The 72,089-nt window shown below is 46.3% G+C and overlaps 1 protein-coding gene across 3 annotated transcripts; it reads left to right on the top strand.

Moving 5' to 3' along the window:
• The first annotated feature begins 27,868 nt into the window (after positions 1-27,868).
• Positions 27,869-67,945, top strand: MRPL48 (mitochondrial ribosomal protein L48). Of its 3 annotated transcripts, none has more exons than XM_089663379.1 (8): positions 27,871-28,099; positions 28,179-28,231; positions 32,988-33,028; positions 36,492-36,580; positions 40,577-40,740; positions 45,678-45,780; positions 54,954-55,043; positions 67,644-67,945. In XM_089663379.1, exons 2-8 carry the CDS (start codon positions 28,179-28,181, stop codon positions 67,725-67,727), a joined length of 624 nt encoding a protein of 207 aa, XP_089519505.1. In that variant the 5' UTR covers positions 27,871-28,099; the 3' UTR covers positions 67,728-67,945. The 3 variants fall into 3 exon arrangements, with proteins under 3 accessions (XP_089519506.1, XP_089519505.1, XP_089519503.1); XM_089663377.1 differs by having other exon boundaries at positions 27,882-28,099; positions 40,574-40,740; XM_089663380.1 differs by lacking the exon at positions 54,954-55,043 and having other exon boundaries at positions 27,869-28,099; positions 40,574-40,740.
• Positions 67,946-72,089: the final 4,144 nt, after the last annotated feature.

The following is a 72,089-nucleotide window of genomic DNA, read 5'->3' as shown; positions in this document are numbered from 1 at the left end:
AGGCGACTGGAGTGGAAGTGGGAGCGGGTACCTGTCAAATTCGGGTACCCGCCCCCCAAAGGTGCCAATCCTTAATGGGGAGCAGTCCTTAAAGCGGAACTTCCCCTTTTGGGTGGAGCTCCGCTTTAAGATGAACACTGAACTAGGGATGCACCGAAACGTTTTGTCCGAAAACACCCCTTCGGTCGATATGAAATTAAGCACCGATACAGGTGACGAAAACAACCCCGCCCCTCGATGGTTCTCAGCCTTACCTGAGAAACCATCGAACGATCTCGGTGTTGGGCATAGAGATGAGTGAAGGAAAGATGGCCTCCACTTACCTGGGAAACCATCGAACGATCCCGGCGCGGGGCATAGAGATGAGTGAAGGAAAGATGGCCTCCACTTACCTGGGAAACCATCGAACGATCTCGGTGTTGGGCATAGAGATGAGTGAAGGAAAGATGGCCTCCACTTACCTGGGAAACCATCGAACGATCCCGGCGCTGGGCATAGAGATGAGTGAAGGAAAGATGGCCTCCACTTACCTGGGAAACCATCGAACGATCCCGGCGCTGGGCATAGAGATGAGTGAAGGAAAGATGGCCTCCACTTACCTGGGAAACCATCGAACAATCCCGGCGTTGGGCATAGAGATGAGTGAAGTAAAGATGGCCTCCGCTCATCTCTATGCCCTTGGAGGACCGGAGAGGCGTCACTACGTCACTTCCGGTTCCACCACCTTGTAAACAAGGCCATTTTTTTTTAATCTAATGCTTTACATTGTAGAGCAGAGATGTGGAGTCTTATTGACCCCATATCTCTCCATAAAGAGGACCTGTCACTAATTATTTCTACCACAAGGGATGCAGTGAATTACTTGTGATAGCAATAAAAGTGATTGAAAAAAAAAAAAATGTATTTAATTAAGGACAGTGTAAAATTTTTTTAAAAAAAAGTTTAGCCCTGGTTCACACTGATACGGTGCAGGATTCGCAGCATTTTCTGTGCGAATTCTGCACTGCATCAGAATCGCACCACCCAGTTAATGCAAACCGCTGCGGGTGTGTACGTTAAGTAATCTACACCCCGAAAGCAGTCAGCAAAACATGGTGCGATGTGCAGAATTGGATCGCATAGATGTGAATACCCATGCGATCTGATTCTAGTGTGGACCCAAGAAAGGGTCCTGCATGTTTTTGGTGCGCTTAGAGCCATACATAGTGTATTGCTCCAATTGCACCACACACAAATCGCATGTGATTTGCACAGGAATGCGGTATGGTTCCTGTGAGAATCATATGTGCCCTCGATCCCCTCATGTATCGCATTGTATTGGTATTGTTCTGTCACATGTTCTGTCCCCCTTTGTAATGTACAGCGCTGAGCGAACTATTGGCGCTTTATAAATACTGTATAATAATAATACTGTATAATAATATGCGATATACCGCACCGCATATATCTGAACCCAGACTGAAAGTGCCCCCCGTCCTCGCACATAGTGGTGAGCGCATACGTAGGCCACGCCCACATATGTAAACTGTGTTCAAACCACACATGTGAGGTATCGCCACGAACGTTAGAGCGAGAGCAATAATTATCGCACTAGACCTCCTCTGTGACTTTAAACTGGCAACCTGTAGAAATTTTTAAAGCGACACTCATGGAGATTTTTAAGTCCTGCAGTTTGACACCATTCCACGAGCGTGCGCAATTACAAAGCATGACATGTTGGGTATCTATTTACTCAGGCGTAACATCATCTTTCATATTTTACAAAACAATTGGGGGATATATTGTGGGTTTTTTTTTAATAATTAAAGTGTTTTTTGTTCCCAAAAAATTGTGTTTGAAAAATGTATTACTTTTTCGGCCAAGTGCATCCTGAATTTTCAGTTTCGGCACCAGAATTTTCATTTCACTGCACCACTACACCGAACCAATAAAGTATGTGCTGAAAATACACGATAAAAGATGCCTTTACAACACAGTAAAAAGTACTGATGGGTATACCAGGGAGAGCTGAACCTGGGATCAAAGGAAGGTCTGCTTATATAAACACAGCTGTGTTAATTAAGGCAGAGGCACTAATGCCGGCCATAGACGGGTCGCTTATCGGACAATTTTTCGTCCGCACGAAAATTCGGCCGATATTCACACCGTTAGTAGTGCCCTCACGTCGGTCGTTTTTCGTGGATCGTCTCGTTTACTTTTATCAGTCATGCTGGAAAATCCACGAAAAACAGTCATTTTTCGCGGCAATGGTGGCAGCAACAGCAATGGCGACGATTGATTTTTTGTTTATCGGCTGACAATTTCGGCCGATAAACGGCCCCTCTATGGTCTGCATAAGGCCTGCCATACATGGGTCGAAAATCGACCGATTTTTCTAATCAGCTGATTTTCGCTCTGTTAGTGGGTCAATGGCACCAGCCGATTTTCGTGGTTCCTCCCCTCTTTGGTGATCGGGCATGTTGGAAAATTCGTGAAAAATGACCAATTTTAAACTCAATGACAGTCAAATCATACGATCGTTTTTCCGAAAAGAGTATGCCCTTGAGCCATGACCTGGAAGGAGCAGAAGTTTTGCATGTTATATGGGGTGAACTTTAGGACTTGGTCGGCCGATTTTCGAAATCAATGATGGCACCATCGGATTACCGAGCGAACGATGTTTCCGATTTTCGGACAAAAAATCTTTCGGAATTCGAATCATGTATGCCCTGCATAGGCTTTGGTTCACATATATGTGGCCGTGCGGGCCGCGTTTTGCACGGGCATGAGAGCCCATTCATTTGAATGGACTCCTATGCGTGTCACGGGGCACGGGAGTCCCCGCACTTCTGAAAACGCAGCCTGCACTAGAACCTCAGTTCTCAGTACGGTTGCATTTTCCAGTGCGGGCGGCATGCCATTAGAACTAATGGCACCCGCCCGCGGGTCCGCATTCCTCTGTGCGGATTTTCGAGCGGATCCGCAGCGGCACCGCCCGCACAGAATTATATTTATTGGTAATCCAGACATACACAAGTCAGCCTCTGTCTAGACAGCATACAGAGCGCCAGCATGTGGTGGACTACAAGTGTCAGCAAGCCACCACTGGGTCAAAAATGAGCAATCTGTACCATCCAGGATCAAGTTTTAGCTAGCAGGGCATACTGTGACTTGTAGTTCCCTTGCTGTGAGGCCATGTCGAGTTTCATAGACGTTCAGCATACAACCAACTTAAAGCCCCTCCCAATTTTGATCACAATAGTACAAATGGTCAGTCCGCCCCTGGTAGCATTGTCTGTCTGGGGGGGAGGGGAGTGTAAGATGTCCAGTATAATAATAATCAGGGGCGGACTGACCATTTGGAAACTCGGGCACTGCCCGAGGCCCGGGGTCAGTAGGGGACCCCATGAGATGCCCCTGGTACCTTTTTCATAGGCTTTTTTGAGTTTGGGCAAGGACACAGGGGCCCCACAATCCCCTATTGCCCGGGGCCCCATGAGTTGTCAGCCCGCCCCTGATAATAATGCGCTAGCAGATTTAACTACACTAATAAATTGCAGTCAATCTCCAACTTTAGAAGCAGTTACAGCAAACATCTTTTCCCCTTTGGGATAAAGGTATTTACATAACTAAATAAAAGCTGATTGTTGTAAGCACCCCTGTCAGTGGAAAACAGTTTGCCTCAACCACGTAAATAGATACATCTGGAAGAGTGCTTTTTCTTTTGAATGACAACAGACTTACTGGCCAGTTCACCAGATGAAAATAGAAGACAGAAAGACTAAAAAAGAAAATGAATGGGCAGCACAGTGGCTAAATGGTTAGCACTTCCGCCTGGCAGTACTCGGGTCATTGGTTCGAATCCCAACTACAGCACCACCTGCCTGGAGTTTGCATGTTCTCCTTGTGCCTGCATGGATTTCCTCCGGGTACTCCGGTTTCCTCCCACACTCCAAAGACATGCTGGTAGGTGAATTGGCTCCTGTCTAAATTGTCCCTAGTATGTGTATGTATGAATGTAAGTTAGGGACCTTAGATTGTACACCCCTTGAGGGTTAGGGACTGATGTGAATGTACAATATATATGTAAAGTGCTGCGTAAATTGACGGCGCTATATAAGTACCTGAAATAAAATAAATGAATGCAGACAATCACTTCTAAGAATTGGTAAACGGCAATATAATACACTCACCAGCCACTTTATTAGGTACACCTTGCTAGTACCGGGCTGGACCCACATTTGCCTTCAGAACTGCCTTCATTCTTGGTGGCATAAATTTAACAAGGTGTTGGAAACATTCCTCAGAGATATTGGTCCATATTGACATGAGTTACTGTTGCCTTTCTATCATCTCCAACCAGTCTGCCCATTCTCCTCTGACATCAACAAGGCATTTCCCTCCACACAACTGCCACTCACTGGATATTTTCTCTTTTACAGACCATTCTCTGTAAACCCTAGAGATGATTGTGCATGAAAATCCCAGTAGACCAGCAGTTTGTGAAATACTCAGACCAGCCCGTCTGGCACCAACAACCACGGTCAAAGTCACTTAAATCCCCTTTCTTCCCCATTCTGATGCTCAGTTTGAACTTCAGCAAGTTGTCTTCACCACATCTAGATGCCTAAATACACGGAGTTTCTGCCATGCGATTGGCTGATTAGCAATTTGTGTTACCAAGCATTTGAACAGATGGACCTAATACACTGGCCGGAGAGTTGTACATGTTTGCTTTTGCGTTTAATATTGCTTTAACAAATAAATGTAACAAGTAGCTACATTTGACATTTCCCTCTAGTGTTCTCTAGAATTGTTACATTGTATCTCTTGTTATAAAGACATATGTATTTCCTATGATCCTAGGCTCCATCTATAGGCAATAATGCAGTATTTTACTATTGTCTATCATAAAAACGTGTTCAGAAGAGAAAATAGCATAAAGGACATTTGTTTTGCCCAATTCACACAGAATTATTGTCTTGGGTGGGGGAGGTATTACTGGGATGAGATAATGGAGGAGAGGAAGTCTGGACCTATGAATGGATGGTGGGAAGATGACCAAAAAAAAAAAAAGATACAGGGGGTGGTACTACTGAGATGGAATGATGGAGGTGAGGAAGTCGGGGCGGGGTGGGGGGTTGTTTTACTGGGATGAGGAGAGGAAGCCTGGACCTATGATTGAAAGGTGGGAAGATGACAAAAAAGATGGAGGTGAGGAAGGCGGGGCGGGGTGGGGGGTTGTTTTACTGGGATGAGGAGAGGAAGCCTGGACCTATGATTGAAAGGTGGGAAGATGACAAAAAAGATGGGGGTGAATGACTACTGGGATAGTGATGACGAGTGAGAGGAGGTCTGGAGGTAAGGGGGGGGGGGGGAGCATATAATGAATGTGAGGAAGTCTGGTCCAGTTATTGGATGGTGTGTAAGTGGCAAAAAAGATTGGGAGGGTTCTATTGGGATGGGGTGATCGAGAGGAAGTCTGGACCTATGATTGGATGGTTGGAAGATGACAAAAAAAAAAAAAAAGTGTGAGGGAAAGGGGGGGGGGGGGTTACTACTGGGAAGAGATAATGGAGAAGAAGTTTAGGTCTATGACTGGATGGCAAAGGAAAACAAATTGGGGGGTACTGGGTGGGGGGGAGTATACAGGTCAGGTGATCAGGGGGTGTTATGGGGGGGTACAGGTCAGGTGTTCAGGGTATGGTAGGTACAGGTCAAGTGATCAGGGTATTGAATGGGGGGGTACAGGTCAGGTAATCAGGGGTCAGGTATGGGGAGGGGGAACAGGTCAGGTGATCAGGGTATGCTATAATGGGGTACAGGACAAGTGTCCAGGGGGGTGGTATGTGGGGGTACAGGTCAGGTCATCAGGGGGTGGTATGGGCCGTGGGGGGGGGGAGAGTGTACAGGTCAAGTGATCAGGGGGTGACAGGTAAGGTGATCAGGGGTGGTATGGGGGGTACAGGTCAGGTGATCAGGGTATGGGGCGTACAGGTGTCAGGTGATCAGGGGTCGGGTATGGTATTGGGGGGGTTCAGGTCAGGTGTTCAGGGAGTAGTATGATGGGGAGGGAATACAAGTCAGGTGTTCAGGGGGTGATATGAGGGGCACAGGTCAGGTGTGCAGGGTATGGTACGTGGAGGTACAGGTCAGGGGGTGGGGGGGTGAGAGGTAAGGTCATCAGGGGGTGGTATGGGAGTGTATAGGTCTCGTGATCAGGGGGTGGTATGGAGGGGGTGAGAGATAAAGTGATCAGGGGGTGGGGGAGAGAGAGTGTACAGGTCAGGTGATCAGGGAGTGGTATAGGGGGGTTCAGGTCAGGTAATCAGGGAGTGGTATAGGGGGGTTCAGGTCAGGTGATCAGGGTATGGTAAGGGGGGGTACAGGTCAGGTGATCAGGGTATGGAATGGTGGGTAGAGGCCAGGTGACCAGGGGCCAGGTATGGGGAGGGGGCACAGGTCAGGTGATCAGGATATGGCATAACAGGGTACAGGTCAAGTGTTCAGGGGGGTGGTATGGGTGTGTGTGGGGAGAGTGTACAGATCAGGTGATCAAGGGGTGGTATGGGGCGTACTGGTCAGGTGATCAGGTGGTGATATGGGGAGAGGGTACAGGCGAGGTGATCAGAGGGTGGTATGGAGGGGGTGAGAGATAAAGTGATCAGGGGGTGGGGGGGTACAGGTCAGGTGATCAGGGGTGGTATGGGGGAGTACAGGTCAGGTGATCAGGGTATGGTATGGAAGGGGGGGTACAGGTCAGGTGATCAGGGTATGGAATTGGGGGTACAGGTCAGGTGATCAGAGGTCGGGTATGGGGAGGGGGTACAGGTCAGCTGATCAGGGTATGGTATAACGGTGTACAGGTCAGGTGATCAGGGGGTGGTATGGGGAGGTGAGAGCTCGGGTGATCAGGGTATGATACGAGGGGTACAGATCAGGTGTTCAGAGTATGATATGGAGGGATCAGGTCATGAGGGGGTGGTATGGGGGGGGGGTACAGATCAGGTGATCAGGAGTTGGTATGGGGTGGGGTGAGAGGTCAGGTGATCAAGAATTGGTATTGGAGGGGTGAGAGGTCAGGTGATTAGGGGTTGGTATGGGGAGGTGAGAGGACAGGTGATCAGGGGGTGGCATGGGGGGTACAAAGCAGGTGATCAGAGTATGATATGGAGGGTACAGATCAGGTGATCAGGGAATGATATGCGGGGTACAGGTCAGGTGATCAAGGTAGGATATGGGGGGTACAGGTCAGGTGATCAAGGTAGGATATGGGGGGTACATGTCAGGTGATCAAGGTAGGATATGGGGGGTACAGGTCAGGTGATCAGGGGATGATATGGGGGGGTACAGATCAGGTGATCAGGGGATGATATGGGGGGGGTACAGATCAGGTGATCAGGGGATGATATGAGGGGGGGTACAGATCAGGTGATCAGGGGATGATATGAGGGGGGGTACAGATCAGGTGATCAGGGGATGATATGAGGGGGGGTACAGATCAGGTGATCAGGGGATGATATGGGGGGGGTACAGATCAGGTGATCAGGGGATGATATGGGGGGGGGTACAGATCAGGTGATCAGGGGATGATATGGGGGGGGGTACAGATCAGGTGATCAGGGGATGATATGGGGGGGGGGTACAGATCAGGTGATCAGGGGATGATATGGGGGGGGTACAGATCAGGTGATCAGGGGATGATATGGGGGGGGTACAGATCAGGTGATCAGGGGATGATATGGGGGGGGTACAGATCAGGTGATCAGGGGATGATATGGGGGGGGTACAGATCAGGTGATCAGGGGATGATATGGGGGGGGGGTACAGATCAGGTGATCAGGGGATGATATGGGGGGGGGGGTACAGATCAGGTGATCAGGGGATGATATGGGGGGGGGGTACAGATCAGGTGATCAGGGGATGATATGGGGGGGTACAGATCAGGTGATCAGGGGATGATATGGGGGGGTACAGATCAGGTGATCAGGGGATGATATGGGGGGGTACAGATCAGGTGATCAGGGGATGATATGGGGGGGTACAGATCAGGTGATCAGGGGATGATATGGGGGGGTACAGATCAGGTGATCAGGGGATGATATGGGGGGGTACAGATCAGGTGATCAGGGGATGATATGGGGGGGTACAGATCAGGTGATCAGGGGATGATATGGGGGGGTACAGATCAGGTGATCAGGGGATGATATGGGGGGGGTACAGATCAGGTGATCAGGGGATGATATGGGGGGGTACAGATCAGGTGATCAGGGGATGATATGGGGGGTACAGATCAGGGGATGATATGGGGGGTACAGATCAGGGGATCGGGGTATGGTATGGGGAGTACAGATCAGGTGATCAGGGGATGATATGGGGAGTACAGATCAGGTGATCAGGGGATGATATGGGGGGTACAGGTCAGGTGATCAGGGCATGATATGGGGGGTACAGGTCAGGTGATCAGGGCATGATATGGGGGGTACAGGTCAGGTGATCAGGGCATGATATGGGGGGTACAGGTCAGGTGATCAGGGCATGATATGGGGGGGGGGTACAGGTCAGGTGATCAGGGGATGATATGGGGGGGGTACAGGTCAGGTGATCAGGGGATGATATGGGGGGTACAGATCAGGGGATGATATGGGGGGTACAGATCAGGGGATGATATGGGGGGTACAGATCAGGGTATGGTATGGGGAGTACAGATCAGGTGATCAGGGGATGATATGGGGGGTACAGGTCAGGTGATCAGGGCATGATATGGGGGGTACAGGTCAGGTGATCATGGGATGATATGGGGGGGGGGGGTACAGGTCAGGTGATCAGGGGATGATATGGGGGGGTACAGGTCAGGTGATCAGGGGATGATATGGGGGGGTACAGGTCAGGTGATCAGGGGATGATATGGGGGGGGTACAGGTCAGGTGATCAGGGGATGATATGGGGGGGGGGTACAGGTCAGGTGATCAGAGGATGATATGGGGAGTACAGGTCAGGTGATCAGGGGATGATATGGGGAGTACAGGTCAGGTAACCAGGGGATGATATGGGGGGGTACAGGTCAGGTGACGGGGGGGGGGAAGTTGTAGTGTGGGGGAGGGGGGAAGGGTACACAGCCGATGTGAGGCGCTCTTACCGCTCTGCTCTCCCAGGAAGACCAGCTTGAATTTCCTGAGCGGGTTACCGAAGTCTCCTCCGGAGGACATGGCGGTGACGGAGGTTCTGGCTGCGGAGGGGTCCCGGGGGAGGAGAGGTGGGAGAGGGCGGCCTGGGAACCGGGGACGTCACTGGCTGCTGAGAGAGCCGCTTCCTTCCCGTGACCTCTCACACACACCTAATAGACTAACCCCACCCTCTGCAGCCGACAACCAGCCCGACCCACAGCGCCGAAACTGCCAGTACCTGTCCCCCTGGCAACCGACCAGGGCGACCAATCAGCGACCGGAGCAGACTGCCAATGAGCGTCGAGAAGGCGGGACCATGCGTCCAGTACAGGAAGACATGGAGAGTGTGGCAAGTCAGGGCTGAGAGTTCAGACAACCAATCACAGTGCGCTGAGCGCTCAGACCACCAATCACAGTGTGCTGAGAGCTTAGACAACCAATCACAGTGTGCTGGGAGCTCAGACAACCAATCATAGTGTGCTGAGACCTCAGAGAACCAATCACAGTGTGCGGAGAACTGCCATAACCCAAAAGGAGCACTGAAATCAATAAAGCTGCTTGTTATTATCAGCAGCCTCGAGTCTGTTCAGTTAATGTCAAGAAAAAGTTCATGTGAAGGCAAAACCAATCATTACAGCTGTGTGTGGGGTCTAGGCTGGTAAATACAGCTCACCAACACCCATTGTGTACTATGGTGTGCCATGACATCCAATACAATGCATTGTAAGGCACGCTGAAACCACGCATGTCACGGTGCATGATGATGCAGCAACGTGCCTCTTGAGTGCATTACGGTTGATATTACATGAGGACTCAAGAATGTCCATCTAGCTGTGTAGCCCAACCCCCGCTGATACTTCCATAGAAAATCCAACATTTCTTTAGTTTTTTATTTCCATCTGGGAATGAGAAAACTTCCCCTCACTTCCTGTCCCGGTGACACCAAGGCAAGAAATAAGAGGCTGGGGGTCACCCAGACAGGAAAACTGAGACAGTAATAAATATATCACAAATGATCTGTACTTAAAGTAGAACTAATGGAAAAACTTTATTTTTTTTATTTAGATTTTTTTTCTCTTTTTTCCTACCTGTGTCCCATTGGGCAGCCCTCCCAACTGTCCCTGATTTGAAGGGACTGTCCCTATACCAAAACCAAATCCCTCTGTCCTTCATTACTTTTCATAGGTCACTCCTCCTGGTCTGAGGTATAGACCTCTGCAAAAAAAACTTGAACATCGCTAAGCTATTTTCTCTGCGGGTTGAATGTCATTTATTTACAAAGAATAGAGTGAATACAAGAAAGTACCACACTATGGCCACTAGATAGAGCTGGTGGTTACAGGAAATAAATCATTTACTGTGATCGTTAGCTCCATCTAGCAGCCATGAGGTGGTATTTTCCTGATTGACACTATCCTTGTGAATGAATAACGTTGGACCTGTAGAAGAAATGACCTGAGAACATTTGATTTTGCCATCATGCTCACAGAACAAGTGTACATGCAATTCTACAGGACAAATATCATTATTTTTCATAAATACACCCCAACTTGCATGAACACTAACTATACATATTTTTTTTGTCCACCCAAAACACACTGAACCTAAAACTGACACTATGGCCTCATTCACACATGTGGCTGGGGGTGGGGGTGGGTTGGGGGGTATTTTATATAGATATATGGACAGACAGACAGACAGACAGACAGACAGACAGACAGACAGACAGACAGACAGACAGACAGACAGACAGACAGACAGACAGACACAGACAGACAATCGGTTTACGAATTTAATTAGTTCTGCAGGACTTTTTGTATTGTGAAAAATTTGTAAGCCGAAATGCGGAATGCATTGAAAACCAATTAATCCATTCCGGAGGTCAGAAAAAAGTAAAAAAAAAAGTATTTTATCTGTTTAAAACTCTTTATAAAGTGCACTTTAAAGGCATAAATACTGTACAGGGATATGATTAAAAATGTATTCATAAATGCATTGAAAACCAATTAATCCATTCCAGAGGTCAGAAAAAAGTTTTTAAAAAAGTATTTTATCTGTTCAAAACTCTTTATAAAGTGCACTTTAAAGGCATAAATACTGTACAGGGAAATGATTAAAAATTAATTCATAAATGCATTGAAAACCAATTAATCAATTTTGGAGGTCAGAAAAAAGTAAAAAAAAAGTTTTATCTGTTCAAAACTTTTTATAAAGTGCAATTTAAAGGCATAAAGGGACATGATTAAAAAAAATTGTAAATGTATTAAAAACCAATTAATTTGTGGTGGAGGTCAGAAAAAAGTAAAAAAAAAGACTTATCTGTTCAAAACTCTTTATAAAGTGCACTTTAAAGTCATAAATACTGTACAGGACATGATTAAAAAAAAATTTGTAGATGCACTGAAAACAAATTAATCCGTTCATATTGTGAAAAAAATTCATAAACCGAGCCAGTATTTTCAATGGATTTTCATTCGTAAACTGAAAATTACGTTAACCGTGGCGTTCGTAAACCGAGGTACACCTGTATATATATATATATATATATATATATACCGTATTTTCCGGCGTATAAGACGACTTTTTACCCCTTGAAAATCTTCTCAAAAGTCTGGGGTCGTCTTATACGCTGGTAACGGCATGCTGACACTCTTTAGGGGGGCGGCGCAGTGCCGCCGCCGCCCCCCCCCCCCCTTCCAACAGAAGGGAAACTAAGTACAGGGGTGGGCAGGGGCTGCTGTCTCTTACCTGGCTCCGGTTCCACGACGATCCGGTCCAGGAAGCGCGGCTGCTCCTTCCTTCGGTTCGTCCACTGGATGTTCGCGCGGTTGCTCGGCTCCGCCTCCTCACCGGTGATTGGCCGCCAGAACTGTAGCTCAGGAAAGGCACACAGGCGGCCAATCACCGGCAAGGAGGCGGAGCTGAGCCGCCCCGCGAAAATGTGGAGATGCAGGTAAGTGTGCTGTGCTTAGGTGCTGCTGCAACCACATATGCTGGCTGCAGCAGCACCATACTGGAACAGGGGTCAGCAAGTGTCAGTGGGAGGAATAGTGCCCCATCGTTGGTGTCACTGATACCAATGATGGGGCATTATTCCTCCCACTGACACCAACGATGGGGCACTTTTCCTCCCCCCCACTGACACCAACGATGGGGCACTATTCCTCCCCCCCCACTGACACCAACGATTGGGCACTATTCCCCCCCCCCATTGACACCAACGATTGGGCACTATTCCCCCCCCCCCACTGACACCAATGATGGGGCACTATTCCACCCCCCACTGACACCAATGATGGGATACTATTCCTCTCCCCCCCACTGACACCAACGATGGGGCACTATTCCTCCCCCCCCCCACTGACACCAATGATGGGATACTATTCCTCCCACTGACACCAAAGATGGGGCACTATTCCACTGACACCAATGATGGGGTGCTATTCCCCCCAATGATACTAATGATGGGGCACTATTCCTGCCACTGATACCAATGATGGGGCACTATTCCTCCCACTGACACCAATGATGGGACACTATTCCTCCCACTGATACCAATGATGGGGCACTATTCCTCCCACTGATACAATGATGAGACACTATTCCTTCCACTGACACCAATGATGGGGCACTATTCCTGCCACTGATACTAATGATGGGGTGCTATTCCTCCCACTGACACCAATGATGGGGCACTATTCCTGCCACTGATACTAATGATGGGGCACTATTCCTGCCACTGATACCAATGATGGGGCACTATTCCTCCCACTGACACCAATGATGGGGCACTATTCCTCCCACTGATACCAATGATGGGGCACTATTCCTCCCACTGACACCAATGATGGGGAACTATTCCTCCCACTGATACCAATGATGGGGCACTATTCCTCCCACTGATACCAATGATGGGGCACCATTCCTCCCACTGATACCAATGATGGGGCACTATTCCTCCCACTGATACCAATGATGGGGCACTATTCCTCCCACTGACACCAATGATGGGACACTATTCCTCCCACTGATACCAATGATGGGGCACTATTCCTCCCACTGACACCAATGATGGGACACTATTCCTCCCACTGATACCAATGATGGGGCACTATTCCCCCCACTGATACCAATGATGGGGCACTATTCCTCCCACTGATACCAATGATGGGGCACTATTCCTCCCACTAATACCAATGATGGGGCACTATTCCTCCCACTAATACCAATGATGGGGCACTATTCCTCCCACTAATACCAATGATGGGGCACTATTCCTCCCACTAATACCAATGATGGGGCACTATTCCTCCCACTGATACCAATGATGGGGCACTATTCCTCCCACTAATACCAATGATGGGGCACTATTCCTCCCACTAATACCAATGATGGGGCACTATTCCTCCCACTGACACCAATGATGGGGCATGATTTTTCCCACTGGTGTGCACTGGAAGAGGGGTAGTCTTATACGGCGAGTATAGCCCAAACACTACATTTTAAACAGGAAAAGTAAGGGGTCGTCTTATACGCCCAGTCGTCTTATACGCCGGAAAATATGATATATATATATATATATATATATATATATATACACACACATATATTTAAAATTTATATATTATATTTTATATATATATATATATATATATATATATATATAACTGTGTACCTAACAAGTGTAATGTCAAAGCAGGGAGAAGAAACACAGAGATTGTTCCCTCTGTACAGAGCCCTGTGTTGTTTTTCAGCACAGGGCTTTGGGCTGTAATTGGACACAGCCGATTAGCAGGTCTCAGCCATGAATCATTGGCAGAAACCTGCTGAGTAAATAGCGGACAGGCAGTGGACGAATGGTTAATTAGACCAGAGTCTGGCTCTAGAGTGGTCCTTGACCAGCGCCCTCCCGCCACTGTGCTTGTGCTTTGGAGCCTGAATACTGTCCCATTGTGGAGAGAGGAATTGGCCATTAACCCTGTGTATACTGCAAAACTGACATGGATCCTACACAGGGATTAAACCCGCTGCGCCAACACATGAACCTCGGGGGAGGGTATCATTACATGGGGGTGGGGCCTATCAAGAGAACCTGTCACTGTGCCCTACACAGGGATTAAACCCGCTGCGCCAACACATGAACCTCGGGGGAGGGTATCATTACAAGGGGGTGGGGCCTATCAAGAGAACCTGTCACTGTGCCCTACACAGGGATTAAACCCGCTGCGCCAACACATGAACCTCGGGGGAGGGTATCATTACAAGGGGGTGGGGCCTATCAAGACAACCTGTCACTGTGCTCCCTACAAGCAGTTCCCTACAAGCCATTTACTTTTCACCATTCTTCCAATTTTTCCATCAAGAACATCAACCACTATATAGAGGGAGACACGTGTTGTAATAAATGCCCCAAAACTACAGACCTTTATATAAGAAATACTTGGAGACAGGGTCTCTTTACACCTATCTATTGAGATGGCTTCAGAGAAATGACAGCGCTTGGAATGTTTTACAATGATGTGAAATCTGAAGTAATCCTCAAACCCTCCTAATTGTCATTGTACTGCAAGGATAGATTGCCCACAAATTGCCACAACCAGCATGGCGCCTCGAGGCCACCAGAAAGAAGGGGGTGACGTCACGCGTTGATCTCCATCTGACGCCGCGATAGGCGAGAACGGCGGGACGCTGGTGTGCGGCCGGATCGGCCACGCCCTTTTTCAGTAGCAGCCTAAGGCGTGGCCCTCTTGTTCTGGAGGGGCGGTGCCTGGAAAAGAAAAAAAAAGGTAGCTTGGTTGCGACCAGAGAGTGCGGACGCCACGTTACTTGCTGGCACTTCCGGGTGACGTCAGGGCGATCTTTTGCTCCTAGAAGTGCCTTCATCAGCAGTGGGCGGGGACTGAGGGGGAGGCGGGATGGACAAGTCATGTGATATTTGGGTTGTGGAATGCCAGGTTGTGTCTGGAGGAGTTGATCAGAGGAACTACAAGTGTCAGCAGAGCTACAATCCTGGGGGAGGGGCTGGGACACATTAATAGCTGATTACTCAGCATATACACTATATTGCCAAAAGTATTGGTCGGCCGGCCTTTCCACACACATGAACTTTAATGGCCCCCCAGTCTTAGTCCGTAGGGTTCAATATTGGGTTGGCCCCGCCCTTTGCAGCTATAACAGCTTCAACTCTTCTGGGAAGGCCGTCCACAAGGTTTAGGAGGGTGTCTATGGGAAGGTTGGACCATTCTTCCAGAAGCACATTTGTCAGGTCCGGCAATGATGTCGGGGGAGGAGGCCTGGCTCACAGTCTCCGCTCTAATTCATCCCAAAAGTGTCCTATGGGGTTGAGGTCAGGACTCTGTGCAGGCCAGTCACGTTCCTCCACCCCAAACTGGCTCCTCCATGTCTTCATGGACCTTGCTTTGTGCACTGGTGTGCAGTCATGTTGAAACAGGAAGGGGCCATCCCCAAACTCTTCCCACAAAGGAGCATGAAATTGTCCAAAATGTCTTGGTATGCTGACACCTTAAGAGTTCCCTTCACTGGAACTAGGGGGCCAAGCCCAACCCCTGAAAAACAACCCCACACCATAATCCCCCCTCCACCAAACTTTACACTTGGCACAATGCAGTCAGGTAAGTACCGTTCTGGCAACTGCCAAACCCAGACACGTCCATCGGATTGCCAGACAGAGAAGCATGATTGGTCACTCCAGAGAACAAGTCTCCACTGCTCTAGAGTCCAGTGGCGGTGTGCTTTACACCACTGCATCCAACACTTTGCATTGCACTTGGTGATGTAAGGCTTGGATGCAGCTGCTCGGCCATGGAAACCCATTCCATGAAGCTCTCTACACACTGTTGTTGTGCTAATCTGAAGGCCACATGAAGTTTGGAGATCTTTAGCTATTGACTCTGCAGACAGTTGGCGACTTCTGCGCACTGTGTGCTTCAGCATGCGCTGACCCCGCTCTGTCATGTGACGTGGCCTACCACTTGGTGGCTGAGTTGCTGTTGTTCCCAGTAGCTTCCACTTTGTTATAATCCCACTAACAGTTGAGCGTGGAATATTTAGTAACCAGGAAATGTCACAGATGGACTTATTGCACAGGTGACAACCTATCACGGGACCACGCTTGGAGTCACTGAGCTCCTGAGAGCGACCCATTCTTTCACCAATGTTTGTAGAAGCAGTCTGCATGCCTAGGGGATGGATTGTATACACCTGTGTCCATGGAGGGGATTGGAACACCTGAATCACATGATTTGGGGGGGCTGGACTAATACTTTTAGCAATATAGTGTATACTAGTATTGTTACTGTTATTTGTTTATTAATAATAATACATGTCCTGTAATTTAATTGCAGAGAAACATTCGAGCAGGGCCATTTGGGTGATTTCTGTTATCATAATTTAAAAACAAATTTAACAACTATGTGATAATAAATGGCTATATCTATCTATATCTATATATATATATATATATATATATATATATATATATATATATATATATATATATATACACACACACACTGTATATATCCTGTGAAATAGTATTAGTAGAAATTAATAAGAAATACATATATCCTGTATAATAATAATAGATGCATATATGTCATATATATATATATATATATATATATATATATGCTGTATCTATCTTGTGAAATACTGTTAGTAATAATAAGTCTTGTATTATAATAATCATTAAAAAAAAACTCTATGATATCTACTGTACATATATATCCTGTATACAAATTAGATATATATATATACAGTATATCATGTATCATAATAATAAACAAATATTTGCAGGATATGTTGCTATATTATGTTATTATACAGAATACTTATGTATTTTTATTATTATTATTATAAAGGATATATAGTATATATTATTTTATTTTACAGGATATACAGTATATGAATATATTATTATACAGGATATATATGAATACATTATTATACAGGATATATATGAATACATTATTGTACAGGATATGTATCAATATGGTATACAGGATATACAGTATATGAATATTATACAGGATATATATGAATGTGTTATTATACAGGATATATATATGAATATGTTATTATACAGGATATACAGTATATGAATATATTATTATACAGGATATATATGAATATATTATTATACAGGATATATATATGAATATATTATTATACAGGATATATATATGAATATGTTATTATACAGGATATACAGTATAGGAATATATTATTATACAGGATATATATGAATATATTATTATACAGGATATACAGTATATGAATATATTATTATACAGGATATATATGAATATGTTATTATACAGGATATACAGTATAGGAATATATTATTATACAGGATATATATATATGAATAGATTATTGTACAGGATATGTATCAATATGGTATGCAGGATATACAGTATATGAATATATTATTATACAGGATATATATGAATGTTATTATACAGGATATATATATGAATATGTTATTATACAGGATATACAGTATAGGAATATATTATTATACAGGATATATAGGAAAATATTATTATACAGGATATATATATGAATAGATTATTTTACAGGATATACAGTATATGAATATATTATTATACAGGATATATATGAATATGTTATTATACAGGATATATATGAATATATTATACAGGATATACAGTATAGGAATATATTATTATACAGGATATATATGAATATGTTATTATACAGGATATATATGAATATATTATACAGGATATACAGTATAGGAATATATTATTATACAGGATATATATGAATAGATTATTATACAGGATATATATGAATAGATTATTATACAGGATATACAGTATATGTATGTACAGTATTATATTATCCAAAAAAAATATTTTTTTTAAATTAAAAAGGTTATTAAAATGTTAAATGTTTGCCAAAATGCATTGGAGTCAACAAGGAAAAAGTATCAAACCACATATTTAGTTAGCCTCTGTCCCAATTGCAAAAAAAAAATTGGGGAGGGGGGGGGAATGAACTACCATCTCTCCACTCCTACAATGCCTAGGTGATGTCAGCATCCTTCAGGCGATATCCCGGGGGAATAGTGAGTAGACCAAATCCTCCAAGATGAGAATACTGCACTGTGCTGTAGCATCGTCTCGTAAGAATTGGGGTGCTAAGGTTCAATGTAATATCACCTGAGGGATTCCTATGCCGCCCCCTGCAGCAGAGATGTTGGGAAAAGGTCATTTAGCTAAATTTTATGTATATATTTTTATACAGTGGTAAATATGGGGGAGGGGCTAACTAATTAAGGTGGAACTTTATGTAAAAAAAAAAATAAAAGTTTGGAAATGAACCGGCTTGTTAATGAAGAAAAGACATACTAGGGAGTCTGATTATAAAGCAATCATTGTAGGAATGTCTGAAGCATTCATGAAAGGAGAAGGAAATGTCATTGTCATTTTTGTAAGCGATCAATTCCTGTATCATCAGCTCCATCTAGTGGCAAAAATGTGGTATTTTTTTTTAAATACCTTCATAAGAAGAAATACCACATTTTTGTCACTAGATGGAGCTAAAGCGGCAGAAATGAATCTCTTACAAAAAAGACAGTGACATTTCTTCATCTTGCAGGAATGCTTCTGACATATGTGCAATGGATTTTTCATAAGAAGACCCCTTAGTGTCCCACCCCGTTTGCCACTACAAGACTCAGCAGGTGTGTTGGGGGGTTGGAGGAAGGAACCAGCACTCAGCTAGGGGCTCCGGTATCTGATGTTCCCAGAAATGTTGAATGCCAAAGGGAGGACATAGAGCAGAGAGAGGAGATCTGACAGGTTCTCTTTGAGGTGATTTTTCTTCACAGTACAATAGACTTTAAGATTGCGTTCACACTATTTCCTTGCAGTAATACACAGTAAGATAACACAGAGTGTATTGCATAGTGTGCCATCTCCCATATCATGTCTGCAGTCTCTGACCATCTCCTGTAGTATGTCTGCAGTCTCTGACCATCTCCTGTAGTATGTCTGCAGTCTCTGACCATCTCCTGTAGTATGTCTGCAGTCTCTGACCATCTCCTGTAGTATGTCTGCAGTCTCCAACCATCTCCTGCTGTATGCCTGCTGTCTCCAACCATCTCCTGCTGTATGCCTGCTGTCTCTGACCATCTCCTGTAGTATGTTTGCAGTCTCTGACCATCTCCTGTAGTATGTTTGCAGTCTCTGACCATCTCCTGTAGTATGTTTGCAGTCTCTGACCATCTCCTGTAGTATGTCTGCAGTCTCTGACCATCTCCTGTAGTATGTCTGCAGTCTCCGACCATCTCCTGCTGTATGCCTGCTGTCTCTGACCATCTCCTGCTGTATGCCTGCTGTCTCTGACCATCTCCTGTAGTATGTTTGCAGACTAATCATCTTCTGTATCATGTCTGCAGTCTTTGACCATCTCCTGTAGTATGTCTGTAGTCTCTGACCATCTCCTGTAGTATGTCTGCTGTCTCTGACCATCTCCTGTATCATGTCTGCAGTCTCTGGACCTCTCTTGTAGTATGTCTGCAGTCTCTGACCATCTCCTGTATCATGTCTGCAGTCTCTGACCATCTTCTGTATCATGTCCCCTCTATGCATAGAGATGTTTAATTGGCCCTATGGAGCGTCTGCCGCTGTGCAGAGTGTGTTTTATGTACACATCGCAGACACCTTCCTGTAAACCCAGCTGAGGAGTATCACATGACCTTTCCAGCCTGGGCTGGTGTCTGACAACCTCCCTCTTCCTGGGAATGTACACACAGGTCTGTATAAAGCCCGTACTGTATATGCAGGGACATGACAGCTCCTTCCAATGTGTGCTGACTTTTCATTGTATTCCCTGGAGCTGTCAGTCTGCAGGAATAATCCCTGACATGTCACTATACACAGGACAAGTATCCCTGACATGTCACTATACACAGGACAAGTATCCCTGACATGTCACTATACACAGGACAAGTATCCCTGATTGGGAACGCTCCCCCAGTCATCAATAAAATACCATCCCTGAGCTCCAGTCCAGTGACTTTGCATAGGCTGACATGATGTCATCAGTCAGCTTCAAGCAGGATGAAGCATTTCCTCCGTCTCCTCTCCCCCCCCCCCCCCCCCAGTGATCAGACTGTATGTTGTAACTTTGTATCCAGTCTCAAGATGAGATTCTGCAGCAGGGGCTGATCTGTGTCAGACGTTTGTGAACACAGCCAAGACCTTTACTGGCACCAGGATTTACTTGCTTGTGTCCTCTTTGGGCTAGTATCTCACTGCAGGAATAGATGGTGACCCTGGATGTTGCCCAAACAAATATGGCGCCGTTCTTCTGTAGGAGGTCATAAACACCTGGAAGTGTTACAATGACGTTCATATATGAGAAGCAAGGTGCCCCTAAAGATCACGGAGGCAAAATAAATGCCGTCGGTGTGAAAACCTAGGAATCTGCTGAGAGCGCTCCAAAGAAAGAGCGCGTTCACATGTCACATGACACCCACAGGTAGCCGCAGCCATACAGACTCAATAGTAGGACTGACATAACCACGGACTGCATGTCAGAGGGGGAGAGGTCACAATGTGCCAATATACTACTATATATGATGCTAATATACAGGAAGCGGAATATGCAGAGCTATGGAAACTGTTAGAGAATAAACAGCACCTACACACCCATATACACTCATATAAACCCGTATAAACCCGTATACACCCATATAAACCCATATACACCCGTATACACTCATATATACCCATATACACCCGTATACACTCATATATACCCATATACACCCAAAAATACCCATATACACTCATATATACCCATATACACCCGTATACACTCATATACACCCATATAAACCTGTATACACACACATACAGTGGGGATCGAAAGTTTGGGCACCCCAGCTAAAAATTTGTATTAATGTGCATAAAGAAGCCAAGGAAAGATGGAAAAATCTCCAAAAGGCATCAAATTACAGATTAGACATTCTTATAATATGTCAACAAAAGTTCGATTTTATTTCCATCATTTACACTTTCAAAATAACAGAAAACAAAAAAATGGCGTCTGCAAAAGTTTGGGCACCCTGGAGAATTTATAGCATGCGCTGCCCCCTTTGCCAAGCTGAGACCTGCCAGTGTCATGGATTGTTCTCAATCATCGTCTGGGAAGACCAGGTGATGTCAATCTCAAAGGATTTAAATGCCCAGACTCATCTGACCTTGCCCCAACAATCAGCACCATGGGTTCTTCTAAGCAGTTGTCTAGAAAACTGAAACTGAAAATAGTTGACGCTCACAAAGCTGGAGAAGGCTATAAGAAGATAGCAAAGCGTTTTCAGATGTCAATATCCTCTGTTCGGAATGTAATTAAGAAATGGCAGTCATCAGGAACAGTGGAAGTTAAAGCAAGATCTGGAAGACCAAGAAAAATATCAGACAGAACAGCTCGCAGGATGGTGAGAAAAACAATTCAAAACCCACGTTTGACTGCACGATCCCTCCAGAAAGATCTGGCAGACACTGGAGTTGTGGTACACTATTCCACTATAAAGAGATACTTGTACAAATATGGTCTTCATGGAAGAGTCATCAGAAGAAAACCTCTTCTACGTCGTCACCACAAAAAACATCGTTTGAACTTTGCAAATGAACATCTAGACAAGCCTGATGCATTTTGGAAACAAGTTCTGTGGACCGATGAGGTTAAAATTGAACTTTTTGGCCGGAATGAGCAAAGGTACGTTTGGAGAAGAAGGGGCACAGAATTGAATGAAAAGAACCTCTGTCCAACTGTTAAGCATGGGGTTGGATCAATCATGCTTTGGGGTTGTGTTGCAGCCAGTGGCACAGGGAACATCTCACGAGTAGAAGGAAAAATGGATTCAATAAAATTTCAGCAAATTTTGGATGGTAACTTGATGCCATCTGTGAAAAAGCTGAAGTTAAAGAGAGGATGGCTTCTACAAATGGATAATGATCCTAAACACACCTCGAAATCCACGGGGGATTACATCAAGAGGCGTAAACTGAAGGTTTTGCCATGGCCTTCACAATCTCCTGACCTCAACATAATTGAAAATCTATGGATAGGGCTTAGAAGAGCAGTGCGTGATAGACAGCCCAGAAATCTCAAAGAACTGGAAGACTTTTGTAAGGAAGAATGGGCAAAGATACCTCAAACAAGAATTGAAAGACTCTTGGCTGGCTACAAAAAGCGTTTACAAGCTGTGATACTTGCCAAAGGGGGCAGTACAAGATATTAACTCTGCAGGGTGCCCAAGCTTTTGCAGATGCCATTTTTTTGTTTTCTGTTATTTTGAAAGTGTAAATGATGGAAATAAAATCTAACTTTTGTTGACATATTATAAGAATGTCTAATCTGTAATTTGATGCCTTTTGGAGATTTTTCCAACTTTCCTTGGCTTCTTTATGCACATTAATACAAATTTTTAGCTGGGGTGCCCAAATTTTCGATCCCCACTGTATATACTCATACACACCCAGGGGCGGACTGACCATTTGGAAACTCTAGCACTGCCCGAGGGCCCGGGGTCAGTAGGGGGCCCCATGAGATGCCCCTGGTACCTTTTTCATAGGCTTTTTTGAGTTTGGGCAAGGACACAGGGGCCCCATGATCCCCAATTGCCGGGGGGCCCCATGAGTTGTCAGTCCACCCATATACACACACATATACACCCGTATACACACACATATATACTCATACACACCCAGGGGTGGACTGACCATTTGGAAACTCGGGCACTGCCAGAGGGCCTGGGGTCAGTAGGGAGCCCCATGAGATGCCCCTGGTACCTTTTTCATAGGCTTTTTTGAGTTTGGGCAAGGACACAGGGGCCCCTTGATCCCCTATTGCCCGGGGGCCCCATGAGTTGTCAGTCCGCCCATATACACACACATATATACTCATACACACCCATATACACCCGTATACATACTCATATTCACCCATATGTAATGATTATGTGCAATAGAGACATGGAAGCTGGACACGACAGCCATCTTGTTAAGGTCTCAGCATTTTGGTTTCATGAGCAGTGTTCCTATTCTTCCCCCTACCCCTTTGCAAACTATGGAATTTGTAGCTGTAACTTTTAACGAACTTCAAAAGAGAGTAAATACAAATAAATTAATGATAATTAATGTCTGTATAAAAACCAGATAAATAAATATGTTGGAGAAATATATATAGTTCATAAAGTGACAATCCGTGCATAAAGTGTCAACTGCGGTGATGCTTCAGTGCTTGTGCTTGAAGAAATGGGGTAAGAATACGCACTCACCAGATGCGTAATGGAAATACGCATATAAATCAATATTCAGATGTCCCCTTTAAGGAAGCGGATTAGGCCAGGCAAAGGATTATCCTCCCTCTGGGTGGTGTATGGTACGTCTGGGTAGTATGGGGATGCAATCAGCCAGAGGTCATCTTTAAGGGATGGATGGGTGTAGCAGCCTGTGTAACAGGAACTCCCTCCTCTGTATTCTGTATTGGATCATGGTTCTGGGGCGGGCTCTAAAAAATCAATGGCTCCACAGGGGAGACATACAAAAGGTGCCCATAATGTAGTAGGTAAAATAAAGCTTTTATTCCAGAAGATATTTCACTAAAATCAATAAAATTGGTGAGGTACGATTGTTGCAATAAAGGACTAACCGTCCATAAGAAAGAAGGCTGCAGGACCTTCACGAGGCTTCGGTGGTGTGACGTCATGGCATATTGGCTCCATCTTACGCGTTTCGTGCTACGCACATCTTCAGAATAAAAGCTTTATTTTATTTAGAATTCAACAGGAACAGGACACATTAATATTAGGATGAATGGGGAATATCATACCGAACAAATCAAGCTCGTACATGACTATGTCAGCACATAGGAAAGGGGAGAAAGCAGTCTCCAGCCTCCTGGATGACAAAGGTACGTTGTGTTTGGTATCCCTGGGTTCGAAATACAATTCTGAATAATAATCTACCAGCTAGAATACCCCTTGCACGTATTGGAAATGATTAATATTAGTATAAAACTGCAGTTGGGACTTGGTCATAAATTTGGTGACGTCCTAGCACCCATCCCCTAAACCGGATAATTGGTCAGTTGTTCTCAGGCGACACCCCTTTGATATCATAGAAAAGAGACTGACCGGATCTAGTAAGGAAGCTCTCATTTAACTTCAACCAAGGAACATCTTAATGTAATAACTTCAGAGTCACAGAAACATTTTTGCTCAGACAATTGGACTCTGCTAAAACCAGGACTTTGCAAGTATTCTGCCTTCTTAACTCCTTTTATTTCTCTGTTTTTTATTGTTCTCTTTATATCTTTGTAACATCCCTTTCTGTAAATATGTTAATTGTACCATTTTGACCTCTTTAGTAATAAATCCTATTTTGAAAAGTGTTGAACTGTCTCTAAAGCCTTTAATGCAAACTAAAGAATCCCTGTCTCTGGAAGAGTGCTACTGTATGTAATAATCCTCTGAATATCCCTGTCTCTGGAAGAGTGCTACTGTATGTAATAATCCTCTGAATATCCCTGTCTGTGGAAGAGTGCTCCTGTATGTAATAATCCTCTGAATATCCCTGTCTGTGGAAGAGTGCTCCTGTGTGTAATAATCCTCTGAATATCCCTGTCCCTGGAAGAGTGCTCCTGTGTGTAACAATCCTCTGAGTATCCCTGTCTGTGGAAGAGTGCTCCTGTGTGTAATAATCCTCTGAATATCCCTGTCTCTGGAAGAGTGCTCCTGTGTGTAATAATCCTCTGAATATCCCTGTCCCTGGAAGAGTGCTCCTGTGTGTAACAATCCTCTGAATATCCCTGTCTGTGGAAGAGTGCTCCTGTGTGTAATAATCCTCTGAGTATCCCTGTCCCTGGAAGAGTGCTCCTGTGTGTAACAATCCTCTGAGTATCCCTGTCTGTGGAAGAGTGCTCCTGTGTGTAATAATCCTCTGAATATCCCTGTCCCTGGAAGAGTGCTCCTGTGTGTAACAATCCTCTGAATATCCCTGTCTCTGGAAGAGTGCTCCTGTGTGTAATAATCCTCTGAATATCCCTGTCCCTGGAAGAGTGCTCCTGTGTGTAACAATCCTCTGAATATCCCTGTCTGTGGAAGAGTGCTCCTGTGTGTAATAATCCTCTGAGTATCCCTGTCCCTGGAAGAGTGCTCCTGTGTGTAACAATCCTCTGAATATCCCTGTCTGTGGAAGAGTGCTCCTGTGTGTAATAATCCTCTGAATATCCCTGTCTCTGGAAGAGTGCTCCTGTGTGTAATAATCCTCTGAATATCCCTGTCTCTGGAAGAGTGCTGCTGTGTGTAACAATCCTCTGAGTATCCCTGTCCCTGGAAGAGTGCTCCTGTGTGTAATAATCCTCTGAATATCCCTGTCTCTGGAAGAGTGCTCCTGTGTGTAACAATCCTCTGAATATCCCTGTCTCTGGAAGAGTGCTGCTGTGTGTAACAATCCTCTGAATATCCCTGTCTCTGGAAGAGTGCTGCTGTGTGTAACAATCCTCTGAGTATCCCTGTCCCTGGAAGAGTGCTCCTGTGTGTAATAATCCTCTGAATATCCCTGTCTCTGGAAGAGTGCTCCTGTGTGTAACAATCCTCTGAATATCCCTGTCTCTGGAAGAGTGCTCCTGTGTGTAAGAATCCTCTGAATATCCCTGTCCCTGGAAGAGTGCTCCTGTGTGTAACAATCCTCTGAATATCCCTGTCTGTGGTGACAGTGTGTGTTACAGATGTTTATTCTTCACATTTGTTCTTGCTAACATTGTGAGGGGTTGATAGTCCCAAAGTTATCTGGTGGCAGTTTGGAGTTTGAAGGGTTAATTGCGTAATTAATGAACCCAGTGACAATCACTCTCAGGCTACTGGCACATACATTGTGGTCCCGCGAGCTGGAAAATCTTTGTGCAGGGTGCAACTGAGAGTGGCATTGTTACGCACGTGACAGCACGGTGCGAGATTGGCTGGTCCTTTGTCACGAGTTGGTGAGAAGGGCAGGGGTTGGGCACCGCATTGCGTCACCCATATGCACACCTATGCACCCATATACACACCTATACACCCATGTACACACCTATACATACCTATACATCCATGTACACACCTGTACACCCATATACACACCAGAGCGCCACCTGTCGGCCACATCCACAACTGCATTCTCCTTCCAGTACTGTGACAGATGCACCCATATACACTCATTTATACACACACCTATACACTCATGTACACACCTATACACTCATGTACACACCTATATACACTCATGTACACACCTATATACACACCTATATACACTCATGTACACACCTATATACACACCTATACGCTCATGTACACACCTATATACACTCATGTACACACCTATATACACACCTATATACACTCATGTACACACCTATACACTCATGTACACACCTATATACACACCTATACACTCATGTACACACCTATACACACCACTCGGCCACATCCACAATTGCACTCTCCTTCCAGTACAGTGACAGACAGATGCACCCATATACACACCTATACACTCATGTATACACCTATACACCCATATACACACCTATATGCTGGCCATAGATGGGTCGAAAATCGGCCGATTTTTTTCGTCCGGAAAAAAAATTGGCCGATTTTCGCACCGTTAGTGGGTTAATTGGTTGGCCGTTTTTCGGACTTTTTGCATATTTTTTTTTTATCAGGCACGTTGGAAAATTCGCGGGCGATTTTGACGATCGGCCGAGTTTCCCGGCAATGATGGGCAAATCGGCTGATCATTTTACCGATAAAAAAAATGCACATGATCTGTGACCTACAAGAAGAAGAAAAACTCCAGTCCGCTATTATATTTTATATGAAAAGTCTTGCGGTTGCAACAATGTATCCATTTGTATCCGAATAAAACCATCTGTATCCGAAATAGATACAAATGGATACATTGTTGCAACCGCAAGACTTTTCATATAAAATATAATAGCGGACTGGAGTTCTCCTTCTTCTCCTTCTCCCCTGTCTCTGCAGGGACAGAAGTAATTATGGGGTTAAATGCCAGCTGTAGACGGGCCAAAAATCGGGCGATATTTTTTACCGTTGGTGGTAACATCGGCCGATCGAACGACCGATTTTTTGTTTTTTAAAAACAGACAATTTTTGACCTGTCTATAGCCTGCAATACACCCATGTACACACCTATACAAACCTATACACCCGTACACACCCATATACACACATGTACACACCAGGGGCGAACTGACAACTCATGGGGCCCCCAGGCAATAGGGGATCATGGGGCCCCTGTGTCCTCGCCCACACTCAAACCACACCCAAAAAAGCCTATGAAAGGTACCAGGGACATCTCATGGGTCCCCTTACTGACCCCGGGCCCTCGGGTGGTGCCCGAGTTTCCGAATGGTCAGTCTGCCCCTGGTACACACCCATATACACACCTATACACCCATGTACACAATCATACACACACACACATGTACACACATATACACACCAGAGCGCCACCTGTCGGCCACATCCACAATTGCACTTCTTCCAGTACTGTGACAGACACTATACATCCGTGTCACAGAGCGCCACCTGCCGACCACATCTGGTACTGCACCCGGTGTGGTAATAGTGATGACAATGAGGAGTTCCCCGACACTTACATTTCCAGCAGAATCATGAGACCCTCTGCTCAGGTCTTCTCCTCTCACTGACAGGCCACGCCCCCCGGTACACACACTGAGGAGGATTCAGTATTCCATCCGCCGTGTGTCCCGGGGTGAGGCGGAACGTCGTGTGCGGGTCGGGGGGAGGGATTTCTCGGCGCACACCGAGTGCTCCAAACATTTCCGTCCCCCATGCGGCGAGAAGGTGAAGAGCACAGAGAGGGGACGAGGTAATGGATGGCTGGAGGGGGTAGAGGGAGGGGGATGGGAATACTGGGGGTCCGGGATCTGATCTCTCTGTCCCCCCAGATGTTGGCTGTACGAGGGGAGACTCTGATCAGATACATGGCGGCCCTGAGCTGGTAAGAGAACCTGTCATCACTGACACCGGACTACAACTCCCAGCATGTCCTCCATCCATCCTCCTACAGGACACTGCAACTCCCAGCATGTCCTCCTACATGACACTACAACTCCCAGCATGTCCTCCATCCGTTCTTCTACAGGACACTAAAACCCCCAGCATGTCCTCCATCCACCCTCCTACAGGACACTACAACTCCCAGCATGTCCTCCATCCATCCTCCTACAGGACACTACAACTCCCAGCATGTCCTCCATCCATCCTCCTACAGGACACTACAACTCCCAGCATGTCCTCCATCCACCCTCCCACAGGACACTACAACTCCCAGCATGTCCTCCATCCACCCTCCTACAGGACACTACAACTCCCAGCATGTCCTCCATCCATCCTCCTACAGGACACTAAAACCCCCAGCATGTCCTCCATCCACCCTCCTACAGGACACTACAACTCCCAGCATGTCCTCCATCCATCCTCCTACAGGACACTACAACTCCCAGCATGTCCTCCATCCATCCTCCTACAGGACACTAAAACCCCCAGCATGTCCTCCATCCACCCTCCTACAGGACACTACAACTCCCAGCATGTCCTCCATCCATCCTCCTACAGGACACTACAACTCCCAGCATGTCCTCCATCCATCCTCCTACAGGACACTACAACTCCCAGCATGTCCTCCATCCATCCTCCTACAGGACACTACAACTCCCAGCATGTCCTCCATCCATCCTCCTACAGGACACTAAAACCCCCAGCATGTCCTCCATCCACCCTCCTACAGGACACTACAACTCCCAGCATGTCCTCCATCCATCCTCCTACAGGACACTACAACTCCCAGCATGTCCTCCATCCACCCTCCCACAGGACACTACAACTCCCAGCATGTCCTCCATCCATCCTCCTACAGGACACTACAACCCCCAGCATGTCCTCCATCCATCCTCCTACAGGACACTACAACCCCCAGCATCTCCATCCGTTCTACAGAATACTACAACTCCCAGCATCTCCTCCATCCATCCTACAGGACCCTACAACTCCCAGCATGTCCTCCATCCATCCTCCTACAGGACACTACAACTCCCAGCATCTCATCCTTCCATCCTACAGGACACTACAACTCCCAGCATCTCATCCTTCCATCCTACAGGACACTACAACTCCCAGCGTATTATCCTTCCATCCTACAGGACACTAAAACTCCCAGCATGTCCTCCATCCTCCTACAGGACACTACAACTCCCAGCATTTCCTCCATCCATCCTTCTACAGGACACTACAACTCCCAGCGTGTCCTCCATCGATCCTCCTACAGGACACTACAACTCCCAGCATGTCCTCCTACAGGACACTACATCGCCCAGCATCTCCTCCATCCATCCTACAGGACACAACTCCCAGCGTGTCATCCATCCATCCTCCTACAGGACACTACAACTCCCAGCATGTCATCATCCGTTCTCCTACAGGACACTACAACTCCCAGCATGTCCTCCATCCATCGTCCTACAGGACACTACAACTCCCAGCATGTCCTCCATCCTCCTACAGGACACTACAACTCCCAGCATCTCATCCTTCCATCCTACAGGACACTACAACTCCCAGCATGTCCTCCACCCATCCTTCTACAGGACACTACAACTCCCAGCATCTCATCATCCTCCTACAGGACACTACAACTCCCAGCATGTCTTATATTTATTTTTATATTGAGGAGAACAGCACCCAGCAATTCTATTATTAATGCTAGATTCTGCGACTCTTACATGGAGGATTGCAACTCCCAGCATGCCCTCCATTTATCCTCCTACAGATCACTACAACTCCCAGCATGTCATCATCATGGTGGTTTATGGTATATGTAAACGCTCACCTTGGAAAACAACCCATTCTGTTTCAAATAGAAATGAAAGGCAAAAGCATTTTGTGTATAGATATAGAAAACATAAATACCCTTTTCCCCTTTGTTATAGGTGCTCACATTCCCTCTGTTCTCGGCTGTGTAAGAGCTAGGGCAGGAGAAACGGCAGGACACTGATCATCCCAGTCAATGGCTATGGAGGGGGGTGTCAGGACAAGCCTGATGATTGGAGGAGAGCAGGCTGAGTTCTCAGCATAGCTAGAGAACTGACCACACTGTGCTTTCCTGTCTAGCGTGGTCAGTTTTTTTTATAGGAACGCAGAGGGGCCTGGCGGGGACACCAGGGATTTCACACACAGGATGCAATACAGAGAGAAGAGGAGATGTCTTCATACAAGTACATGGTACAGCAGGCACAGATCAGGAATATGAAACGTTGGGTTTACATAAACTTTGTCTCCTGTCCAAACTGGCTGTAATTTATGTATTTAGGTTTCATGCTGCCCAAGGCAACACAAAACTTGGCTCCCCCCCCCAATGGAGAGACCCTGACACCAGCCAACACCCACCTTCCCCACGAAGAGAGCCTGACATTGACCAATAACACCCCACCCCCACCCAAGAGAGCCTTCCACTACCACTGCCCCCCATACACTGGCACCCCACCCCGGCAAGAGATAAGACACTCGCCTTCACAGCTCCCCGGGAACAAGAGTCAGGCTCTGCATACACCATCAAGCAGCCCCTCTCCTTTCCTTCTTTCAGAGGATGGCACTTCCCCCCTGCAAAATGCCCCTGCCCCCCTGAAAAATGCCACCCTAGGCAACTGCCTTGTGGCAAATACACCCCTGCATTCATGTAGGGATTGTAGAATCATTGAGGGCCGGAACAATTCCCCATCTAGCCTCCCCCCTTCCATCACCCTCTCATCTCTCCCCTCCTCTGTCCTTGCAACGGCACTGCCCCCCACCACACCCAAGGCCCTGCCTACCGTAACCCCCCCATCACTGCACTCCTTCAGCCCTACTACCACTGAGGAAGTCACCAGAGTCTTCTCAGAAGCCCGCCTCACTACCTGCCCCCTGGACCCTATCCCCTCTCAACTCCTCCGGTCACCCCCCTCTTCCCTCATCCGCTCCCTTACCCACATCTTCAATCTCTCCCTCGCTACTGGCGTCTTCCCCTCCCCCCTAAAACATGCGCACATCACCCCCATACTCAAAAAGCCCTCCCTGGACCCCACTGACCTCAACAACCTCAGACCAATTTCCCTGCTGCCACTCATGTCCAAGCTCCTTGAGCGCTTGGTCTACGATCGCCTAAGCGCCCACCTAACTGACAACAACCTCCTTGACCCACTACAGTCTGGCTTCCGTCCCCTACACTCCACCGAAACCGCCCTCCTCAAAATCACCAACGATCTACTAACCGCCAAAGCCAAAGGCGACTACTCTGTCCTCCTCCTCCTAGACCTCTCTGCGGCTTTTGACACAGTCGACCACCCCCTCCTCCTTAATAAACTACTCTCCCTTGGCATCAGAGACTCCGCTCTCTCTTGGTTCTCGTCCTATCTATCCCAACGCTCCTTCAGCGTTTCCTACAACGGCGCCACCTCCTCTTCCCTCCCCCTCTCTGTTGGGGTCCCCCAGGGCTCTGTCCTTGGACCCCTTCTCTTCTCCATCTACACCTCCTCCCTTGGCAAACTCATACACTCCCACGGCTTCAACTACCACCTCTATGCTGATGATACTCAAATCTACCTCTCCACCCCTCACCTCACCTCCACTTTCTCCACCCGCATCACTCACCTCCTAAACGACATCTCTGACTGGATGTCGCTCCATTTCCTCAAACTCAACCTCTCCAAAACCGAGCTTCTCGTCTTTCCCCCTTCCCGTGCCCCCCCCCCATCCTTTCCATCACTACCAACAACACCACCATCAATCCCGCCCAGCAAGCCAAGGTCCTTGGCGTCATTCTGGACTCAAACCTTTCCTTCCAACCTCATGTCAAATCACTCACAAATACATGCAGGCTCCACCTTCGCAACATCGCCAAAATACGCTCCTTCCTTACCCCAGACACCACTAAACTACTCGTTCACTCCCTGATTATCTCACGCCTGGACTACTGCAACTCCCTCCTCATCGGCCTACCCCAGTGCAAACTCTCCCCGCTTCAGACCATCCTGAACTCAGCTGCCAGACTCATCCACCTCACCAGCCGCTCCACCTCTGCCACCCCCCTCTGCCTCTCCCTCCACTGGCTCCCCATTGCCCAACGCATTAAATTCAAACTGCTCACTCTGACCTACAAAGCCATTCACAACACTGCCCCTAACTACCTCACCGACCTGATTCCCAAGTACCACCCTACCCGTACCCTTCGCTCTTCACAGGACCTCCTTCTATCTTGCTCCCTGGTCTCCTCCTCCCACGCACGACTGCAAGACTTCTCCAGGTCCTCCCCCATCCTCTGGAACTCACTACCCCAATCCATCAGACTGTCACCTTCCCTCCTCACCTTCAGGCGCTCCCTGAAAACCCACCTCTTCAGGGAAGCCTACCCCACCCTCACCTAACAGCCGCTGCCCTTCCCTCCTCCTACCACTCCATCCCCCACAGCCATTTCCTCCTGTACCTCTACCCCCTCCCTCCTAGATTGTAAGCTCAAAAGAGTAGGGCCCTCTTACCCCTTGTGTGCTGTTTGATGTTACTGTACTGTTTCATGTATTGTCCCCCCCTATTGTACAGCGCTGAGCAAACCCTTTGGCGCTATATAAACTCGATAAATAAATAAATAAATAAATAACAGATGTGAAAGTTATAAAATATAAATACTTGTAGTAGTAATGATAACATGTATATGATTTGTTTTGCAGTCGGACTGCAGGCAGCAGCGGTCTCCTGTGCCGTGATCTGGGTGAGTTCTATGATGCGATCTGTGTATTGCGGGGAAGAATATTATTGTCAGACCTTCTCCTGATCTCCATTGTGCTGTTGTGTTATCTCGTGGGCCTGTGTCATACTTGCAGCCATTGAGAAATACTGTGAGAGCTGTGATTGGTCACAGCTTGTCACATGGTACAAGGCTGTTGTGACTAGCCTTGTACCATGTGATCTCTGTGATCTTGTCACTGGTAACAACTTGCCAATGATTGGACCACCAACAAAACAAAGAGAGCGCTCGCCCGCTCCAATGCCGTCCTTCCACCACTGAGCCAGTCACACCGTTATTGCTTGCCTCTGAAAATGTTTGTTCCCAGGATATCGATCATTTCAGTACTTTTTGATTTGCTGATTGGGAACAAGCGTTCATCCAGTAAAGTCAGTGATAACAGAAACCCTTCCTGGAGGGACCTTCCTGATGGGAAACTAAATGGAGCGTGAACCATATAAGGTGTGGGCCCTGGTGTGGAAGGTTCCGAGGGGCTCGGTGCCTCCTGATCTGAACACTGCTACCTGGCCTGGCTGGGTGCCCCCGGAAGTGGCGTACTGTAGATGCTCTTAGTATTACTATGGGTTTAGGACCCCATTGTGAGAACAAGAGCTAGGCCACAACACCCTTGCTTTTTTTTCCCTACATCTCATGGGATGGGCCTTTTGGCAGAGAACAGGGCAATGGTATTTATTCACCACTGGGATTTTTATTTTTTTGCTATATAAATGAAATAGTCCAAACATTTGGAAAAAAAAGTGTTTTTCCTCTAAAATTTTGTAAATAATCTTTCTTTATAAATCTTGGCCAAAATGTATTCCTTTTTAGTAAAAAAAAAAAAAAAATAAGCCAAATTAGTTTATAACCAAAAATTGTAATTAAAAAAAATATATTTTTTACATTTTAATTTTACTTCTTTATATTATTATTTGTGTTTTTTTTTTTTACATACAAAAAAAAAATCAAATTAGTTTATAACCAAAAATTATAATTTTTTTTAAAAAAATTTACATTTTTTTATTTTTTTATATTATTGTTTGTGTTTTTACCTACTGTCACCCTAGCAGTACACTGTCACCATTGTGACACTGTACTACTTGTGGGGGGTAATGAAGATTTTTTTTTTTTTTACACTGATTGCTTTTACACCCATAAAGGCTGTAAAAGCAATAATGTCTCCTTCTATCTGGCTGCATTCTTGCAGCCATTAAGAAATACTGTGAGAGCTGTGATTGGTCACAGGTTGTCACATGGTACAAGGCTGTTGTGAATAGCCTTGTACCATGTGATCTCTGTGATCATTCACAGATTTCACAAGTAGTAAGCAATGATGTCAGAAGTGACATCTTGCTTACTACTATTCATGTGATCACTGATTGGCCAATCAGTGATCACATGATCGGGGCCTCACACAGAGGTCCTGTACAGCGATCGGTGTTCCTCTGGACACAGCGGGCACCAGATCGCGGTACCGCGCGCTCCCAGGGAGCACGAACAGGCAAAGGATGCGGTAGGATGTTTATAAACGGCCACCCGCTCCTGCACTGCTCCTGTCCGGCCATTTATGTACATGGGCTGGACAGGAAGTGGTTAAATTTAATTTATTTCATTTTAATTTCAATTAAAATTTTATTTAAAATTTCTTTAGCCTAAAATTGCAGCTAAAGACAACCTTAAATGTTTGATTTTTCTTATATTGTGTTATGGGGATTTTTATTTCTGATGTTATTTGCAGCTTGTCATTCAATTTCAGGTAAATCTGTAATAACATATAACGCCATTTATAACTCCGCCCCAAATTGCATCACCAATTTTGTCTCCAAATCTCACCCAAACCGTTCTCTCCGCTCCTCGCACGACCCCCTGCTCTCTAGCTCCCTTGTCTCCTTCTCCCGTGCTCGTCTCCAGGACTTCTCCAGAGCTTCCCCCATCCTCTGGAACTCTCTACCCCAATTTGTCAGACTATATCGCCTACTCTGCTCACTTTTAGGTGATCTTTGAAAACCTCTCTCTTCAGGGAAGCCTATCCTGCCCTCAGCTATTAATGGAATATTCTATTCCTCCTACCAGTCCATCCCCCACAGCTATTACCGTTTGTACCACCAGCCCCTCCCTCTTAGTTTGTAAGGTCCAAGGAGCAGGGCCTCATAACCCTCTTGTATTGAACTGTATTGTTGTATTGTCTCCCTTATATTGTAAAGCGCTGAGTAAACTGTTGGTGCTCTATAAATCCTGTGTAATAATAATAATAAATGACAGTAAACTTTCCTACTACTACTCAATCTTTCCAAAACTGAGCTCTTAGTATTCCCCCCAGCTCGTGCCCCCTCCAATGACTTCTCCATAAATATCGATAACACAATCATCAGTCCCTCCCCTCATGCCAGGGTACTAGGTGTAATCCTAGACTCCCATCTGTCCTTCCAGCCCCAGGTCCAATCACTGACAAAATCATGTAGACTTCACCTCCGCAACATCTCCAAGATACGCCCGTTCCTAACCTCGGAAACCACTAAGCAACTTATTCCCTCCCCTGTTATATCTCGCCTTGACTATTGTAACTCCCTCCTCATTGGCCGACCTCATCACAGGCTATCCCCTCTTCAGTCTATCATGAATACTGCTGCCAGACTTATCCACCTTACTAATCGTTCTGTATCTGCCACCCCTCTCTGCCAATCCCTCCACTGTCCCCCACCCCTCTCTGCCAATCCCTCCACTGTCCCCCACCCCTCTCTGCCAATCCCACTGTCCCCCACCCCTCTCTGCCAATCCCTCCACTGTCCCCCACCCCTCTCTGCCAGTCCCTCCACTGTCCCCCACCCCTCTCTGCCAGTCCCTCCACTGTCCCCCACCCCTCTCTGCCAATCCCTCCACTGGCCTCCACTCAGTGTCTCCACCCCTCTCTGCCAATCCCTCCACTGGCTTCCAGTTGCCCAACGGATAAAATTCAAAACACTAACACTGACGTATAAAGCTATCCACAACACTGCCCCAACTTACATCACCAATCTTGTCTCTAAATATCACCAAACTGTACTCTCCGCTCCTCACAAGACCTCCTACTTTCTATCTCCCTTATCCCCTTCTCCCATGCTCGTCTCCAGGACTTCTCCAGGACATCACCCATCCTCTGGAACTCCCTACCCCTATCAGACTATCGCCTACTCTGCTCACTTTTAGGCGATCACTGAAAACCTATCTCTTCAGGGAAGCCTATCCCTCCCTCTTCTAAGAGTGGAATCCTCTACTCTTCAAACCACTCCATCCCCCACAGTTATTACCTATTGTACCATTCACCCCTCCCTCCTAGATTGTAAGCTCCAAGGATCAGGGCCCTCAAATCCCTCTTGTATTGAACTGTATTGTCTCCCACTATAATGTAAAGCGCTGAGCAAACCGCTGGCGCTATATAAATCCTGTATAATAATAACTTTTTTTTTTTCAGGATTTCTGAATCAGGAAAGTAAAAGATGTTACCGGTCACATCCGGCGCATGGCATCGGCAGATACAAACACTTGGTGCCACCTGAAGTTGTAAGGAGCTTTAATGGTTTTCTTACAGGAGAGAACAGCATTATATTTACCAAACATTAAATGCCAAAACAGATTGCGGCTACATTTACATGTCAGTTTAGCAGCGGTTGGGGCAGCTTCCAGCAAGAGTGCTGATTGCAAACTTTACCCACACATGCTATGTGCAAACAACTGTAGCTCTCAGCAGTGGCTGTTAGATTTGTATTCTGTACAAATAAACGGCCAACAACACTCACATATACAGTGAACATGCAAATCAGTACATCATTTGTTAGACATGCATTCTTTTGAATCTTTTGTTGCTATTCTGTCTCTCAGTGTTACAATACACCGAACATTCGATTTTTAGACCGATCATTTCTTTGTGAGTGGGCAAACATTCAACATCAGCAGGGGATCAAATACTTATTTCCTTCACTGTAAATACTCTTCTGATTGTGATTAGAGCCTCTGGCCAACCCACCCGGAGTCCACGGTTGGCATTTGTGTTGACTAGTAAAGGCAAATTTGTCTTTATTACGTTTTCAACAGTTTAACAGTACATGGCATGTAGGAAAAATGAAAACAGGTCCAAATGTACATGCAGCGCTGAGTGAACTGTTGGCGCTTTATAAATACTGTATTATAATAATACATAAGAAAAGCCATCGCACATATGTAACAATGATGCATATGAAAAGGTGAAAATAGTTCCATAAAAAAAAGAGAAATGTAAGGATCAATAACATAATGGCAGGTATTACGGAGATATGAATAAATATTGTGTTGAGGAGGGCATCCACGACGAGATGTAGGAGACAAAACGAGCTAGTTCCGTATAAACTAGAATATAAATCAAAATCCAAATGAAAAAAAAAAAACAAAAACAAAAAAAAAAAAGGGGGGGGTGGAAGAAAATAGAAGAGAAAAAAGAAGTCAGTTGGAGAGATAAAGAAAGATAAGAAGAGAGGTGGTTGTGTTGACTTTTAACCAGGGGCGGACTGACAACTCATGAGGCCCCCGGGCAATAGGGGATCATGGGGCCCCTGTGTCCTTGCCCAAACTCAAAAAAGCCTATGAAAAAGGTATCAGGGGCATCTCATCGGGCCCCCTACTGACCCCGGGCCCTCTGGCAGTGCCCGAGTTTCCAAATGGTCAGTCCGCCCCTGCTTTTAACTGTGCACAAACTGGCCGCAGCTGATTGTCCAGCATGTATGGGCCCACAGCACAGAGTGTTGCTGCATCCAAGGACAGCATTTAGCCACCTCTGAAAGCGGCAAACTATCCGCTGCTGCACTGCTGTATGGATGTAGCCTAAAGCAGGTGATATTCCAGTCCATTTCATACACATTTTAAGGGCTAATTCCATCTCTTTGACCATGTTTCATGTTTTACCCATATATAGGGTGTGACATAGAGCATGCTTAGAGTCCAGAGGGCTTTCAGGATCCCCACGTGGTTCTCCACGTCCTTCCATATAGATAAAGTCGGCAACCAGGTGAGGATGAATAAAATTTCTCTTTAATTTTGTCCAAGAAGTACACATGTTCCAAAGAGAGCCAAAACAGAGTGCGTTGCCTCTGTTTGGAACATGTGTACTCCTTGGACTAAATAAAAAGAATTTTTGTTCATCCTCACCAGGTTGCCGACTTTACATGGAAATACTCTTGTGGTGAGGGGTTGAGATCACAAGTCGGTCTTGGTGAATAGAAACAGGAAGGTCAGCCGCACACCGTAGGATAAATGAATATAGTGTGTATTTATTGATCCATAGGACACACAAAACACCAGGACATGAATACAGGACCTGTTAACGCGTTTCACACGACCTCGTGCATAACCCCATGGCACCAGAGCCTCCCGGCCCTTTAAGGGTTTCAGAAGCCGGGGTTTAGGGTCATGTGACCTCCGTGACACGCCGTCACGGCGGTCACATGATCGGGAAAGGTCCTGATCGATTAGAGAAGATCGGGACCTTTTCCGTGAGTACTGGATATGTGTGCTGGGAGTATGCAGGGCGCGCGCTCTCAGCACATATGCTTTTTTTAATAGACCACAAATGTGCGGCTGCTCGGCGTCTAGGCCCAGACGCCGGGAGGCCGCACATTTGCGTTCGGCCAGGGCCAAGAGGTTAATCGTAACAAAGAAAACGACGAGTGCTGTCTTATATAGGAGTTAGTTAATCCCTTGACGCCGAGCGCACGCAAATATGCGGCCTCTCGGCGTCTGGGCCTTGACTCCGAGCGGCTGCATGTTTGCGTGCAATTAGAAAATACATATGTGCTGAGAGCGCATGCCCTGCGTGCTCCCAGCACATATGTCCATGACTCACGGAAAGGTCCCGATCTCCCCTTGCGATCGGGACCTTTTCCGATCATGTAACCACCGTGATGGTAAATCAAAGCGGTCACATGACCCTAAAACCCCGGCCGCCTCCCGGCTTCTGAAACTCTTAAAGGGCCGGTAGACGCCGGCGCTAAGAGGTTAATAAAGAACACCTGTCCTAATCAGCACTCCTGTAGGGATTTTAACGCTCCCCAAACGCCTTATGCGCATTTTTTTGGCGTTTGATAGGCAGAGCGTTAAAATCGCACCACAAACACCTATAATGAAGTTTAATGGTGTTAACACTCCGCAAAATCCTTGCAAACGCCTGCTAGGCGCTTGAGAAGCTTCACCATACCCTTGAATGGGAGGCTTCAACTCCTCCTGACTGGACATGAGGCGTCGGTTTTGGCGCGACGCTAACACTTCAGTGTGAACAGCATTGTGTGCTGCCATGTGCAGAATTTTCATAGGCATTTGAGAAGCGTTAAAAACACTTCCCAAACACCTGTCTGATGCCTGCTGACAAAGGTAGTGTCTGATGTGATATGGCTGGAGTGTATTAACCTCCTCGGCGGTATGATTCTTTCCGATTTTTTTTTTGTGCTGAAAGCGGTACCATTTTTTTGCATGGAAATATGTAGTTTTTTTTATTGTAGGCTGTAATTTTTAGGAATAACTCACTGAAATCTGTCCGAACAAGAGTCTAGTAAACATCCCGGGTATGATAAAACGTGAAACATGAAATCATAAATTATAATTTAATAAATAATCATAAAAAATAATAATATAATAATAAATTTAATTCAATAATGTAATCAAACCAAAAACACAAATTTGAAACACAAAATCATAAATTATAATTTAATAAATCATAAAAATTAATAATATAATAAATTTAATTCAATAATATAATCAAACCAAAAACACTGAAATTTGAAATACAGAGGCAAATTCGCACATCGCTGAGCAAAGTCGCAGAATCGTTTTCAGTGTCTGATGACGAATTTCCCCCACGAATCATTATCACTCAATTCTGCAAGTGGTTGTGATTTACTATCGCTGTTCTAAAACCGTTTTTGACGTAAAGGGACGCTTTTTGGATGCCATGGACTTCTAAGTTTCCAGGCAGAAAGAACAGTCAAAATGCAGGCAGGGCGCCGGACAAAGCACTCGGGACAAAATGTATGTGAAATACATTGAAACAGCAATGACAGCAAAAATGACATTTTTAAAAAATTTCAAATTTCCCGCTGGTTCCGGCGCCCGTACGTCCCGACGTCACAGGAACCGGAACACGGAAGCCGGATGCCGGCATCGGCCGGCGGAGAGGGCCGGGGACGCTGCAGGGGACACATCGTGGGAGAGAAGGACAAGGTAAGTGCTGCAGGGACCCCCTGAGCAACGCCGCATGGTCAAATTTCAGTGTAGCTCGGGGTTACCGCTCTTGGTATTGAAATTTTACCCCGAGCTACACTCGGGAAAACCGCTAAGGAGGTTAATTTAGTCAGGGTGGCCTTTCAGACTACTTAGGAGCTCACAGGGTTTCTGCCACATCACCAGTTATTTTTCTGCACTTGCGGCATTTTTTAAAGTGATAAAATATGGGGAAAGGCGCATGCATTGCAGAGACGTACTGAATTTTTTTGTTTTGTCCAAACATACATTTTAATGTTAATTAATTCTCAGCAGGTAAAAAAAAAAAGTAAACCGCAGAAGGAGATTAAAGAAGGCACAGACTACGAATACGGCACTCTGAACTTCCAGGTGACCGGCTACAACATGTACTACGTAGAAAAATTTGTCCGGTATATTCATAAATTCTTTAACCAGATGTCCATCGCTGTGGAGGAGAGGTAAGTCCTCCGTTGTCATTCTGTCATGGCTGGCAGCTCGCATAGAGAAAATTTAAATCCATATTCACCATCTCTGTACAGATGTAGGGATCCAAATTGTAGCTATAGATATCCATGATCACCGTCTCTGTACAGATGTAGGGATCCAAATTGTAGCTATAGATATCCATGATCACCGTCTCTGTACAGATGTAGGGATCAGACTTGTAGCTATAGATATCCATGATCACCATCTCTGTACAGATGTAGGGATCCAAATTGTAGCTATAGATATCCATGATCACCATCTCTGTACAGATGTAGGGATCAGACTTGTAGCTATAGATATCCATGATCACCGTCTCTGTACAGATGTAGGGATCAGACTTGTAGCTATAGATATCCATGATCACCGTCTCTGTACAGATGTAGGGATCAGACTTGTAGCTATAGATATCCATGATCACCGTCTCTGTACAGATGTAGGGATCAGACTTGTAGCTATAGATATCCACGATCACCATCTCTGTATAGATATCCACGATCACCATCTCTGTACAGATGTAGGGATCAGACTTGTAGCTATAGATATCCACGATCACCATCTCTGTACAGATGTAGGGATCCAAATTGTAGCTATAGATATCCATGATCACCATCTCTGTACAGATGTAGGGATCAGACTTGTAGCTATAGATATCCACGATCACCATCTCTGTACAGATGTAGGGATCCAAATTGTAGCTATAGATATCCATGATCACCATCTCTGTACAGATGTAGGGATCAGACTTGTAGCTATAGATATCCATGATCACCATCTCTGTACAGATGTAGGGATCCAAATTGTAGCTATAGATATCCATGATCACCATCTCTGTACAGATGTAGGGATCAGACTTGTAGCTATAGATATCCATGATCGCCGTCTCTGTACAGATGTAGGGATCCAAATTGTAGCTATAGATATCCATGATCACCATCTCTGTACAGATGTAGGGATCAGACTTGTAGCTATAGATATCCATGATCGCCGTCTCTGTACAGATGTAGGGATCAGACTTGTAGCTATAGATATCCACGATCACCATCTCTGTACAGATGTAGGGATCCAAATTGTAGCTATAGATATCCATGATCACCATCTCTGTACAGATGTAGGGATCAGACTTGTAGCTATAGATATCCATGATCACCATCTCTGTACAGATGTAGGGATCCAAATTGTAGCTATAGATATCCATGATCACCATCTCTGTACAGATGTAGGGATCAGACTTGTAGCTATAGATATCCATGATCACCATCTCTGTACAGATGTAGGGATCCAAATTGTAGCTATAGATATCCATGATCACCATCTCTGTACAGATGTAGGGATCAGACTTGTAGCTATAGATATCCATGATCGCCGTCTCTGTACAGATGTAGGGATCCAAATTGTAGCTATAGATATCCATGATCACCATCTCTGTACAGATGTAGGGATCAGACTTGTAGCTATAGATATCCATGATCGCCGTCTCTGTACAGATGTAGGGATCAGACTTGTAGCTATAGATATCCATGATCGCCGTCTCTGTACAGATGTAGGGATCAGACTTGTAGCTATAGATATCCATGATCGCCGTCTCTGTACAGATGTAGGGATCAGACTTGTAGCTATAGATATCCATGATCGCCGTCTCTGTACAGATGTAGGGATCAGACTTGTAGCTATAGATATCCATGATCGCCGTCTCTGTACAGATGTAGGGATCAGACTTGTAGCTATAGATATCCATGATCGCCGTCTCTGTACAGATGTAGGGATCAGACTTGTAGCTATAGATATCCACGATCACCATCTCTGTACAGATGTAGGGATCCAAATTGTAGCTATAGATATCCATGATCACCATCTCTGTACAGATGTAGGGATCAGACTTGTAGCTATAGATATTCATGATCACCGTCTCCCTACAGATGTAGGGATCAGACTTGTAGCTATAGATATCCATGATCACCGTCTCTGTACAGATGTAGGGATCAGACTTGTAGCTATAGATATCCATGATCGCCGTCTCTGTACAGATGTAGGGATCAGACTTGTAGTTATAGATATCCATGATCACCATCTCTGTACAGATGTAGGGATCAGACTTGTAGCTATAGATATCCATGATCGTCGTCTCTGTACAGATGTAGGGATCAGACTTGTAGCTATAGATATCCATGATCGCCGTCTCTGTACAGATGTAGGGATCAGACTTGTAGCTATAGATATCCATGATCACCTTCTCTGTACAGGTGTGATCCACATTTGTTGCTGTTAGGTGTCAGAGGATTTACCCCCCTTCCTGACCAGGCCATTTTTTGCGTTACGGCGCTGCGTTATTTAACTGACAATTGTGCAGTCATGCAACGCTATAACCAAATTAAATTTACGTCCTTTTTTTCCCACAAATAGCACTTTTTTTTATTTGATCGGCTGTGCATTTTTTTTTCTTTTTTTACGTTCTAAACAAAGAAAAGCGACAATTTTGAGGGGAAAAAACAATATTTTTGACTTTTTACTATTACACATGTCCAATAAAAAAAAAATGTAAAAAATCAAATTTTGTCACAATTTTAGGACAAAATGTATTCTGCTCCATATCTTTGCTAAAACAGAATCTCAATACCAGTAAATTAATTGGTTTCCGTGAATGTTAATTTTTATTTTTACTAGTAATAGCGGTGATTGGTGACTTATAGCGGGACTGCGGCGGGCATTCTTACACGGGGGGAACTGAAATCCCCAGTGACACCAATACAGTGATCAGTGCTAATAAAAACCACCGACACTGTATGAATGGCACTGGGCAGGAAGGGGTTAACATCTGGGGCAATCAAAGGGTAACTGTGTGCTGTGTGTGTTTTTTAATATGAGGTTGTGTCTGTGCTTTCCACTGTAAGAATTCGGCTTTGTATGGCCCTGCTATGCAGAGCCATACAAAGCAGTGTGCTGGGGCTGACAGAGGAGAGAACTGTATTGTGAACATGCAGTTCTGTCGCCTGTCAGTAATGCTTGGCGATCACTGGGTGATGGGGAGTAATCACCGGCTGGGACCCGGTGATTGACAGCCGAGGCCACTAATAGCAGCGTGGGTAGGGGGCGCGTTCGCCCCCCTACCCAGAAATGCAAAATCACGTGTATATAGGCCAGCAGGAAAGCGGTTAAAGGGGATCCGCAGCTTTTTGTGTTCAAGCTGTGCACGCTCCCTGGGAGCGCGCAGCACCGCGATCCGGTGCCCGCTGTGTCCTCCGGACACAGTGGAACACCGATCGTCAGACGGGTCCCGATCATGTGATCAGTGATTGGCCAATCAGTGATCACATGCGGAGTAGTAAGCAAGATGTCACTTGCTGACATCATTGATTACTACGTGTGAAATTTGTGAATGATCACAGAGGTCACATGGTACAAGGCTATTCACAACATGTGACAAGCTGTGACCAAACACAGCTCACACAGTAGTTCTTAATGGCTGCAAGAATGCAGCCAGAGAGAAGGAGAAATGATTGCTTTTACAGCCTTTATGGGTGTAAAAGCAATCAGTGTAAAAAAAAAAAAAAAAAAAAATCTTCATCACCCCCCACAAGTAGTACAGTGTCACCATGGTGACACTGTACTGCTAAGGTGACAAGTACCGTATTGTTCGCCGTATAAGACGCACCTGACCATAAGACGCACCTAGGTTTTAGAACTAGAATTCTGAACTAATGGACTGCAGACACAGTACAGGAGATGACCAGAGACTGCGGACAGCACAGGGATGACCAGAGACTGCGGACAGCACAGGGATGACCAGAGACTGCGGACAGTACAGATGACTGCTGACCTTTGGGGAGGTGGGGAGCGGGTACCTGAATTTGACAGGTACCCGCTCTTACTTCCGCAGAGTTTTTGTTTGATCTTACCTGTTCCTCGATCCAGCCGCGCGCTGTCTTCCCGGCTTCTGTAATGGCGCTCGGCATGACAGCTGGGTGCCCAGTGCGCATGAGCGAGAAGCACTTGCGCTTTGTGATTGGTCCGGCGGCTTCTGGGATCTGTCATGTGTCCCAGGTACCGCCTTACCATTCACAAAAAGCACCGCTTCTTGCGCATGCGCACTTGGCACCCGGCTGTCATGCCCAGTGCCCACACTACAGAAGCCAGGAAGACAGCACGCCACTGGATAGAGGAACAGGTAAGGTCCCGCTGCAGAGCTGAGCGGCCGGCCTGGTATTCTGACACAGCCGCGGTGGAAATACCGGACCGGCTGCTCCATATTCGCTCCATAAGATGCACTGACATTTCCCCCCCAGTTTTGGGGAAGAAAAAGTGCGTCTTATACGGCGAAAAATACGGTATGTAAAAAAACCCCCAAAAAAAACATAAATCATATAAAAAAATGTTTAAAAATTATAATTTTTGGTTATAAACTAATTTGGATTATTTTTTTTTTATTTACTAAAAAGATAACGGAATAAATTTTGGCCAAGATTTATGATGACATACTATTTATTTGCAAAATTTTATAAGAAAAACACTTTTTTTCAAAATGTTTGGACTTTTTCATTTACATAGCAAAAAAAATAAAAATCCCAGCGGTGAATAAATACCACCAAAATAAAGTTTTATCTGTCTCAAAAAAATGCTAAAAATTTCATATGGGTACAGTGTTGCATGACTGCGCAATTGTCATTCACAGTGTGATAGCACTGAAAGCTGAAAATTGCCCTGGGCAGGAAGGGGGTAAAAGTGTCCGGACTGGAAGGGGTTAAACTCTGGAGATTGGCTTTAAGACCAACTCATGCTTAGAGAAAAAAAAAAAATTCAGCCAACAACAGCTTTTAAAGTAGAATTAAAATGGCTTTTATTTGTAAATTGCTGGCAGGTAGGCTTTGTGTGTTTATTCTGCAACAAAACCTCCTATATTGATGTGTTTCCCCAGCTATGCCCTGCAGACCAGGAGCAAGGAGATTCTGGTGCAGCAGGATGCGAAGAGCAAGATGACCGTGGATTACATACTCACCACCCACGAGCGAGTCATCCAGGTGAGCGGAGACCTTTCTCTACATTCATTGCGCATTACTTGACTTCAAATCCTCAGGCCAGCTGGAAATCTTGTGTAGCGCCTCCATCTCTGACATTTCCCTGACAGAATATCTGCCCTCCTGGGGGTATACCTGCACCTCCAGGTCAATTATTAGTAATATGTTTTAATTATACTGCAGGGAGAGTGGGACTGCTTCATGATATCTGCATCAGGTGTTCAGAGCTGAGAACTGAAAATGGTTTTAAAGCCTAAACATTTTTTACCTTAACCCCTTCACGCCTAAGGGTTAAACAAATGTTAATGCCTAAGCACAATTTTGCAACTTTGACATACCGTATTTGCCGGCGTATAAGACGACTTTTTGACCCTTGAAAATCTTCTCAAAAGTCGGGGGTCGTCTTATACGCCGGTACACATGTTAGGGGGGCTGCGGCATTAAGTACAGGGGTTTGCAGGGGCTGACGTCTCTTACCTGGATCCAGTCCCACAACGATCCGGTCCAGGAAGCGCGGCGTCTCCTTCAGTTCGGCCACTGGATGTTCGTGCGGCTGCGCGGCTCCGCCTCCTCACCGGTGATTGGCCGCCAGAACTGTAGCTCAGGAAAGGCACACAGGCGGCCAATCACCGGCGAGGGGGCGGAGCCGAGCGGCCCCGCGAAAATTGAGTGCCGGAGCAGCAGGTAAGTGCTCTGTGTAGAGGTGCTGCTGCAACCACATATGCTGGCTGCAGCAGCACCATACGAGAACAGGGTCAGCAAGTCTCAGTGGGAGGAATAGTGCCCCATCATTGGTGTCACTGATACCAATGATGGGGCACTATTCCTCCCACTGATACCAACGATGGGGCACTATTCCTCCCACTGACACCAACGATGGGGCACTATTCCTCCCCCCCACTGACACCAATGATGGGGCACTATTCCCCCCCCCCACTGACACCAACGATGGGGCACTATTCCCCCCCCCCACTGACACCAACGATGGGGCACTATTCCTCCCCCCACTGACACCAATGATGGGGCACTATTCCACCCCTCACTGACACCAATGATGGGACACCATTCCTCCCACTGACACCAATGATGGGGCACTATTCCTGCCACTGATACCAATGATGGGGCACCTATTCCCCCCACTGATACCAATGATGGGGCACTATTCCTCCCACTGATGCCAATGATGGGGCACCATTCCTGCCACTGATACCAATGATGGGGCACCTATTCCCCCCACTGATACCAATGATGGGGCACTATTCCTCCCACTGATACCAATGATGGGGCACTATTCCTCCCACTGACATCAATGATGGGGCACTATTCCTCCCACTGGTGTGCATTGGAAGAGGGGTAGTCTTATACGGCGAGTATAGCCCAAACACTACATTTTAGCAGGAAAAGTAGGGGGGTCGTCTTATACGCCCAGTCGTCTTATACGCCGGCAAATACGGTATGTTACTGTACATATCACAACTACTTTGTGCATCCAGGTGGATTATACCGCGTTGTTTTTTGGTTTTATATTCAGGACAAATTGGGTTGCCATTTGGTGGTAAATGGTGATGGATATCTCCTGATCCTTCTCCTTTTTTTTTTTTTTTTTTTTTTTAATTTAGCTGTATATTTCTTGTTACTACCATTAGCCTACTAGCAAAGAACAACCCAAAATAAATTCTCCCGCTTCTGGCAATCGCAGCGATACCACATATGTGCATGTTAGTTGTTGTTTGTACCCGTAGCACGGCCAAGACACAATGGTGCGCATTTTGCTTTTTTTTGTTTTTTTTATCCTACCTAAAACATACTGACACCGATTTAATATTTTTTATTTTTGTTTACAAATGCTTTTTTGAAGGTAATATTAGAAAAGAATGTACAGAGTGTAGGCAAAAAGTCTATCTATCCATTCGGTTGTATCCGACCCTTGGCGATTGCATGGACCGTCACTCGTAAGCGACTTTTTCCATGAACTCTCTTAGCAATTACTTTTACAGGGTAGGTTGCCAGGTCTTTCCCCAACCCCACCCATGCAGGAGATCCTGCATGGCCAGGGATGAAACTAGGACAATTTAGACAGGAGCCAATTAACCTACCAGCATGTCTTTGGAGTGTGGGAGGAAAACGAAGTACCCGGAGGAAACCCACGCATGCACAGGGAGAACATGCAAACTCCATGCAGGAGGCGTCATGGTTGGGAACTGGACCTATGACCCATTTACTGCAAGGCAGAAGTGCTAACCACTAAGCCACTGTGCCGCCCAGGCAAAAAGTAGGCGGGCAGAAAACAATCAAACAAACTGCCCAATACAGCATGGCAGACAATTTAGCTTTTTATAATAAGAAACAGTAGAGCACTATACATATAAAAAAAAGCCTTCTAATCATACAGTAAGGAATAACATATATGAGGACTATGGGGTAAATCCAAAGGATCAATGTATAGTACAGTCAGTATACCAGTTGTTGTCACCATATCAGTATGAGGACCAGGAAGACCATTTACGGTGGTAAATATGCATTTTATCCATGACAGTATGGTGAATCCTCTCCATTAATTCGATCGCTTCCATACGCTGAATAACTTGGGGCCACACAACTGATGGGGAGTACCAGTTTAGGGCAATGGCCCAATGAATATTACTAAATAGTGTGTGTGCAGATTTCTGAGTAGGGGGTGACACCTAAGGTAGGTCAGCAAATAGTAGGCACGTTGCGTAAGTAAGGGTCACCGAGACACCTGTGATCTTAGCCACTGTGGCAGATGCCCTTTGCCAGAGGGGTTTAAGGGTGTTACAGCTCCAGAATATATGGAGATGTGCCCCCCCCCCCCGTCACTGCAACCTCTGAAACATCGTTCTGAGACGATAGGAAGCATATTATGCAATGTAACTGGGGTACAATACCATCTGGTGTGTAGCTGGACCGCTGTTTTTTGTATAGTAATAGAGCGAGTACTTGTGCATATTATTATTATAGGTACTTATATAGCGCCGTCAATTTACACAGCGCTTTACATATGTAGGGAGTGTGTGTTTGTGTGTGTGTGTGTGTGTGTGTGTGTGTGTCTGCTCCTGTCACCACAGAGCACCTTCCGAGTCCTCCCAAACCCCCCCCTCCCTATCCTTCTCCTCCTTCGAGGCCCACTGCGTCCGACTATTCTCCCCAACCCCCCTGAAGATTGCTGTGATATACCGGCCTCCTGGATCCATATCCCGCTTCCTGGATGACTTTTCCTCCTGGCTACCCTTCTTCCTCTCCTCTGAGCTACCGACCATCATCCTTGGGGATTTCAACATCCCTGTCAACCTCGACAACCCGGACACAGCCCGTCTCCTCCACCTAACCTCCTCCTTTGCACTTGCACAGTGCATACAATCCACCACCCACTCCGACGTTAATATCCTGGACCTTGTCTTCTCCAACCGCTGCGCTCCCCACAACCTCACTAACACCCCCTTCCCTCTCTCTGACCACAACCTGATCACCTTCTCTATCTCCTCGTCCTCCAACGCCTACCCCTCCAAATGTCACACTACTACCAGCCGTAACCTCCGCAACCTTAACCCTGCCCCCCTCCACGCTGCAGCTGATCAACTCCATGACAGCATCCTCCCCCTGTCCTGCCCCGACTTGGCTATGACTGCCTACAACAACGCACTGTCAACAGCCCTTGACTCACTAGCGCCTTTAACCACACGCAACATCAGACCCCGACCGCTCCAGCCCTGGCAGACCGATCACACCAAAACCCTCAAACGACACAGTCGTGCCCTGGAGCGACTATGGCGCATAACCAAATCCCAACAAGCCTTCACCTGCTACAAATCTGCCTTCCACACCTACACCTTCTCCCTCCATGCAGCCAAACAAGCCTACTTCCTGACCCTCATCAAGGCCCTCTCCTCCAGTCCTCGCTGACTCTTCAACTCTCTACTCTCGCCACCCCCACCTCCACCCAGCACCTCACTCACCGCCCTTGAGATTGCCAATCACTTCAAAAACAAGATTGACACAATTCGCAAGGACATTGCCGCAACTCACACGCCCCCTCAACCCGTCCCCTCTCACACAGCTACCCCCTCATCTCCCCTCTCCCTCGACATAACCCGCAGGGACTTCGTCGCTGCTCAAACTCCCTCCAACCCCATTCCCCCTCACTCAGCTACCCCCTCATCACCCCTCTCCCACGGCCCCACCACTGCTCTGACCTCCACTTCCACCCCACCCTTCATTCCTCATACTGAAGCCCCCCCAACACTTCACACCTTTGACCTTACTACCATCGAGGAAGTCTCCAAGATCTTCTCTGATGCCCGCCTCACCCCCTGCCCCCTTGACCCTATCCCCTCACAACTCCTACATCCTATGCTCCCTCACCCACATCTTCAATCTCTCCCTCTCCTCCGGCACTTTCCCCTCCCCTCTGAAACATCCACACATCACCCCTATACTTAAAAAGCCCTCCCTGGACCCCAATGACCCAAACAACCTCAGACCCATCTCCCTGCTCCCATTTACATCCAAACTCCTCGAGCGCCTAGTCTACACCCGCCTATGCTCTCACCTCAACGACAACAACCTCCTCGATCCCCTACAGTCCGGCTTCCGTCCCCTACACTCCACCAAAACTGCCTTACTCAAACTCTCCAACGACCTGCTAACCGCCAAAGCAAATGGCCACTATTCAGTGCTCCTACTCCTTGACCTCTCTGCGGCCTTCGACACAGTCGACCACCCCCTCCTCAAAAAACTACACTCCCTCGGCCTCAGAGATTCTGCTCTCTCCTGGCTCTCATCCTACCTGTCACAACGCTCTTTCAGCGTTACCTATAATGCTACCACCTCCCCCTCACTCCCCCTCTCTGTTGGGGTCCCTCAGGAGTCTGTCCTCGGGCCCCTTCTCTTCTCCATCTACACCTCCTTCCTTGGCCAACTCATACACTCTCACGGCTTCAACTACCACCTCTGTCGACGACACACAAATCTATCTCTCAACCCCCCACCTCACCCCCTCAGTCTCTGCCCGAATCACACACCTACTGAGCGACATATCAGACTGGATGTCGCTCCACTTCCATAAACTGAACCCCCCAGCCCGGACACCACCCCCCATTGACTTCTCCATCATGTCCAACAATGCCACCATCAAACCCGCCCCGCAGGCCAGAGTACTTGGTGTCATTCTGGACTCCAACCTATCCTTCCAGCCCCAAGTTCAATCTTTAACAAGCTCGTGCAGACTCCAACTCCGCAACATCGCCAAAATCTGCACGTTCCTAACCCCAGAAACCACTAAACAGCTCATCCACTCCCTCATCATATCACGACTCGACTACTGCAACTCCCTCCTTACTGGCCTGCCTCGCCGCTGGCTATCCCCACTTCAGTCAATCCTGAATACGGCTGCCAGACTCATTCACCTTTCCAACCGCTCCATCTCCGCCACCCCCCTCTGCCAATCCCTCCACTGGCTTTCGATTGTGCAACGGATCAAATTCAAAATCCTAACACTGACGTACAAAGCTGTCCACCATACTACCCCGAACTACATCACTGACCTAATATCCAAGTACCACCCAACACGCACACTCCGCTCCTCACAAGACCTCCTTCTCTCTAGTTCCCTGGTCTCCTCCTCCCATGCCCACCTCCAGGACTTCTCCAGGGTGTCACCCATCCTCTGGAACTCCCTGCCCAAACCAATCAGATTATCACCTACTCTCCTCTCCTTTAGGCGCACCCTGAAAACCCATCTCTTCAGGGAAGCCTACCCCACCCCCTGCTAACCTCCTCCGCTCTTCCTACCACTCCATCCCCCACAACTATCTCCTCCTGTACCACTATCCCCTCCCTCCTAGACTGTAAGCTCGAAAGAGCAGGGCCCTCAATCCCCTCATGTTTTGCATTGTATTGTTATTGTTCTGTCACATGTTCTGTCCCCCTTTGTATTGTACAGCGCTGAGCGAACTATCGGTGCTTTATAAATACTGTATAATAATAATATATGTGTGTGTGTGTGTGTATATATGTATACAGTGGGGATCGAAGGTTTGGGCACCCCAGCTAAAAATTTGTATTAATGTGCATAAAGAAGCCAAGGAAAGATGGAAAAATCTCCAAAAGGCATCAAATTACAGATTAGACATTCTTATAATATGTCAACAAAAGTTAGATTTTATTTCCATCATTTACACTTTTAAAATAACAGAAAACAAAAAAATGGCGTCTGCAAAAGTTTGGGCACCCTGCAGAATTTATAGCATGCGCTGCTCCCTTTGCAAAGCTGAGACCTGCCAGTGTCATGGATTGTTCTCAATCATCATCTGGGAAGACCAGGTGATGTCAATCTCAAAGGTTTTAAATGCTCAGACTCATCTGACCTTGCCCCAACAATCAGCACCATGGGTTCTTCTAAGCTGTTGTCTAGAAAACTGAAACTGAAAATAGTTGACGCTCACAAAGCTGGAGAAGGCTATAAGAAGATAGCAAAGCGTTTTCAGATGTCAATATCCTTTGTTCGGAATGTAATTAAGAAATGGCAGTCATCAGGAACAGTGGAAGTTAAAGCAAGATCTGGAAGACCAAGAAAAATATCAGACAGAACAGCTCGCAGGATTGTGAGAAAAACAATTCAAAACCCACGTTTGACTGCACGATCCCTCCAGAAAGATCTGGCAGACACTGGAGTTGTGGTACACTATTCCACTATAAAGAGATACTTGTACAAATATGGTCTTCATGGAAGAGTCATCAGAAGAAAACCTCTCCTACGTCCTCACTACAAAAATCATCGTTTGAACTTTGCAAATGAACATATAGACAAGCCTGATGCATTTTGGAAACAAGTTCTGTGGACCGATGAGGTTAAAATTGAACTTTTTGGCCGGAATGAGCAAAGGTACGTTTGGAGAAGAAGGGGCACAGAATTTAATGAAAAGAACCTCTGTCCAACTGTTCAGCATGGGGTTGGATCAATCATGCTTTGGGGTTGTGTTGCAGCCAGTGGCACAGGGAACATCTCACAAGTAAAAGGAAAAATAGATTCAATAAAATTTCAGCAAATTTTGGATGGTAACTTGATGCCATCTGTGAAAAAGCTGAAGTTAAAGAGAGGATGGCTTCTACAAAAACTGAAGGTTTTGCCATGGCCTTCACAATCTCCTGACCTCAACATAATTGAAAATCTATGGATAGGGCTTAGAAGAGCAGTGCGTGACAGACAGCCCAGAAATCTCAAAGAACTGGAAGACTTTTGTAAGGAAGAATGGGCAAAGATACCTCAAACAAGAATTGAAAGACTCTTGGCTGGCTACAAAAAGCGTTTACAAGCTGTGATACTTGCCAAAGGGGGCAGTACAAGATATTAACTCTGCAGGGTGCCCAAACTTTTGCAGACGCCATTTTTTTGTTTTCTGTTATTTTGAAAGTGTAAATGATGGAAATAAAATCTAACTTTTGTTGACATATTATAAGAATGTCTAATCTGTAATTTGATGCCTTTTGGAGATTTTTCCATCTTTCCTTGGCTTCTTTATGCACATTAATACAAATTTTTAGCTGGGGTGCCCAAACTTTCGATCCCCACTGTGTATATATATATATATATATATATATATATATATATATATATATATATATATATATATATAATATATATATGGGCAGCACAGTAGCTAAATGGTTAGCACTTCCGCCTGGCAGTATTAGGGTCGTTGGTTCAAATCCAAACTACGGCACCACCTGCCTGGAGTTTGCATGTTCTTCCTGTGCCTGCGTGGGTTTCCTCCGGGTACTCCGGTTTCCTCCCACACTCCAAAGACATGCTGCAAGGTGAATTGGTTCCTGTCTAAATTGTCCCTAGTATGTGTATGTATGAATGTGAGTTAGGGACCTTAGATTGTACGCCCCTTGAGGGTTAGGGACTGATGGGAATGTACAATATATATATGTAAAGCGCTGCGTATATTGACAGCGCTATATAAGTACCTGAAATTAAAAAAAATGTATTAATTTATTTTATTTATTATTTATTTCAGGTACTTATATAGCACTGTCAATTTACGCAGCGCTTTACATATATATATATTGTACATTCACATCAGTCCCTAACCCTCAAGGGGTGTACAATCTAAGGTCCCTAACTCACATTCATACATACACATACTAGGGACAATTTAGACAGGAGCCAATTAAACTACCAGCACGTCTCTATCTACCCAGTACTCAGCGGAGAATTCTTGGCCAGTTTTGACCTTCCAGTTTAACATTGCAGAAGATTTGGCTGGGAGGTTGTATTCTTTAATAATTTGTATACCTCGGTTTACAAGCTTCCTATGGGGGGCACTGGCTGGAGAGGAGGAGGCAGGAGCTCCGGCAGGGGACCCAACAAGATTGGGCCACTCTGTGCAATTCAATTATAAGTATAAACCTGTCTATTTTTAATTTTGGCATTTACCATCATTTCAAGAGTAAAGTTCCTACAGGAGATAAGAGACCAACTGGCATTTGTCAGAAGCATACATTTCACTTTTGGTTGGCCTCCACTCTAGCCTTGGAGCACTGGGGTCCTAAGATTAGTTAACAGCAAGAATATGCTCTGCAAACCTGTATGTTCCCTGCCTTCCACAATCCAGAAATATTCATTTCTTCTAGACAGATTGGTGTATGTGTTTGCCTCCTAGGAAGTCTTAAAGAGACTCTGCCACCAACTCACATTTTTCTGCGCTGCTACCTGCAACTTTTTTTAACTATTATTAAAGTGTGCTTGTAGTGTTTTTTAGTCTATAAATCTGCTTTTTTTTTTTTTTTTTTTTATTCACTTGCAATGTGCCCCTGAACGTGCAAGAAAAATTGACTACTGCAGCAAGAGTCAATTCTCTAACACCGCTCCCTCCCTCCTAGCATGTTGTAGCCCTGTTCTCTTCTGTGCTGGCCCAGCTCCACCACCCCCTCTAACCTTTTTATGTAGCTGCCAGGGAAGGCTTGAAGGGCAAAACCATACTGCATGTCGCAGTGTCAGCTCTGAGTCTGCTGGGGCTGCTGACATCACATCCAAGATTTTGGCAGCAGTCTCAGGGCTTTTGGATGTCTACACAAGGGAGGCTTTTACAGGTAAATATCTTTGATGTGGAGAGTGTTGATGGTACCGGCTATTCATGGTGGTCTTTTCTTAGGTAAGTGGCCTCAAAGCTACCCTGGCCCCTATTATCCTGGAGGTCATGATGATGAATCAGCCAGAAGGGATCCAACTTCAAGTCATTAAGGTAAGAGAACTGTTCTCAGATATTAACCCCTTCAAGCCTAAGGGTAAAACAAATCTTCATGCCTAAGCACAATTTTGCAACGTTGACATGTGTTAGTAAAACCGTCCATATCATCACAACTACTTTGTACATCCATGTGGATTATACCGCGTTGCTTTTTGGTTTTATATTCAGGACAAATTGGGCTTTCAGTTGGTGGTAAATGGCAATGGATATCTCCTGTGTTTTTTTTTTTTTTTTTTTTTTATATATATATATTATCAAAGGAAAACTGGCCCAGGATAGTAAAAAAAAAAAATAATTTTTGTAAATTTTTAGCTGTGTTTTTCTTGTTACTACCATAACCTGATGGATGAAACCTTCTGCGCTTAAATGGACACCTACAAAGAAGCTGCTATCACCTGACCTGACTTCACTAGGTAAATGGCAATATTAAAATGAATGGTGAAGGGCTACCAATATCATGCAATCAAACGGGAAATGGCAACATATATAAAAACATATATAAAAAACAAATTAAGTTGACACATCACATGTGAGCAGTACAATATAATACTCAGTGTATTGATCAAATTGGATCTAATGAAGTGCTGCTAAAGTGAAACCGGTAAGACCTGTAGCAAAAAAAGTGGACCCTTTTTCCTAATGGAAAAAATCAAAACAACCTCCCCCTGTCCACATAGGGGACTTATGGTGAATATTACGTGACCCCCTCAGGGGGTAAAGGGCACAGATCAATGTGACCAGTGCCAGTTGTGAATGAATCAAAGTCCAACACTCATAAATACATAAACATGCATTAGTCAGTATAAATGTCCAAAATCACTATAAGCCGACACACTAGTGCGGGTGTCGGCAACCCGCAGCTCCGGAGCCGCATGCAGCTCTTTTTCACCTTTCCTGCGGCTCCAGAGCACACTGCCCACCAGGTGACAGGCAATAGGGTCGGCAAGCCGCGGCTCTTTTAATGCAGATCTTCTGTGTGCCGGGCGCCCGCTGGCAAACATTGGCTGTCAGGATGTAGGCGGGGCAGCCCGGATGTAGGCGGGGCAGCATGACGAACTCCTCTCCTCTCACAGTCCGCCCTGAAGACCAGAACGGCGCGGGAACCCAGCGAGAGGAACGCGCGGAGCAAAGGTAAGTAAATTCACACAATATGGGGAATGAATTACTATGGGGGATGAATTACTATAGGGGGGATGAATTACTATAGGGGGGATGAATTACTATGGGGGGGATGAATTACTATATGGGGGATGAATTACTATAGGGGGGATGAATTACTATAGGGGGGATTAATTACTATAGGGGGGATTAATTACTATAGGGGGGATGAATTACTATGGGGGGGATGAATTACTATGGGGGGGATGAATTACTATGGGGGGGATGAATTACTATAGGGGGGATGAATTACTATGGGGGATGAATTACTATAGGGGGGATGAATTACTATAGGGGGGATGAATTACTATAGGGGGGATGAATTACTATAGGGGGGATGAATTACTACGGGGGATGAATTACTACGGGGGATGAATTACTATAGGGGGGATGAATTACTATGGGGGATGAATTACTATGGGGGATGAATTACTATATGGGGGATGAATTACTATATGGGGGATGTATTTTCAGTTTTAAAAATGTTTCTCTCAAAATAAATTTCAATCGTGGTTTTGGCGAGATTTGGCTCAGTCGAAAAAAAAGGTTGCCCACCACTGACCTAAGGCTATGATTGTGATTATGACGATACACTGTGGCCCTGATTAACCCTTTGCTTACTGGGCCCTTAAACCCCCTTCATGACCAGAGCGTTTTTTGCAATATATGCAGTGTCGGATTTGTTTTAAATGTTGCAATGGTTTTGCGGCTCCCAGTCTTTTTTTCCCTCTCGGAAACGGGTCCAAGTGGCTCTTTATGTCTTAAAGGTTGCAGACCCCTGCACTAGTGCATGTGATCAGTATAAATGTCCAGAAACACACAGGCTAATAACTGCAAGCCAACACACTGGTGCTCGTGATAAGGTGGTCTTCAAAGTAGGTGATAGGAATCCTAAATGGCAGAAATGCCCCCTCACCTCCAAGCACCGACCACAAGGGCCAGCTCGCCTTATAAATCTCACCACGATCCCAGAGAACAGACCTCGTCCTGGCAAAGATGTTGCATAAGATCCTGAGGAAGTCACGTGATATCGTGACGCAACGCGTCGGTATGCCAGTTCCGGTGACGCACTTCCGGTTGGATGCCATTTTGGACATGCTCACAGGCCCATGCAGTACACCCATATTAAGTGGTGGAAATGCAATTTTAACAAGCATGTAATGTAAGTGGGCAATTTTTACTTCTATTACTTGTTGTTTAATAAGCAAAAACATCCTCCATAGTGCAATATGTTTATTAAACAACAAGTAATAGAAGTAAAAATTGCCCACTTACATTACATGCTTGTTAAAATCGCATTTCCACCACTTAATATGGGTGTACTGCATGGGCCTGTGAGCATGTCCAAAATGGCATCCAACCGGAAGTGCGTCACCGGAACTGGCGTACCGACGCGTTGCGTCACGATATCACGTGACTTCCTCAGGATCTTATGCAACATCCTTTGCCAGGACGAGGTCTGTTCTCTGGGATCGTGGTGAGATTTATAAGGCGAGCTGGCTCTTGTGGTTGGTGCTTGGAGGTGAGGGGGCATTTCTGCCATTTAGGATTCCTATCACCTACTTTGAAGACCACCTTATCACGAGCACCAGTGTGTTGGCTTGCAGTTATTAGCCTGTGTGTTTTTGGACATTTATACTGATCACATGCACTAGTGTGTCGGCTTATAGTGTTTTTGGACATTTATACTGACTAATGCATGTTTATGTATTTATGAGTGTTGGACTTTGATTCATTCACAACTGGCACTGGTCACATTGATCTGTGCCCTTTACCCCCTGAGGGGGTCACGTAATATTCACCATAAGTCCCCTATGTGGACAGGGGGAGGTTGTTTTGATTTTTTCCATCAGGAAAAAGGGTCCACTTTTTTTGCTACAGGTCTTACCTGTTTCACTTTAGCAGCACTTCATTAGATCCAATTGGATCAATACACTGAGTGTTATATTGTACTGCTCACATGTGATGTGTCAACCTCATTTGTTTTTTATATATGTTTTCATATATGTTGCCATTTCCCGTTTGATTGCATGATATTGGTAGCGCTTCACCATTCATTTTAATACTACCATAACCTACCACCAAAGAACAACCCAAAATAAATTTTTTAGCTCTTGACGATCGCAGCAATACCATATATGTGTATGTTATTTGTTCCCGTACTACAGCCCAGAAACAATAGTGCGCATTTTGTTTTGTTTTTTGTTTTTTTATTTTTTTTACCTAAACACACTGACACTAATACCAATTTGAAAAAAAAATCCTGACCTTTTGACCTTGACCCAAACACTTACCCTGGCACTGAACTAGATCAAACCTTGATATAGGTATTTTTTCTTTTTTCTTTCTTTTTTTAAATATGTATTTTCTTTTTTTTTTTTTGTTTTTTTTCAAACTTTTTTTTCTCTCTATGCCAGGAGTTAGTGATACAATATATCTCTCTCCTCCATTCATAGAGAGAAAAAAGAACAAGGGGGCCGGGCTGTACAGTGAATGATCACTTTGATAGCCAATCAGGGGCTATCACAGCGATCATGAGACCTGGAATCAGGAGTCACGATCGTTAGAACGGGACCAGGGGCTCTCAGTGACACCATGGTCTTTGTGCTGGGAGCGAGACACTCACGGGACTGCGCAGCGGCGCCATCTCTCGCCGGCTGTGTCCACGGGATACAGCCAATGACATACCACTACACCGGCCCATTGCTTTTGTCATGTGACCGCTGTGACCAATCACAGCAGATTACATGTCAATTGTATACAATGGATGGCTTCCTGTCATGCCATCCATTGTATACAATTATGTTGTTAGCTGTGACTGGTCAAGGCAGTCGCATGATACAGACAGGGCCAATCACAGCCCATCTGTATCATGTGATAAGCTTTGCCCAATCACAGCTATTCACAACAATAGACTGAATCAGTTTCATTCAGTAACAATGATTGCAAATATCAATGAAATACATCAGTATTAGCAATCATAATGTGTTAAGAATAAAAAAAAAATCCTGATCACTTGCCCAGAGTAGTTCAGTGTTACTGTGGTAACATTGTATTGCTTTGGTCACAGTACTGGAAAATAAAATAGTAAGAACAAGAAAAAATTTAATGAAAAATAAAAAAACAGTAATAGAAACATTTAAAAAAAAATACAAATTCAATTATTATTTTCACCAAAGAAATGTATCAGAATAAATTTTGACCTAAATTTATGAAGAAATGTTATTTATTTGCAAAATTTTATAACAAATGAAGAAAATGAAGAAAAGTGCGGTTTTTTTTTTTTTTTTTTTTGTTTTTTTTCAAAAGTTTCAGGTGTTTTTTGTTTTATTTAGCAAAATAATCAAAAACTCAGTGGGGATTAAATACCACCAAAAGAAAGTTCTATTTGTGTGAAAAAAATGACAAAAATTTCATATGGTTACAGTGTTGCGTGACCGCACAATTGTCATTCAAAGTGCGACAGCGCTGAAAGCTGAAAATTGGCCTGGACAGGAAGGGGGTAAAAGTGCCTGGTAGGCGAGGGGTTAAACTTATAAACTCTCTGCCTAACATGCCAGCTCCGTGTGCAATGAAGAGAGCCGGGTGTCGGGATGATGTATGTCCTGCGCGCAGTCACGGGAGTTGCATCATCAGTGGCTGACCAATGTCTCAGTATGTTGTGGATTTTTGCACATCTTGGCAAGAGTTCTGGGGATATCTTGAACTTTTCATCGAAAGCAATTCCTTGTCTGGCATAAGTTGAAAAGTGAGAGGTCCTTTTGTTAACCCCCCTGGCGGTATTCCCGAGCATAGCTCGGGGTTAACTTTCAGTACCAGAAACTGTAACCCCGAGCTACACTCAGGATTAGCCTGCAGCGCTTCTCCAGCGATCCTTGGATCACTTACCTTGTACTGCGGTCCCGTGATGTCCCCCCTGCAGCGTTCCCAGCCATGTCCTTCGGGCAATGCTGGCTTCCGGGTTTCGTTCCCTGCGAGCGTCCGGACTTACGGGGGGGTGGGGGCGAAACCGGCTGGAATTTAAAAAAATTAAAAAAATTTGACATTCACATAATACACTAAAATCACATAGTATAACATTCCTGTATCAAACCATTTCACATACATTTTGTCCCGAGTGCTTTGTCCTGTGTCCTGCCTGCATTTTTACTGTTCTTTCTGCCTGGAAACTGAGAAACGTCCATGGTGTCCAAAAAGCGTCCCTTTAGGTCAAAAGCGGTTTTAGACCGGCTAGAGAACAGCGATAGTAAATCAGAACCACTTGCAGAATTGAGTGATAATGATTCGTGGGGGAAATTCCTCATCAGACACTGAAAATGATTCTGCGACTTTGCTCAGCAATGTGCGAACTTGGCGCTATATTTCAAATTTCAGTGTTTTTGGTTTGATTATATTATTGAATTAAATTTAATATTTTTTATGATTATTATACTTAGAGATGAGCGAATTATTCAAAAATTCGGTTCGGCTGATTCGCCGAATTCGCCGAACAAATTCGGTTCGATCCGAATATATTCGCCACGAATTTAACTTATAAAAAGGGTGTTTCTAGGCTTCAGAGAGCCTTTATATTAGTGCAGAACACTGTACCTTTAATTTAAATGCCCTTGGAGTCTGCTGGGGAAGAGAAATAATACTGTCAGTCAGTATGACATGCAGATGAGTGCCGTCGATCTTAGAATCACCGCACACTTCACTCATTTGGGCAGTCACGGGGCCAAAACCAGAGTGGAGCCACAGTGTGGCGGTGGAGGCAGCAGCAATGGGAGGCCATACAGCACCCTATGACAAAATGGAACCCACCAGCAGTGTGAGGAGACCTGAAAGTGGCACATGGCAGAGTGTGGCGATGGAGACAGCAGCAATGGGAGGCCGTACAGGGACCCATGACACACTCTGGACCTGGCAGCAGCATGAGGAGGCGGTACAGGGGCCCATGACAGATTACGGGCCTGGCAGCAGCATGAGGAGTCGGTACGGGGGCCCATGGCAGATTACGGGCCTGGCAGCAGCATGAGGAGGCGGTACAGGGGCCCATGGCAGAGTGGCGGAGCGTAAGCAGCTAAAATTGAAGGCCATACAGAGGCCTATGTTAAAAAGTCCCCCCAGCAGCAGCGTGGGGAGACGACTATCAAGAGTCCAATGGCAGAGTGGCGGAGCAGAAGCAGCTTCAATTGAAGGTCATACACAGGCCTAGGTTAAAAAGCGGAAGCCGTCAGCAGCGTGAGCAGACGACAGAGACACATGGCGCAGGGTGGCGGTGGAGGCAGCAGCAATGGAAGGCCATACAGCACCCTATCACAAAATGGAACCCACCAACAGTGTAAGGAGACCTGAAAGTGGCACATGGCGCAGGGTGGCGGTGGAGGCAGCAGTATTCGGAAGACATACACAGGACTAGTTTAAAAAGCGGAAGCCGTCAGCAGCGTGAGCAGACGACAGAGACACATGGCGCAGGGTGGCGGTGGAGGCAGCAGTATTCGGAAGCCAAACACAGGCCTCGGTTAAAAAGCGGAAGCCGTCAGCAGCGTGAGCAGACGACAGAGGCACATGGCGCAGGGTGGCGGTGGAGGCAGCAGCAATGGAAGGCCATACAGCACCCTATCACAAAATGGAACCCACCAACAGTGTAAGGAGACCTGAAAGTGGCACATGGCAGAGTCTGGCGATGAAGTCAGCAGCAATGGGAGGCCGTACAGGGACCCATGACACACTCTGGACCTGGCAGCAGCAAGAGGAGGCGGTACAGGGGCCCATGGCAGAGTGGCGAAGCGTAAGCAGCTTAAATTGAAGGCCATACAGAGGCCTATGTTAAAAATAATAACATGTTTGGGGCATGATTCATGGCGGATTTAGTCAGTTGTGTCAGGAACTGGTGGTTTGAAATCCAGACTAATCCACGCCTGATTCATTTTCACAAACGTGAGTCTCCACACTTTGGGTGGACAGTCGTGTCCTCCGCGGAGTTACAATACCTCCTGCCGCACTAAACACGCGCTCCGATGCCACGCTACTGGCCGGGCATGACAGCCTTTCAAGGGCAAATTCAGCTAGTTGGGGCCAAAGGTCAAGTTTCGTTGCCCGGTAGTCAAGGGGATTGTCTACCTCGGTTGGCAGGGTGCTGTCCAAGTAGGCCCAAGCCTGTTGTTTGAGGTCCTGCTCCAGGTCCACATGATGCTGCTGCTGCTGCTGCTGCGGCTGGTTAGTAGTTTCCTCACTGCGCTGGTGAAGAAAGCTACTCATCATCGACTGCAGAGTGAGGCAGCCGCTGCTGGTGGAGCTGCCACTGCTCCTACCACCCCACCCCTCCCCTGCTGCCATGGCAGCGGAACGCGAGAGCACAGGGCCCACAGTGTCTGAGGATGGACGTTGGCGCAGAAAGGCAGAGACCAACTGACTACATAGGTGGTTTTTATAGTACTTTATTTTGGCCTCCCTCTCAGCAGGTGTGAAAAAGGCCACCATTTTTGAACGGTAGCGAGGGTCCAGCAAGGTGGACAGCCAAAAGTCATCCCTCTGTCTGATGGTTATTATTCGGCTGTCGCTACGCAAGCAACCGAGCATGCTATGGGCCATTTGTGCAAAGGAATGCGAGGGACTCCCTGCCTCCATCTCCACAGCATACTGCCACGGTGCGTCTGGGTCCTCTGTCTCCTCCTCCTCCTCTACCAGATGCTCCTGCTCCTCCACTCCTGTCCGCTGAGTGGAAAAACCACCCATTTCACTCAATAATTCCTGAGCACCAATGTCCTCCTCTACCTCCTCCTCTTCTTCCTGTCCTGCCCCCACAGGGGTCATGTGGCGTTGAGATCTGTGCGCCACGTCTACCGCACCCTGACCAGCCATTGTTAACAGCATTTGTTCCAGGACGTGCAACAGAGGAATGACGTCGTTCATCCCATAGTCCTGCCGACTCACGAATAGCGTGGCCTCCTCAAAGGGCCTGAGCAAGCGGCAGGTGTCACGCATGAGCTGCCAATGGCTGACATCTAAGTTACACAGGGGAGTACCTTTATCCGCTTGTAACATCAGGAAATCGGTGATGGCCTTTCGCTGTTCGTAAAGGCGGTCTAACATATGTAGGGTTGAATTCCACCTTGTTGCAACGTCGCAGATCAGGCGATGCTGTGGAAGTCCGTTCTGCCGCTGCAGCTCAAGGAGGGTGTGCTTTGCGGTGTAGGAATGGCTGAAATGCATGCAAAGTTTACGTGACATTTTAAGGATGTCTTGCAGTGGGATGGTGGATTTTAGGAACCGCTTGACAACCAGATTGAACACGTGAGCCATGCATGGCACAACCTTCCTTGACGCAGAGCAGACACCATGTTCTTTCCGTTGTCGGTCAACATGGTTCCGATTTTCAGTTTGCGCGGAGACAGCCATCTGTCGATTCCTCTGTTCATTACACTCAGAAGTTCCTCCCCTGTGTGATTACGTTCGCCAAGGCATACCAGGTGCAGCACAGCGTGACACCGTTGCGCCCTGCACATGTGATATGCCGGTCGGGTAATGGGATTTGGCACGGGGGTGGCGGCTGAGGACACGGCGGAAGAAGAGGTGGTAGAGGCGGACATCTTTGCTGGACCAAGGACGTGCAAACGTGGAGGCAAAAGCGTCGTGACCTGTCCAAGTTGCTGGTGCGGCTGTGCCGGCACCACGTTCACTTAGTGGGCCGTAAATGACATGTACTATCCCTGACCGTAGTTACAGCTCCACACGTCGGCGCTGCCGTGCACTTTGGCAGAGACCGACATGCTCAAAGACTGGCCCACCATCTCTTCTACATGTGAATGCAGGGCTGGCACTGCCTTTTTGGCGAAGAAATGCCGGCTTGGCACTCTCCACCGCGGCTCGGCACAAGCCATCATTTCGCGGAAAGGTGCTGAGTCCACCACTTGGAAAGGGAGGGACTGCAGCACCAGCAACTTGGACAGGAGGACGTTCAGCTTCTGCACCGTCGGGTGCGTGCTCGCAAACTGTTGTCTCTTGGAAACGGATTCCAAGAAAGACTGCTGACGGAATCCGTGAAGAGGAGTAGCAGGAGAAGGAGCATCTGAACGAGCGGAAGATGCCAACGAGCGACAACTCCCCTCAGCAGAGGTGTTGGAGCCTTGACTGGCTGATAGAGGGCGATTGACGTCGGGTGACGGAGCAAGTAACGGAGCGGGTGATGGAGCGGGGGCTGGGGCAGGCAGAACCGCCGTATCTTTATCACGGTTTTCCCAGGCCACCGAATGGCAACGCTGCATATGCTGACGCAACGCTGTAGTCCCAACATTGGCCCCCTGGCCACGCTTGACTTTCTGGCCACATAGTCGACATACGGCTACGTTTACTTCCTCGGGCGGCTTGACGAAAAATTGCCACACCGCCGAGTAGGAAACTTTGCCCCCGCTACTCCTCACTGGCTGACTGCTACTTCCTCCGTGCACACCGGCACCACTACTGGCCGTGGTGGTAGGCTGCAGTGGAGCTGGTGCTCTACTCCGTGGCCGTTTGGCTCCACTGACACTGCTGCGACCCTGCTGCCTCCTGGGCAACCCACCGACTGTTTTGCTCGCTGGCAAGCTGGCACCCTCTTCTCCTGATGATGCGGAAGCAATAGCCTGATGACGACGAGGCTGCCAAGTGCGATCAGCCTCATCATCATCAATTAGGGTCTCCGCGTCACTACTAGCCCCCTCGGCTGCGTGTGGGTCAGGAGACAGACCTGTCTCTAGACCGGCTACCGAGCCATTCTCCTCGCCACTACTTCTTTGCCTGGCTGCTGAAGAGGCGGATGTCTCCCCCCGTTCCTGACCGCCCTCTGTTAGCTCTTCCTCACTGTACAGTGGGGCTGAGCCCACAGCATGCGATACTTCGCTTGGTGAGGGAACACCAAAGGACAGGGGCAGGTCGAGGACACGTGATTTCAGTGGGCTTGCTCCCGGGCCATGCCAACTAACGGTTGTGTCTGACGTACACACCGACCGTTGGCTGTAGGTGTCAGAGGTGACCTGGGAAGAGGAAGATGACCGAGTCAACCAATCGATGACGGCAGGGTTGTCGGTGGAGACACGACCGCTGGATGACACCGGGAGCACTGGCCTCTGGCTGCGACTAGTGCTGCCTCGACCCCTTCCTCTGCTGCCACGTCTGCTCGCTCCTGAAACATTGCCTCCTCTGCCACTCCTCTGCGTGTTGTCTGACATACTCTTTAATTCAATAAGCACCCCAAAAATAAAAACGGATTTAACTCTTTGAACGTACAATAGTGGTTGTGAAGCAGAAAGTCAGTTTATTGTACACAATCGGTCAATTGCAGCTTGCCGTTGGCTGGAAACTGTACGTTTTATGTCACTGGAATGCACTAATCACCCAAAAAATATTACCGCCACCCGGCGTGTATATGGATTTAACTCTTTGAACGTACAATAGTGGTTGTGAAGCAGAAAGTCAGTTTATTTTGCACAATCGGCAAACTGCAGCACCAACTGTGCACGACAGCCACCAAAAAAAAAAAGGGTGTATGTCACTTTAAATTTTCGATTCTTTGATAGCTGTGGCCCTAAGTAACGATTCTGTGTCCCTGAGTAACGATTCTGTGTCCCTGAGTAACGATTCTGTGGCCCTGAGTAACGATTCTGTGGCCCTAAAGTCTCTGTGGCCCTAACTCTGTCCCTTCATACACACAGGTCTGTCTCTCTTGAATGACCGGAGGCTAATGGAGAATTCTAAGATGGCCGCGATTTATAGCTCCACCATTACACAGTGCTGGCTGGCTGGCTGGCTGCTGATTGGCTAATGCGATCACATGTCATGAATGAATGCATTATGGGTCAGCGCGCCTTGTCTGCGCGCCTTCCCAGAGATCCCCGCTCCGTCGCCACACATGTCGCCGCCATTTTTTGGAAAATTCGATTCGTGCATCCGAAGTGTGCTAATCTTCAGATTCGGCGCGAATCGAATTTTTCCAAATCTTCGGAACGAATTCCACTTCGTCATGTTCGATTCGCTCATCTCTAATTATATTATAATTTATGATTTCATGGTTCAAATGTTATCCTACCCGGGATGTTCGGACAGATTTCAGTGAGTTATTCCTAAAAATTACAGGCCTACAATAAAAAAAACAACATATTTCCATTGAAAACAATGTACCGCTCTGAGCACAGAAATATGGACATAATCAGACCGCTAGGGAGGTTAACCCCTTCCAGTCCGGACACTTTTACCCCCTTCCTGTCCAGGCCAATTTTCAGCTTTTAGCGCTATCACACTTTGACAATTGCGCGGTCATGCAACACTGTACGCATATTAATTTTTTTGCTTTTTTTGAGACAGATAAAGCTTTATTTTGGTGGTATTTATTCACCACCGGGATTTTTATTTTTTTGCTATGTAAATGAAAAAGTCCAAAAATTTTGAAAAAGTGTTTTTCTTATAAAATTTTGCAAATAAATAATATTTCATCATAAATCTTGGCCAAAATTTATTCCGTTTATCTTTTTAGTAAAAAAAAAAAAATAACCCAAATTAGTTTATAACCAAAAATTATAATTGTTAAACATTTTTTGTACATTTTTATTTTATTTTTTTATATTATTTTTTTACATACTGTCACCCTAGCAGTACAGTGTCACCACAGTGACACTGTAATACTTGTGGGGGGTGATGATTTTTTTTTTTTTTTACACCGATTGCTTTTACACCCATAAAGGCTGTAAAAGTAATCATTTCTCCTTCTCTCTGGCTGCATTCTTACAGCCATTGAGAACTATTGTGCAAGCTGTGATTGGTCATAGCTTGTCATATGGTACAAGGCTGTTGTGAATAGCCCTGTACCATGTGATCTCTGTGATCATTCCCAGATTTCACACGTAGTAAGCAATGATGTCAGAAGTGACATCTTGCTTACTACTCTGCATGTGATCACTGATTGGACAATTAGTGATCACATGATCGGTCCTGTGCGATGATCGGTGTTCCACTGTGTTCTCCGGACACAGCCGGCACCGGATCGCGGTGCTGCGCGCTCTTAGGGGGTGCGCACAAGCAGGGGGCGGGGAGGCTGTTTTATTAACAGCCACCCGACCCTGCAGTACAACAGCCAGACGGAAGGTGGTTAAGAAATGACTTCCACCCATTGATGTAGCCAATTGGTCACGGCCCTTGGTGAATACTTGGTGCTTCTAGGCTTTAAGCAGCTTGTGAGCTCCTCCCGAGGTGCAGTACTTGGGCCTGATCTCCCAACTGCATGCTTCAAACACTGTCACCTGATGGAAGAAGGAGTTAGCCTCTGGTAGATGGGGGGTAGTTCTTCCAAGAGAGCCTGTCACTTTGCCTTGAATGCACAGAGTGACAGGGTCTCTTTAAAGTAGAAATTCCCTTTTTGTTAGGCCCTCTTTATGTTCCTTTTCTCTGTATCTCGGACATTATTGTATTATATCTCTGCAGCATACAGAGGCAGATTACCTGAAAAGATTCAAGGTTCGGCCGGATGTGGAAAAGGTGAAAGCTGCCATAATGATACCCTCCTGAGAGTCATGGAACCACCATTTAACCTCTCTGGATACACAGGCCAACTGAAACCGTGATGAGCAGCTGTGGAATGGAGAAATTGGTCCACACTAATACCGATGTGTGTGATATGAAGCCCTGGTCAGAGCCGGTAAAGGATGGGATGAAGATTAAGGATGACAGTCATTTTTTTTATACAATACTTGTAATATTTAAAAATAAAAGTGAATAACTGGAAACATTGATATTTTTTTTTTAGCAAGAATGCATGCATTTAACCACTTGAGCTCCAGAGGATTTACCCCCCTTAATGACCACGCCTCTTTTTGCTACTCGGCGCTGCACTAATTCAACTAATAATTGCGCGGTCATGCAATGCTGCACCCAAACGAAATTTACGTCCTTTTTTTCACACAAATAGAGATTTCTTTCGGTGTAATTTGATCACCTGTACGCTTTTTATTTTTCACGCTATAAACAAAAAAAGGCCAAAAATTTTGAAGAAAAACAATATTTTTTACTTTCAGCTATAAATAATATATAGTAAACTCAAAGTTACTTATACATTTAGGCCAAAATGTATTCTGTTCCATGTTTTTGGTAAAAAAAATCCCAATAGGTGTATATTGATTGCTTTGTGTGGAAGTTATAGCGTCTACAAACTATGGTATAAATACTGCAATTTACGCCATTTTTCTGCTATACAGCGCTGCGCTAGTTTAACGGACAATTGCGCAGTCATGCAATACGGTACATAAATGAAATTTACATCCTTTTTTTCCCCACAAATTGAGCTTTCTTTCGGTTGTATTTGATCGCCTGTGCGGTTTTTATTTTTTGCGCTATAAAAAAAGGCTGACAATTTTGAGGAAAAAAAAACAATATTTTGGACTTTTTGCTATAAAACATGTCCAGTAAAAAAAAATGCAAAAATCAAATTTAGTCATAAATTTCCGCCAAAATGCATTCTGCGACATGTCTTTGCTAAAAAAAATCCCAATACGTGTAAATTAATTGGTTTACGTGAAAGTTATAGCGTTTACAAATGGAGGGAAAGATACTGGGATTTTTAATTTTTATTTTTTACTAATAATGGCGCTGATCAGCGACATATGGCGGCAATCAGCGACATATGGCGGCGACCAGCGACTTATGGCGGGACTGCGGCGGACATTTGACACTGGGGGGGGAACTGACTTGGGGTCACTGACATCCCCAGTGACACCAATACAGTGATCAGTGAAAAAAACCCACTAAAGCTGTACTAATGTCACTGGGGAGGAAGGGGTTAACATTTTACAATTTGCTGTGTAAGGGGAGTGTTTTACTAGGGGGCGGGGGGTGTACTGGACAGGGGGAGGGAGGGGGGAGCTGATTGAGGAAGAGAAACTCTGCAGCTTCTCACAAGCTGTCAGAGAACTGACACAGAACAGGGCTGTGTGTAAACAATGCAGCCCTGCTCTGTGTCAGCGATCACCGTCAATCGCGGGAAAACGGCTGGTAAAAACCGGCCGTGACCCGGCGGCTGACACCCGCGGGACAGGTAGGGCGGGCGTGTGCCTCCTACCTGTTTTGAAGGCAGCTGTTTTAAAACGTGCTTTTGCCTATGAGTGCCGCCCTGCCGCCATTTATATGCGGTGGCTGGGTGGCAAGTGGTTAAGGAGCCACAACACCTCATCATAACAACAGTTAAAATTTAAAGCTGAACTCCAGGTTGGTTAGGCCCGGCCATACATGGGTCGAAAAGCGGACCTAAGAAAAATCGGCCGATTTTCGCTCTGTTAGTGGGTCAATGGCACTGGACGATTTTCATGGTTCCTCCCCTTTTTGGTGAGCAGTCATGTTGGAAAATTCATGAAAAACGACCGATTTTTGACTCGTTCGATCAGTGGTTCCGCAAAATTTTTCGTACGATTTTCTTATGGTGTGTACGGGGCATAAGGCAGACCATACATTAAGCAATTTTCTTCCCTGCACGATGTTGATGGGGGGAATCCCTCCTGCAGCACTATTGTTATTTTGCTGGCAGGGAGCCTTGCCTGCTGGCAGAACGCAATGATCACTGCTGGTGGATAAGACGATGAATTGAGTTCAGTACCAGCAAGCGTGCCCATAGATGGAACGAATCTCGGCCAGTCCCCGCTAAACTGGAAGAGATTCGATCCATCTAAGGCAGCGGTTCTCAACCTGGGGGTCGCGACCCCTTTGGGGGTTGAACGACGCTTCCACAGGGGTCGCCTAAGACCATCGGAAAACACATATTTCCGATGGTCTTAGGAACCGAGACACCGCTCCTCGCCGCCGCCACCGCCACCGCCGTCTCCAGGTGTGGGCGGGATGACATGCTGCCGCCCCTGTCATCTGGACACACCTCGAGATCAATCCTCGCCTGTGATTGGCCGCCGGCACTGTAGCTCAGGAGAGGCACACAGGCGGCCAATCACCGGCAAGGAGGTGGAGCTTGGAGAGGAGGAGCCGAGCGGCACCGCGAAGATCGAGCGAGTGAAGAGGAGGAGAGCGGCCGGAGAAGGAAGACATCTGACAGGTAAGTGTCGGTACCATGGGAGAGGGAGGGAGCGAGCGAGCCCAGGCTGGAGCAGGGGTCTGCAAGGTAAGTATCATTGGTGTCAGTGGGAATAGTGCCCCATCATTGGTGTCACTAATACCAATGATGGGGCACTATTCCTCCCAATGACACCAACGATGGGACACTATTCCTCCCACTGACACCAATGATGGGGCACTATTCCTCCCCCAAATGACACCAACGATGGGGCACTATTCCTCCCCCACTGACACCAAGGATGGGGCACGATTCCTCCCCCCACTGACACCAACGATGGGGCACAATTCCTCCCCCCACTGACACCAAGGATGGGGCACTATTCCTCCCCCCACTGACACCAAGGATGGGGCACTATTCCTCCCCCCACTGACACCAAGGATGGGGCACTATTCCTCCCCCCACTGACACCAAGGATGGAGTACTATTCCTCCCCCCACTGACACCAAGGATGGGGCACTATTCCTCCCCCCACTGACACCAAGGATGGGGCACTATTCCTCCCCCCACTGACACCAAGGATGGGGCACTATTCCTCCCCCCACTGACACCAAGGATGGGGCACTATTCCTCCCCCCACTGACACCAAGGATGGGGCACTATTCCTCCCCCCACTGACACCAAGGATGGGGCACTATTCCTCCCCCCACTGACACCAAGGATGGGGCACTATTCCTCCCCCCACTGACACCAAGGATGGGGCACTATTCCTCCCCCCACTGACACCAATGATGGGGCACTATTCCCCCCACTGACACCTATGATGGGGCACTATTCCTCCCCCCACTGACACCTATGATGGGGCACTATTCCTCCCCCCACTGACACCAATGATGGGGCACTATTCCTCCTCCCACTGACACCAATGATGGGGCACTATTCCTCCTCCCACTGATACCGATGATGGGGCACTATTCCTCCCACTGATACCGATGATGGGGCACTATTCCTCCCACTGACACCGATGATGGGGCACTATTCCTCCCACTGACACCGATGATGGGGCACTATTCCTCCCACTGACACCGATGATGGGGCACTATTCCTCCCACTGACACCGATGACGGGGCACTATTCCTCCCACTGACACCGATGACGGGGCACTATTCCTCCCACTGACACCGATGACGGGGCACTATTCCTCCCACTGATACCGATGATGGGGCACTATTCCTCCCACTGATACCGATGATGAGGCACTATTCCTCCCACTGACACCAATGATGGGGCACTATTCCTCCCCCCACTGACACCAATGATGGGGCACTATTCCTCCTCCCACTGACACCTATGATGGGGCACTATTCCTCCTCCCACTGACACCTATGATGGGGCACTATTCCTCCTCCCACTGACACCTATGATGGGGCACTATTCCTCCCACTGACACCGATGATGGGGCACTATTCCTCCCACTGACACCGATGATGGAGCACTATTCCTCCCACTGACACCGATGACGGGGCACTATTCCTCCTACTGCAAAATTACAGTTATGAAGTAGCAACGAAAGTAATTTTATGGTTGGGGGTCACCACAACATGAGGAACTGTATTAAGGGGTTGCGGCGCTAGAAAGGTTGAGAACCACTGATCTAAGGCATTAACCACTTCCAGTCCGGACACTTTCACCCTCTTCCAGTCCAGGCCAATTTTCAGCTTTCAGCGCTATCACACTTTGAATGACAATTGCGCGGTCATGCAACACTGTACCCATATGAATTTTTTAGCATTTTTTTGAAACAGATAAAGCTTTATTTTGGTGCTATTTATTCACCACTGGGGTTTTTATTTTTTTTTGCTATATAAATGAAAAAGTCC

Source organism: Staurois parvus, unplaced genomic scaffold (assembly GCF_062004578.1).
Source record: "Staurois parvus isolate SC_StPar_1 unplaced genomic scaffold, SC_StPar_1.0 ptg001674l, whole genome shotgun sequence".
NCBI classification, from domain to species: domain Eukaryota; kingdom Metazoa; phylum Chordata; class Amphibia; order Anura; family Ranidae; genus Staurois; species Staurois parvus.
This window is presented reverse-complemented; position numbering and strand designations above follow the sequence as displayed.

What these genes read in the sequence shown, in the direction of transcription:
- MRPL48 (XM_089663377.1), top strand. Translation starts at nt 28,179, where the DNA reads ATGTTGGCTGTACGAGGGGAGACTCTGATCAGATACATGGCGGCCCTG. An exon ending in TCCATCGCTGTGGAGGAGAG is followed by an intron (nt 40,741 to 45,677) that starts GTAAGTCCTCCG and finishes GTGTTTCCCCAG; the next exon opens with CTATGCCCTGCAGACCAGGA. An exon ending in CCCACGAGCGAGTCATCCAG is followed by an intron (nt 45,781 to 54,953) that starts GTGAGCGGAGAC and finishes GTCTTTTCTTAG; the next exon opens with GTAAGTGGCCTCAAAGCTAC.